General features: G+C 33.1%; 3 protein-coding genes across 4 annotated transcripts; all 3 read left to right on the top strand.

The window, feature by feature from the left end:
* The first annotated feature begins 4,315 nt into the window (after positions 1–4,315).
* Positions 4,316–11,431, top strand: LOC133173261 (gigasin-6-like). Its single transcript, XM_061308249.1, has 5 exons — positions 4,316–4,644; positions 5,198–5,374; positions 5,634–5,894; positions 7,539–7,804; positions 10,764–11,431. Exons 1-5 carry the CDS (start codon positions 4,337–4,339, stop codon positions 11,381–11,383), a joined length of 1,632 nt encoding a protein of 543 aa, XP_061164233.1. The 5' UTR covers positions 4,316–4,336; the 3' UTR covers positions 11,384–11,431.
* A 16,060-nt stretch (positions 11,432–27,491) lies between these two features.
* Positions 27,492–35,040, top strand: LOC133173291 (putative beta-lactamase-like 1). The gene is made up of 5 exons (XM_061308283.1): positions 27,492–27,964; positions 29,731–29,907; positions 32,485–32,751; positions 33,065–33,330; positions 33,450–35,040. The coding sequence occupies exons 1-5, from the start codon at positions 27,645–27,647 to the stop codon at positions 34,013–34,015; spliced, it is 1,596 nt and encodes a 531-aa protein (XP_061164267.1). The 5' UTR covers positions 27,492–27,644; the 3' UTR covers positions 34,016–35,040.
* Positions 35,041–37,970: 2,930 nt separating this feature from the next.
* LOC133173245 (uncharacterized) lies at positions 37,971–70,297 on the top strand. Of its 2 annotated transcripts, XM_061308237.1 has the most exons (10): positions 37,971–38,164; positions 46,106–46,279; positions 50,118–50,378; positions 50,497–50,759; positions 50,980–51,549; positions 52,213–52,477; positions 57,360–57,533; positions 68,430–68,690; positions 68,900–69,162; positions 69,503–70,297. In XM_061308237.1, exons 1-10 carry the CDS (start codon positions 37,986–37,988, stop codon positions 70,093–70,095), a joined length of 3,003 nt encoding a protein of 1,000 aa, XP_061164221.1. In that variant the 5' UTR covers positions 37,971–37,985; the 3' UTR covers positions 70,096–70,297. The 2 variants fall into 2 exon arrangements, with proteins under 2 accessions (XP_061164221.1, XP_061164214.1); XM_061308230.1 differs by lacking the exons at positions 37,971–38,164; positions 46,106–46,279; positions 50,118–50,378; ... (1 more) ...; positions 50,980–51,549; positions 52,213–52,477 and adding exons at positions 54,199–54,456; positions 54,575–54,837; positions 55,058–55,627; positions 56,291–56,555.
* The last annotated feature ends 1,792 nt before the right edge of the window (positions 70,298–72,089 follow it).

The following is a 72,089-nucleotide window of genomic DNA, read 5'->3' as shown; positions in this document are numbered from 1 at the left end:
ATTAAAAATTAAATTATAAAGAATGAAATTTTAGCTACATGTACCCAAATCATACGGTATAAAGTGGGTATAAACCGCTTCGCAGTTTACAAAGCGTAAACTGCCCCAACCCACTTTATTAGCTGTTAAATTCATTCCTTAATTAAAAGGCAGAAAGCGCTTATATTAAAGAAAAAGATTATTCGAGTCTTGTGAATCTTGAATTTTTTTCCATTGAATACATATGATTTAATTTTGGCATTTTTAGCGAGGGTGTTGAGATCGCTAAAATTAAATATCGCTAACAATATTTATAATTTGAAATGATTTCCGGGAGCGCCAACTGCAATTTTTAATTAGTTAAAACCAAATAATTTAATTTTGTTTGTATTCTAGCCTCTGATTGGTTAATATCCAAAAAGGAACACAAATTATTTCTGTATAACCTGGTTTGGTATGGGGACACCCCCCCCCCCCCCCCGACAACCAGCTGAATCATCTGTATGCATACAATCCTCTCATTTCCAGTCCTCGGGATTCATGGAAAATTCCAGATTTAATAAATATACCTTTAACTTCAAACAATAATTCGATCTTACCACATGTAAACAAGCTGCTAGGCCTATGTATCAGTTTTTACCTCCCCTCGCTTCCCATCACTTCCGTTACTACGGTTGTATTATTGAGCGGCAAATTTGAACTAATAAAAGGAAGCAACGAAATTTTACACCCATAGTAATTTAATGATTTTAAAATTAAATTATAAGGAATGACTCTAATTCTTGGCCAAATTATTCGAGTATAACCTGGTTTGGGTCAGTTTACGCTGTTTTATAATCCGCTTCGCGGATTATAAAGCGTAAACTGACCCAAACCAGGTTATACTCGAATAATTTGGCCAAGAATTAGAGTCATTCCTAAAATAATTTGTGTTCCTTTTTGGATATTAACCAATCAGAGGCTAGAATACAAACAAAATTAAACTATATCCGTATAAACACGGGTTCCTCGCGTCATAAACGTTCGACGTAATTTCTCAGTGACGTCATAAAGGGTCGACGCGCAATCAATGGATCAAATACGTGCCGTTGAGTTTGAAAAATAAAACATTTCACGCGTTAAAGATTGTAATCAGGAAAATATAAAATATGAATAAGTCATAAATGTAAATATAAGTAATAATGTATCATTTTTAAACATCTATCTGGATATAAATACGGGTTGGTACGAGATCAAATTTACCATAAAGCCCTTCGGGCTTTATGGAATTTGATCTCGTGACCAACCCGTATTTATATCCCGATAGATGTTTAAAAATGATATATTATTTCTTAAATAAAAATAAAAGTCCCTGTTGTTGCTTTTATTTTGAAATTTCCCGCCGATCGTCATTGCAAGTGCACTAAGAAAATAAAATAATGTGCAAATAAGTCGGCAACTCTGATTAGCTGCATTATTGAAAGCCATTATAATCATCGAATCAATTTACGTTTGTTATCAACTGTTTCGGGAGTGTATAAACGTGCAAATATGAATGCAAAAATGTCAAGTTTTACAAAAGTCCTTATACACGATAGTTTTTCCAAGTCAACCATAGCTAACAGGAAAATAAATTAGAGTATGTGCGACGACGAAGTTAAGTTGGAGTTAAAAAGAAATTAAAGAAATGATCAGCATAATTTTACTAAAGGATTATGTTGACAGAACTGTCACTTTCGCTGTGGGTACCATACATAGTAGTTCTCTTTTACAATTTTTATACCTTTGATGAACGTGATAAAAGATTAATGGAAATCGAAAATAGACGTTCGAATGTTGTGAAGAATAAAATGTGGCGTATCTAACTTGCATGTATATCCAAGAAACGTTTTCAAACTTGCAACATTTTAAAAAGAATATATGCAGCACTTTACAGACTGGAAATTCATAAGTATTTTATTGTGTGTTAAATAGTTTTAGAATAGATATAAACAGACACTGCAAACAAAACGGTATTTAAAGTGTTAATACTTTCAAGCTTTCAGAAGTTTTTAATATGCATAAACACATGCTGTATTGTAAAATACAGGTTTAAAACATGATTCTGTGTTTTATATTATATTGAGATTCTCTTTATAAAACTATATTTTCCATTTTTGATTTGTTGGTTCATAGTTTTTTAGTACTTTGAGCATAGTGAGTTTCTCTTTATAAACTTTTTTTCGTTGGTCATCTTGTTGTGGTCATGATGAATATTTTGATAAGAAATTCCTTAACAGATTTCCCCCATTTCTCATAAGGGACGATTAAGGGCTCAAGAGTCTACTTTAATCTTTGTGTTCCCGTTATCATATTTTAAGTTCCACACCATAAGGCAATTTTCATCGAATAATTGAAAATTTAAAAATTAGACACCTTTTCCAATTTTATTTTTATTTTTTTTGGTCGACTGCGTTAAATATGGAATTTTATTTTTATTTATCCCCCCCCCCGACCCAATTAAAAAAAAAATTCCCGTAGATCATTTAAAAAAAAAATGTAGGCTTAAAAGGTTACCCTTATTTTTCTATGCACCATAAAATCGCTAAAATTAAATGCTGATATTAAAGGACAAATCGCTAAATTTGCGTCTCGCTAAAATTTCCATTTATACGGTATATATATATGTTTTTTGGTTTTTTTTTTACTAAAAAACCCCAACAACAACACTGTATATCCTAAGTGTCGGATCTTTTAAATAGATACAAGGTCAATGGTGGAAATTTATATAAAGCGCAAAAAAGAGCAACGACACGAACAACAGCTGTGGCATTCCATAACATAAAGTGGACTTAATGATATAAATTTTGTACTACATATTATATAAAGTGGATTTACTATGATGTATATTTTGTACCCTTAAGACAGATGTCGCGTTCCATGCTTTTCTATACAACGCCCCGTCCCGAAAATTTGAAAATTTCTAAGGGTACAAATTATGCATCATAGTGTCAATTTTACATAACATCAAGTCTATCCTTTATATCATTGAGTTCACTTTATATAATATGTAGTACAGAATTTATATCATTAAGTCCACTTTATATCATAGGCCTATACAGTACACAATTTATATAATTAAGTCCACTTTATTTAATATGTAGTACAGAATTTATATCATTAAGTTCACTTTATATAATGTAGTACAGCAGCTTTAACATGCTGTCAAATTAAAATACTACATAGTCGGTTGCATATAAGAACTCCATTCAGAGTAGAATCAAGGATGTGAAAGATGCGCGAGGGAGACATAGGAGATTTTGATTTTCACTTGGGGGGGGGGGTACCGTCATATGAGATTCAATAACTCATGAATTATGAGTCAAAATCAAATGAGATTTTGGTTACTTGTTGACTGATGTTAGATTACAATACTGGAAAATAAGCTTGAAAAAATAACATTAAATCACATCAAAATTTTACCCTGCGTTTCTTTTTTCCTTTCAGTATTATTATAAAGACAGCATACTTTAAACTTTTGCACTACATGCTATACAAAATTGACTCAATCGAACATAGTTTTGACAATATGCGTTATATTTTTGACTGCATGTTATAAGCATCCGACTATGTAGTACATATTGATTTGTCAGCAGAGTAAAGCTTCTGTACTACATATTATATAAAGTGGACTTAACGATATAAAGGATAGACTTAATGTAATATGCATCCGACTATGTAGTATTTTAAACTGACAGGATACTAATCTGTACTACATATTATATAAAGTGGACTTAATGATATAAAGGATATAGACTTAATGTAATGTAAAATTGACACTATGATGCATATTTTGTACCCTTAAGACAGCTGTGGCGTTCCATAAAGATTGAAATATATTTCGATTGCAAGATTTCAGACTTTTTGAACTATGCAAAATAATATTTCTTGTACAGGTGTATTTTAGGCAGTTGTCGTTTTTATGCTACAAAATGTACGATCTGTGAAGCATGAAATGGCTGACACCCCCTCCCCCTTCCCCCGAAAGCTAGATAAAAAAAATAATATCAAAGATTAACCAAGTTCATTTCGTGGCCATGATTTGTAAATCATACCATATTTATCTAATCAAGACCTTTGATGAGTAAACCGCCTAGAAAATGTATTTTTCAAAACGACGTAAATGAAATACAGCTGTACACAAATTATAAGGAGTGGCCAGGTAAGGAAGAATATTATTCGAGTATAAAATTCTACCAGCCGCTCTGACTGTCCAAAATTATGACACATGGGAATAATTAATTTGTTAGCGGCGTTTGTCATTGCATAATCCATGAATTAATTAAACAGACATATAAAACCAAGAAAAAAAAGAAAACAACGCACTTCATTTATAAAAATGCCCATCAGAAATATTCTCCGCTGTTTGCTTTTGCTGTGTTTTCTGCATTTATCCTATCAAGGTCCCATAGAAGTCGAAATTAAGAACACCATTGATGAAGTGTATGTAAATTGCAGATCAAACAAAAATCCTGGACTTGTTGTAGCAGTTGTTAAAGATGGTCAGGAAGTCATGACGGAGTCTTTCGGTGTCAAGGACAAAATTTCTCTGGAGCCCGTTACCAAGGATACGCTTTTTGGACTGGGGGGCCTTTCCGCTTTATTTGCCAATGTTCTCTTTGCCAAGAAGAGTGCTGCTTTTGATGCGTAAGTAAAGAGGACAAATTCATAAGTTATTATACTATTTCTTTTACATTCTTATGTGCGATCTTCCTATTCCTGTACATATTTTTACACAGCTGGTAAAATGTAAATTTATGAAGTGAATATGACAATAGAGTGAGTCATCTAAGTAGCGATAAATAAAATAAGCAATTTCTTTTTTTAATACAAACTTTAAATCAAATGTCTTTCGCCTTGCTGCATTCAGTTGATATCTTGAACTTGGGGGGGTGGGGGGGAGGGGTCTACTATGTTAATTATAATGTGTCTTCAAGCTAAAACAGGGGTTGCAAAAATATAGATGCACCTTTTCCAATTACCTTATTTTCACATCAGTAGTCTATACTTCATTGTGCATAGTTTGCATCTAGATTTAAATGAAATAGAGCAGTTTTGATTTATTGAATTTTCGCTTTTGTGAAATAATCTGCGTTCTTGCATACATGCATTTACCATGTATTTCGAATTCTCTTTCTTATATACAATTACAGTCGGCATAAATCGTTTTAACTTGCATAAAGAAATCATTACTATTCAGAATAAACGAAGACACAACTCTAAGAAATCTCTTCGGGAATAACAAAATCTTTAAGAAATCCAAGCTGCGTTCCAGATACGCAACAACACTGGATATAATGGCACATCGGCTGGGGATAAGAAACACTCCCTATCTCTTCTTAGACGAGACCGTAACTAGAGGAGGGCCTGTTATCGAGTAAGTATTAACACGTTACATTATTATTCTATTGCGAACTTTTCGCTTCTTTTTGGATGTAAGACATTTTTTTTTTAATATTTCGACGACTTTCGCTTCTTTCTTCAATACATTTATTAAAAAAATATTAGTTGTTCGTTGAAATCTGTTTTACGTTGCACATGCACTTTTCGACTTGTTTTAAATTTTCGTTTACTAATGTGTACTGTAACAAGACTACTTTATAGTTACGTAAAGTATTTGATCATTTTCTCTTCAGTCGAATTGCTAATATGAGAGCTAGGGGACGGTTTAGGGACAGCATGTTCTATAATGAGGTGTTATACTCTATTCTCACCACCATTGGCGAGAGACTTGGAAGTGATGCTTGGGAACGTCTGGTAGATGTAGAAATTTACCAGCCTTTGGGAATGAACACAGCAAATTTTACAACCATAGTGTCTCCCTCAACGACGGATATTGCTCAGGCTTATAAAGATGATGAAGGCACACTTTATCCAGTGCCACACGAATTTTTAAAGTAAGATTTTTGTTTGAATTATATATACATTCCATCTTTCCCCCATCGGTACCATTGTGTCCAGGCCTCTAAGTGGGCTCTAAAAAATTTAGTCGCCAAAGCAAAATTTTAGTCGCCAGGCAATTTTTCTAAGGCACCAACTTTAAAAGTTAATAGAATATAGATACCCATGACGTGCATAAGAAAAGACGACATGTCCATTGCTAAAAATAATTTCCTCTTCTTTTAAATTTCTTTTCGCTTTTTCAGAAAAATTGTTAAAAATGTGAAAATTCCGGAATTCGACGATCGCCAAGTCGATCGTTTTAAAATGGTCGCCAATTTGGCGACTTATGGAAAAATTTTAGGCGCCAATCAAAAATTTTAGGCGCCATGGCGACTAAATTAGTCGCCAATTAGAGCCCTGGTGTCCATTGCAAACTGATTTTCTGCAGAATAAGCCAATGTGGATCAAGTTTGGGCGCTCCTTCTTCAGCGACTCATCAAATCTTATATGATTACGGTCTCAAATTAATGAATTTTCAGGAGGAACCACGTGATAAGGAAGTATTCCGTTGCTAGGGCCTTCAGCTTTTTTTTTTTTAACTGTGACTCACTAATATGTCATTACAAATTGCAATACTAAGGACAAGATTTCTCCCATTATCACGTTTACTGGGCACCGAGAAAGAACATAATCTGTAAAATTGTCTCCCTTCCTTCACGAAAACGATTCATTCACTTCCTAAATGCATGCGCGAATCTAGAGGGGGTGGGGGTGGGGGTTCGGAACCCCCCCCCCCCCTGGAATTAGCAGTTATAAAAAGTATATACTGAAGCAAATAAAGAATGACTTTGGACCCCCCTAGACAACTGTGGACTTCACCATCACCACCACGAAATAGGTGTTTTTCATGTTTGTGAAATGGATTTTCCCTTTTTTTTTTTTTTTTTTTGCTTGTCAATAATACTTTTGGAAAGGGAAATTAGTAGTTTTTATTTATTTATTTATTTATTTTTTGCAAGTCATGAAATTTTGGGGTTAGATTTTTTTTTGACTGGGATGGACCCCCCTCCCTCCCCTGGAAAAAATCCTGGATCCGCGTGTGAAATGAACTTTTGTACTTTGTCGGCATAAACTTTGTATATATCATATATTTATGTGAAGGATTTCCCAAAATTTTCATAAAAATTTATAATCCTTCTTTGCAATTTATGAATTTTGTAAGTTCATTCAGGTCTAGCTTTCGTTCATTAATACAAGGATATGTCGGTCAGCCAGAGGTTGCTTAAAAAATCACAACTTCATGGATCTAAATAACAGCTATTTACCTTTTTATACAATACAAGTTTTAGCATTTTATGGTCAATGAAATGCAAATTTGAAGACATGATATTAAGTGACGCCAGACAGAGTAAACATATTTTTACCAACTTTAAAATATCAGTGGTTAAGGAATGTTAATAGGTGTTAAAAGATCATCTACTGTATTGCACTGTGTCTCGTGCATAAAGTGTATCATAACGCATTATTCAATTTGACACAGTAATGCAAAATTATTTTTCCATCCTTTAATTAAAGTAAAAAAACCCCAAACTTTTCACAATTTCATATAATTGTAAACCAACAGAGCATACAAATTCTATTTTTTTTTTCAATTTCAGGAAGTGGTCGAGATTGTGTGCTACTACATGCGTAATGTCTAGTGTAAAAGACATGGCAAAATTCATGAAATTCCTTCTCGGAAACGGAACAATACCAGGCACAAGCGAGATTTTGCTTTCCAAGAAGAGTCACGAAGATCTTTTTGATGCCTACAATCGTCTTCAAAACCCTAGCATTGAGGATTATTTCTTAACAATTAGAGGTCTCCCGGTCTCTAGAACACATTTTGCCTACGCCCAAGGAATAAAAAAAGGAATCTACAATAGTAAGAGAGTTTCATTTCCAGAATATTTACATTAATTTGCTATTTTCAAGGGCTGATCCTTGTATTGGTGGGGAGGGGGTAGGGGTGGATGCGGCGCGGGAACATGGATAGGAATTTGATTATTCAAAAAAGTCACAAAGCGATTTACTTTGACGACAGGTAATTTAGGATCGTTAAATGCTCTGGGAATCTTTAAGTAAATAGATGTTAAATCCTGCATTCTAGACATTTCTTAATAAAACATAATAATCTTCAGTTTCTGACCAAAAAAAAAAAAATAAATCTCGAACCACGAGAACCAGTGAAAAGAAATACATGTATTCTGATTCATAATATCTTTAAGAATAAAATCATGCTCTTTTTCTTCTTCTTTTTTTAATCCAGATTGAAAACCTCAGCTATACTGCCTCTTTTGAAGTTCAATGTTGCCCCCTTTACTGCACCCATATAAAAACATTTTCTTGGAAGAATGGTTCAATATAATTTTGATTTTCAAAAATTTTTGGTCAGTGAATAAGCGCTTCTAATCGCAGAATTCAAAATTAAAAATAAACATAGCATTATATATGTTTAAAAGTGCCTTGAAACTTATAACTATGTGAGAGTAAGTCATTAAAAAATGAGAGAGACACATCCATCAGAGAAGATACTCATAATTTTTGAAATAGCACCTAGGTTATTTCAACCCTTGGAAAATAAAGAAGGATAACTCTTCCATTCGGAACTTTTTTTTAAATGCATGACAGCATCTGACATTTTCCATTTATACATATATTTTCAGTTTGTATATTTCATTTTGTTAACATATTTAAGCACATTCTAATTGTAGACTACCATAGAATATCATCCGTCTGTTTTCAAGAAATGAATTTTTTCCAGTTTTTTTTTTTTTTTTGCTTATTTTTCGTTGAAAATTTAAAAACTATTAAAACTTATTTCTTATCATTTTTATATCAACTCTTTATTAGTAAACTCTTGCCTGCCAATAATATTAAGCTTTTGAAAAAAGAATTATAAAAGAAAAATGTCATTTATGTATTTATGTATTTCTCATTAAAATCATAAAAAATATTAAAATTACGATTTAACATACTGAAAGGTGGGGGTATTTCAAATCTTACTAATTTAAGTAAATAAATATGTAGGAGAAGTTTCGTCTGGTATCCCATACCACCTTAATTTTTATCAAGATACATGTATTTTCTAAGATCGAAAAATTGTCAGAAAGGACACTTTTTAAAGGACAATTTTTCTTGACACGTTCGATATTGTCAAAATTTTACACAACACATGGTCTCTAATTTAGCTTTTACTAAACAGTTCTAATAGATTTACCATGCAATTATATAAAGTTATAATTATAATCTAAGTCCTCCGACAACTTAATACAAACGGGGAGTAACTCTAAAACTTAGTGAGCGTGATCGATTCAACACATTTCCAATTGACTTTTGATTTAAAAAAAAATGACCAAAATAAAAAAAAAACTTTGAGACTTTGAGAGGGGCGGGCGGGGCCATAGGGAGTTATAGGGAGTACATAAAATTTTTATTGCAAAAGTTCAAAGCTTCCTGAGAAATCGCCCGAAAACGAAAGTATCACAAACAGACAGAATGTATGAATTCATGACCTTGAGTCCTTGACCTTTTGACCTCAAAATCAATAGAGGTCTCCATAGGGAGTTGTGGTATAAAATTTCACTACAAAACTCAAAGGCTTCTCGAGATATCGCCTGGAAACGAAAGTGTTACAAATAGACAGAATGTATGAATTTATGTCCTTGACCTTTGATCTTTTGACCTCAAAATCAACAGGGGTCTTCTTTAGGCGTTACGGACAGACAGAAATACAAACAGACGGACAGACAGACCCAAATTAATATCCTCCACTTTCAGTGATAAAAAATGGCATCAGTGAAAAATCTTTGGCTTTAAAAAGTTATATATTCTTGGCTTTTTGTCATTACAGAGTACATTATTTATATGTAAATAGATATGAATGGAAAATATCTTAAATAATTTGATTTATTAGCATTTTAGTGGAGAAAATGGGTACCCTATCTGAGAAGTTCCATTCATTTATTTTTTTTATACCCATAGTTTGTCAGTCGGATTAAAACGATATATAGGTCTGTGATAATTGTAATCGTTTTATGAAGTCGATCAATAGATATATTGACTTTACACAGATAAGCATATCGACTGAGTATGAAGTGCAAAGTCGATATAATTTTCTGTGAATACATTCTGTGGATACATTACGATATTTTTTCCGATGTAATTTTAGAAAAAGTCTTTTAGCCAATCAAAATCCAACTAGGTATTTTACCAAAGACGAGAATGTAGCAGTTGGGGTGAAACGAATTTTCCGGTCGGCGAGCAAAGTTTGGACGCGGTTTACTGACATAAAAGATAGTAAAGACACGCATGCCATATACATGTATGTTTCTGTAGATAAATCATCGTAGAAGAGAACGGTAATAAACAGCTTGCCAATGTATTTTCTCTGAACTGCTGAAAGTGTAAATGACTATGATTCTTGGGAGGAGGTCACTGCATGTAACTTGGAGTTATAAATCGTGCGTTATTATTGTACTATAGGATAAAAATTTACTACAGAATCAAGTGCCTGTGCAATCGCCCTTGCAAATGTCAGTCGTAAATTAACTCTACGATGTGAACACTATTCACGTGAAAAAGTGTCTTCATTCCTTCACACACACACACACACACACACACACACTATTTCTTTTAAAGTGAGGGTGTACAACAGGTCTGTCCTCCCCGTTAAATCCACGCCCGAGTTAAGCTTTCCAGTTTAAGAAATCAATTTACATTCGGAGATACAATGTGCATAAGTTGATTGATAATAGGATAAATGTGTTATTATCGTGGTATAAAGAAAGGGATTTTATGAATTGTTTTGAATTTATTAAAAAAGAAAACATTCTTGTTTTCAGACGAAAGGATACTTGAAAGTGCTGATGACATGTTTGGATACAATACTTTGTTGACACTGTTTCCTGATCATAATTTGGGCATATTTATAGCGATGACTGGAGAAGATAAAGACGATCTCTTCCGAACAGCTCTTAGTAGTTATATTTCGGATCTTTACCTTGGTAAGCAGGCTTGGTTGAACGCAACTCTTCTATGCAGCTTCCCCGAACCCTTCATGCCTGCTCCACCAGAAAGCACCCCCAAAACACACCCGGAAGTGCCTATCGGCAGAAATCTCGAAGATTTTGTTGGTAACTATACAAGTGATATTTATGGAACAGCAAGCGTAGTTGATGAAAACGGAAATTTAAAATTTATTTATGGCATGGGCGAATTTAATTTGAAAAGAGAAGAAACTGAGTCATTGAAGTTTAATATGTTTCCAACGGGATTGATTGAACATTTGATTCCCGTGGACGATTTGCGGTTCAAAGAGGACCCGAACACACTTCAAATCGAATCGTTGAGAGTAGACAGATTTGATGGCGGTGTGTTTACTAAAGAATCTCCACCTACGACAACCACCACCACAACAACACAAGCACCAGTCTCGGCTGGTGGCGTAGCAATACCCCTCTAGAAGCTGCGAGGAACTGTTCCTAAAGAAATAAACTGTCTATAGAATAAATTTTGTTTTCTTTTGCCATGCTCTAATTTGAATGATGAATTATTATTGTTGCTGCCTGCGTCTTCATACAACAATTTTATTTCAAGAAAAGCGTCAAATCTTATATGAATATTTATACACATCATGTTTAATTCAACTATAAAAAAGACCTACTGACTTTATGTTGTGTTATTCGTTGTGCTAAGGTATGGAATCCAAAGCATGATGAAAAAAACCAACACAGTATACAAACGTCAATATGTGAAAATTTATTAAGAATTTTATTTCTAAAATATGTTCTTCATACCTTTGCATTATTATTGTTGTTTTCAAACTATGAATTAACACGGTATTTTTCAATTAATTTGTTTCATAGAGACAAACAATTTTCAAATATAGCGGAATCAAAATGCTGACAAAAGTCCAAAAACCGCTTATTCTTATATGAAATACATCATTCTGAAAACTAACGGCGCTTACATTATGTATAAGGTGAGAACTTCCCTAAATAGCATTTTAAAAGTTTCACTTATACCAACAAAAAATGAAAATATAATTTTCATCAGGACTTCCACTTACTAGTATCCGAAAAAGTAACAAGAAAAAAAATCTTAAAAAGCAAAAAGTATTTTTTTTGTTTAGAAGATTTACTTCCGACAGGGGCAGAAAGTACTAACGACGAAAACAAAATACTGAATGCAAATTTACTCTTTATGGTCTAAAACTGTGGCGGTGATGGCGCTGTGGACAGCTGCCGACCCGGTGGCCCCGGCTTCTAGTCCGGTCGATCGTTAAAAGCTCATTGCAACCTTGAGCAAGTTCCTCGACTCTATTCGTGCACCCTCTCAACACAAGTGTTAATAAGGGTAGCTGACACATGAGACAAGCGCTGGCCATGTGGATGTAAAAGCATTAGCGCCAAATATAGGAGCGAATAGTGTGACGTCACGCACACCCTCATGGCGACTGATTCTTTTAGAGATGTTAACGTCAGATTTAAGCGTCTACTATGGCAATTGAGAGGGTAATCAGACCAGAAATCAGGTTAGAAACATCGACTGACATGAATTATACCGCGTGTTGTTGTTAGTTTTATTTGAATAAAGCGCTAGAGCAGAATTCGCCAAAAACGAGTTGCATTCCTGTCGCTTCGCTCGCTACGCTCGCGAAGCTCACTGGTTGTTGTGTTTACGTTGCTTTATGGATAAAACTGCCGACTCCTGTGATTAAAGGTTAATTATACATTAAAGATATTATACATCAGAATGTTCTTTCCCTTTATAAATTACGAGATATACAATTCATTAATGTCTGTCGTTTCTCTCCTCATGGCCACTTCTCGACTATAGTCTCGATCATTCAGACGTATGCCTTTGTTACACAAATCGATTAAACTTTTACTTCATATATTTCCCGGGCGACAATTGATGTCAACATTAATGTTTTTGTTTTTTTGTTTATAATAAGTATAAATCATGCTGTTAATGACTGGTTGTCACAAGTGTGCATGTGTCGTGCGAGGTACAGCGATAGGTAAATTACCGAGAGTCGCAAAATGCGGAGTGATTCGGAATACCCTAGTAATTAACTGTACGGGTCTCCCCGGGGGGGGGGGGGGGTTGTAGACGTCGTACGGGCCAATGTACTTCACGAGCAAGACTAAACACCCTACCTTTAACACTGAAAGTATCATCACTCCAATTATCTGGTTCTGAGGAGAAATATTGACGATGTAAAGTGCAAGTTCTAAGAACCGAAAGTGAATATTTTCAGTACATGAAAAATCGTCTGGAGATATTGATGAAATTGAAATACTTCTTGCCTATAAAACATCTTTTTAATCAGCCCCCATAAATGAGATATAAATGTTTTGCAGGCCCGTAGGAAGCAATTTCAGTTGGGGGGCACAACCATGTATTTTCATTTGGGGGGAGGGCACTATCAAGCAAAAAAAAAAGAGCTATAAGACGTTATTATTTAGGGGGTACAAGCATATGGTAGCTGTGTTTTCTATAGTATTATTGGGGGCACAGCCCCCCACCCCCACCCCCCAATCCCCACCCCGTGCCACCGGGTTCCTACGGCCATGTTGCACTATGAAGAAGGAAAAAATAACTAGAGACTATCTCGTTTAGACTAACGAGTAGGTTTTCGATTCCATTTTCAGAGATGAGATCGAGATATAGAGATAAGATCATATGGATATCATTTAAAATTAAATAATGTCCGACGCATTCATCGACCTAATTCGTACTATTCCATGCGGATATCTGTGAAAATAATCCCTTTTTGGTGACTTCTGGTTTGACCAGAAAGGACGTCGCGTCTGACAAAATAGATGTCGAATGTCTTCAATGACGTTTAATTCATTCAATTCCCCATATCTGCTTCTTGTTAGTTTGAAAAACTTTGCTGCAATAGTGTTTTAAAGCTCTCGATAGTATTTAATTGATTGATTGATTGTTGTTTTTCTTCCTTTTCGAGAATTTTTCACTCATATACCAATGAAAGGTTTCAAATTCAGACTTAGACTTAGGTTCATTGATCAGTAAGGGTTCTTTATCAGGTCAACGCCTACGGTGACACGGGATTTCGTTTCTAAGGTCTCGTCCGAAAGACCAGTGACTTAAACTTCTATTGCCTGGCACTTGGCGAAGGAACATTAATCACCTATGTTTCTGTTTTTAGTTTGACGAATTGTTTTAAGAATGGAACCGATCGGGAAGGAAACGCCCGACCAGAAGGCTAACTCGACCGGTGGAAAGTATTTGAGATATTGAAAATAAACTTTTAACCTCTATAGATTCCTCTTTGTAGGTGCTAGTCCCTTTCCCTTGACATCATATGAATTACCTTATCATTCTACATAACGTTTGTTCTAACGTCAGGATTAATTACTTACAGTTAAAAAGACAGGTACAACATATGTTAAAAATCGAACGTCTATGGTGCAAATCCAGGCAAAAATATATCCTGCAAATTTTTCCTTGTTATTTTACCCTGAAGATTTCAACTTTCTATCTTTACTCGTTTCATAGAAGCTTGGAAGAAATGGCCCTTGATAATTCACAGGCGACGAATTCTTAAAACCGGAAGTGCCGTCAAAAATGCATACAGTTGATTTAATTACAAACAGTCTTGAAATTTTTACGGAAATCCATTGAGGGGTTTTGGAGAAATCATGCGCACAAAAGAAAGGTAAAAAAAGAAGATTTAGAGCAAAGCTCGTTTTAGGGGCCAGGCAATATTTATCAGCAGAGTCGGGTCGGTGCAAAGCATGATGGGACAGGTACTTTTTTGGGGCATCTATAAGGGTGGGACAAGCCGGGTTTTTTTAACAATAGTAATGTAGACGAAAAATCTATATTTTTCTTCTAAAAAAAACTGTATGAACCAAAACTTTTCACTTAAAACAAATTATCATTAGTCATGCATACAATATGTATGGAAATACCTAACTATGGAACCTAATATTAATTTTCTAAATATTCTTATCAGTGTATTTTTAAAATAATAAAGTGAGAGAACACTTCACAGTCTGTCAGTCATATATGAATAGTAATTTACAGCCCTGAAACAAACTCTTAAGTCACAGGTTAATTCTATTTTCAACAATTTAGACCTGACCTTGAGCGTGAAACTGTCTTATGTCTCCTTTAATAACATTTCCAAATTGTCTGGAAATTAAGATATCATTTTAGATTAAGAAAGTAAAGGCAATTACAAGAAAAACAATTCCAAATTTGCCATTTTTCTATTTGAAAATAAAAAAAGTTATGATCAATTAAGAGAACACACCAATATGGATTCGACTGTCCTTAACATGATGAAAGATGCTTTCAATGAAAATTCAGGTCTTTTTACAATATTTCATTTTACAATTTGAAAATATATGCTTTTACAAGAAAAATGATACCAAATTTGCCATATTTCATTGAAAAATAAAAAAAAACTTATGGTCAATTAAGAGAACACACCAGGGATAGACTGACCTCAACATGATGATGATGCTTTCTATGGAAATTCAGGTCTTCTTACAATATTTTATTTAGATTTAGAAAGTACATGCTATTACAAGTAAAACAATACCAATTTTGCCATATTTCAATGAAAAATAAAAAAAAGTTATGGTCACTTAAGAGAACACACCAATATCGAATGACTGACCTTAACATGATGTTGCTATGAAAATTCAGTTTTCTTACACTATCCGGAACTCTAAATCAGAAGCATTGAGAATAAGCATTTAGAAGACACTATAAGAATATATATCTAGTAAATACGCGCAAATACATGTGCTGAAACTGATTTATTAACATTGTACGTAGTGATAACTTTCTTGGTTTTTATTGAAAAAGAAAAATATGCGTATTTTAATATTTCTCTACATTCTGATATCATTAGAAATAAATATGATGACATGCATGCGCAATTTTGATTGGTTAACATTCAGTTTGCTGTATCTTTCTGCTTTTCAGTGAAATTCCTTAAAATCTAAAATGTAGCTCTGTATTATGCGAATCTATGAGATGTTGTTCATTAAAATTATCAAAATCACGTGCATGCACATGCACTGAATTCTGATTAAACTTTTACTCCTTTTGCCATAGGTGCATTATTACCCCTTCCCAATACTTCGGAAAATAAGTTGTATAAGTCTATGATGCAAAGATTTTGCCTACTTTAATGGAGCGTTTGGGGAACACCTGTAACGTCTTCGTTAGAATTAGAACTAGTTATGCTTTTTTCCCCTTATTTCTTCTCCGGTACTTTTTTGTCCGCGGGTGTTCTCGGAAATTGGTCATCCAATTGAGTTGAGACCTTTTTAGGGTCAATAGGCATGTTGTGTAGATGTGCACGTCGAAGATCATTTTGCGCGCACAGTATTCACGTGCAGGCTACGTGTGAAATGACTGATTTAATTGAAAAAGCTTTTACTTTCCCTTTTATTTGAAGAAAATCTTTGAAACTCAGAAATAAATATATATCAATAGTGTACACAAGTTGGTATTGTTTAATAAGAATGAACTTGCACACATGCACGTGTGCTTTGCTCTGATTGCCTGGCACCAAAATCTCAACATCCTCCTTCTTTTTTTGACGAAATACTATATGAAATTAAAAAATATTCATGCATTTGGAGGTTCCACAATACGATATATGAGATTTCGTGGAAAACACGCTCAAGCACTTTGCTGCAGTTTGTTGGCTTAAACTTTAAAGTGGCCATAATTTTCTTGGTTTTCAGCAAATCAGGTCAAACCTTTGAACATAAATAAGGACTACATGTATACTATCAAAATAAAATGCAATAACATGCATGCGTGTGTGCTGGACTCTGATTGGTTAATGCTTATATGACTGCATCTCTCTTAGGTTTTAACGAAAATCTTTGAGATTTCACTCATAGGTATTTATTGTGAATTTCTTACTAAAATATGTGAAATATCTAGAAAACATAAGCATGCACATGCGCTAAAATCTGTTTAGCTCATACTCAAAGGACTATACAGGCGTTGTTTTTTGATAAAATTTGAAAATAAAGTGTAGATTTATTCAATAAAAGAATTGCCTGATTCAGTGAAGCTTGACGGGAATGGGGCATCTGTTAAGGTTCCCGTTACAATGAGCACTAGTTTTCTATACATTCACATGGAAAACTCTGCTCCCCATTTTACCGCTGGAGAGCATGATTGGAACGAACTTGAATCTGTAATATCTGGGGATGCTTAAATATTAATATCAATAATCAGAGTGTACATGCTTTTATTTAGAAGAATTTTTAAAAAGAATTTCTTATGTATGCTAAACTTTGATCTCCTACTGGAGCCCCACCTATCCCCGGTGGCAATAATTTAAACAAAATTGAACCTGCAGTTTTTGTGGATTACCTGGGGATGCTCTCATATTAATATCACTAATTATTGTATATATTGCTGTTCTTGAGAAAATTTAAAAGAATATTTCCTATTTTTTCCTATGTTAAACTTTGATCCCCTATAGTGACCTTAGTCAATCCTATAGGACCGTGATTTGAACTTGACTCGTCACTATGTAAGTAAGGAATCTTCCAGTTGTTCTTGAGAAGATTTTTTTTTCGCTTGAACCTTCGGCTTAGGTGAGCTAAAACTATTTATGAATCCGAAAAAAAAAATGTTTGGAGCACGTACAGAATGTGCTTGGAACCAGATGGACGTAAATCTATCGAATTACTCGTATAGGTGTTTAAAAAAGTATAGCGATCTTTTATGTTAGAATGAAGTGGACATTGTTTGTCATCATGCACAATGATTTATTTCAAAAATGAAACTTGTGTACATAAATACTCTATTTGAAGTATATTCTAATTGAAGTCCTGACGAGATTCTTTTTTTTAAATTTCCAAATCACCCATTTCATTTTGACATAGAATAACGAATATATATATTTTTGAAAACATTAATAATAAATAAGATATTTGCAGAAAAGCATGCTGTGCAAAAACGCAAAGAGGGAACATTTAGTTAACTAAATACTATGCACTTTCTAACCGCTATCTAGATTTCGCTTCAAACTTTGACATTTATAGCGTTAAGCTGTCTATTCATTATGTTCTCTATTTACGTCGTATGTGCATCATTTGACAACGTTCATATTATTTAACACGTACATGTCCACATGAAAATTGAAAACACACTTTAAACGCAAAATACGAATTCCTTAATTTAAAAAGTACAATAGAATGAAGCCCAACTCTTCCTTGGCTAAATTTTTGATAATTGGGAAGGGAGGATGGTTTTAAAAGTTATGTTTTAAATACACAGAATGTTTAAAACAGATAAACAAAATATCTATTAGCCATTTTGATTCTTTTAATTAAGAAAATGTGATGCTAATTGTATTCAAAAAGCAAAGTTCGGTTCCGTAAACGATTTAAAATTCTTACGAGGTCTGGTGTATGATTTATATCTTCATACAGAGACATCGGACTTCAAAATAACCACGCCTATGCAAACGAGTTCATATGTTAATAAGTGTGTTTATTCCGACAATTTTTCTTTTAAATCTGACACGATTTTTTTTTTACTATCATATACCAAATGTCAGCTTTCTATCAAAGGAATGTTCCTTGGCCAAAAACTGTTGACTGCACAAAAGGGCATTTATAACTTGTTACAGAAAACTTTTCTCAAGAGAACGCAATCGATGGAACTAAACCAACTCTTCGGGGTATTATCATTCTCTTTCTTCCCTAAAAGTCTCACGAAATTCCATCGAACGATCTCTGAGAAATCCTGCCGACTAAAAGGGGAAATAATAATAATAATGATAACCTAGATGCAATGGCAACAGAAAGATCTTCCGTCCCTTGTCCGTCATCAGAGAAGTTGATTCACTCCTAATACATTCATTACAATGTGCATTCAACCTATATACTTCATTCTTGAAACATAATAAAACGTAAATATTGTGAATATATCGCAAAATTCGAACGGAAAAATATCATCATTTCGAAAACTTGCATTTAACTTGAAAAAGAGAGAACGAATTGGTCATTCTGGGGATGAACCCGGTTCGCCCGCGTGAAAATCCAACACACGGTTACAAAGTGGAAAATGGCGAATTCCTAAAGTATGGATTAATTATTTTTAAAACAAATTATATATTTAGCATTCTGATAAGAGTCTCTATTAAATCAACTAATGAAATATGGAGATAACGAACAGTATTCAAGTTCAAAGTCCATTTAAACAATACAAATCGGGAGCAGAGCACACACGGACCTCCAAAAACATCAGAGGTGGGATCAGGTGCCATGGAAGGGTGAGCATCCCCTGCCGACAGGTCACACCCGCCGTGTGCTCCTTGTCATGATCGAGAAAAAACGGAAAAATCCGTAGACAATTCAGTGTGTAAATAATGGCTTAACAATTAGTATGAAAAACGTCGACGTCACTCGGTCAATAGCTTGCCTCGTTTTAGAAATTGTTCATACGTAGAGCATGTTCTTGCGTATCGAATCAACTGGGAGACAAAACACCCCATATGCAGGTGAGAAGGGTATATTGCTGCATAAGTAAGGGAAGTTGACGATTGAAAAATTGAAGTTATCACGCTTATCATAAAGCTTTGTTGTTAGTTTACCATCGAAGTCTTTTTTCTAGTAAAATATCCAAATATGAAACAGATGTTAATGCATTAACCCTGAGTATTTGAACAATTTGTTCAAGCCATATAAGAAAAGCGGGAAAAAAAACAACAACAAGCAATAGAATAATAGAAGGGCCTTCCTCTGAATAAGACCCTAATAGTAACTAGATGATATCTCGTTGCGAGTAGGTCTTCTGTTCGAATTTTGATCAGATGAGTTATGAATTTATCATTTGTATTGAGATATTCCTTATTAGTAAATTATTTTAAAAAAGTTTTTCACTTTCTGTTCATGCAACATAAGTTTTTAAGGAACTGTAGGTTAAAGAAATTCAGCTCCACTGGGCCCTTACCTAAGGAATAAGCCTTTTCTCTTCATAAAAAAATGACAAATCTTATAATTATGATCACTTTTTAATGAACAATTATTCAGAAACTCCTTCTCTTTTCACATATTTTTGAATGAGAAACATTTAGGGACCAGCCCTTCAAGTCCTTAATGGGACCATTTAACAAAAGTTGAAAGGTTGTATTTCGTTAAGAACATTAATCTAAACGTATTTTGTTCTTATCAAAATATTTATCCTTTTATGGATGAAATATATGGAGATAACGAACAGTATTTAAGCTCAAAAGTCCGTTCAAACAATACAAATAGGAGAAGAGCACACACGGACTCTAAAACATCAGAGGTGGGATCAGGTGCCATGGAGGAGTGAGCATCCCCTGCCGACCGGTCACACCCGCCGTGTGCTCCTTGTCATGATCGGGAAATAACGGAAAAATCCGTCGACAATTCAGTGGGTAAATAATGGCCTAACAATTAGTATTAAAAACACCAGTCAGCATTTGACTTAAGGTATGTCACTCGTGAAATTTGTTATATCAAGGATTTTTTGAGAAGTATATTTTGGATAAGTACTCATATAGAATGACTCAAAATCGCAGAGAAAATGGGGGGTCAGTGTGTGCATCTAACTGAGCTACGGTACAATTAAGTTGACCTTTTTGCACTTAAATTGTAACTCTTTGGTTAATCACTCTAACCGTTATCATATTTTATCAGATGTAACCATGGCAATAAACATAATCTTATTTTACGTAAAATAGTTTGAATAATATTTATCATTGAACAAATCACGCAAATTAATGCGCGTAAATTATTGTGTGACCTTTTTGCACTAAAAAAGTCTCATATTTGGGGTATTAAAAATCTAAATAGGCAATAGAATATTTTCTTGTATCAAACTTTTTACGACTTTAGTGCTGATCGGTCAAAAGAATCAAGTAGTTTAAAATTATGAAAGAAAAAGTTTGGGTCAGTGATGTAAATTTTGAAATATTGGTCAAAATATGCGATTTTCTGGCAAAAAACTGTGTAAATTTTATCTCGACTTCCTTAATATATCTTCATTTCTTGGCAAAGTTTGTTGAGCGAAGGTGTAAATTTTGTTATAAAAATATAAATTGAGACCTATATTTAATATTCCAGGCATATCATAACGGAAAATGTTCTCTGAGTAAAAGTATGTGAGGCTAAAGTTCCTAGATATCAAATTTAATAAATGTGTAGATTTGCAGAATTTTCTGCTATATATCCTTCCACCACAAGAAATAGTCCCTTATAAATCTTTCTTCTTTATGCATTTTTGAGCAGTTTTTTAATTGAATGTTGAACATTTTACATTGTTTTAATTTAAATATGTTATAAAGATTGAATTGTAATAAATAGTTTTTAAGTAAGAGGTTCTGACTGAAATTTTCTAAAAGGCTGACGAGTGACATACCTTAATGACAGATTGTGCTGACAAGGTCATTGTATCGAGCATAGAACTTACGAAATGATGACTTTAAACGAGTCTGTTGATATTCTTGTTTCATTAACTTGTTTGTCAATAACTTTACCTCGTTTAAGAAATTGTTCATACGTAGAGCATGCTCTTGCGTATCGAATCAACTGAGAGATATAAACCCCGTATGGAGGTGATGAAGGTATATTGCTGCATAAGTAAGGGAAGTTGACGATTGAAAAGTTAAAGCTTTGTTGTTAGATTACCATTAACGTCTTTTTCTAGTAAAATATCCAGATTTGAACAGATGTGTCAGACTCTGTAGTACATGTGTATCTTTTATTTCTAACTCACTGGGATATATAATATATCATGTCGACATTTGAATGGAAATATCTATTATAAATTGATAATACGTCGTCGATATACATGTATCTAAATGTCGAGTTGAAGGCCACAGTGAGAGTTTTCTTTTTCTCATGCATAACAAATTATGTATTCTGGAGAACATATTTTAAAAATTTAGCAATGAAATGAAAATTTTCTGAGAAAAATGCCTACCTACCAACCAAGTTCTTTCACCATGAGTCGGGAGAGGGCAAACAAAGATTATTTTAAAGTTGGCCTAAGATAAACATTTTTTGTTTCAGTATTTGATAACAAAATATTGATCGTTAAAGAGATATAAATAAAGCTTTTGCTCCTCTGAGCCCCTTATTTTAGGGGCCATCCCCCTTTTTTGAAATCATATGAAATATCTTGCCATTTTTGCATACATTTTGTTCAATATGTTTCAACAAATTACTCATTGTTAAAAAGTTGTCATATGAAATGTCTCCAAAATTCACTCATAAATTGTGTCCTAAATTTTGATCCTACCGAGCTTTCATACTAGGCACTTCCTGATAACCCGGGTACACAACACTCTTGTCGTCTATCATCATCACTGAAAGTTTCAGCACTCTAGGTTTTGTCGGTCTTGAGTTTTTGTGCAGAAAAAAATTGTTATCTGAAAATCGATTAAAGGGCGATAACTTTAGAACGGAAGTGAATTTCCGAAAACTGAAACCCTGGTACAAACTTCACATGGCAACGCATTAACTTTGAAAATTTGAAGCAAATCGATCGAACAATCTACGAGAAATCTTCTGCAGAAAATTGATAAGGAAAAAAGAAGAATAAAAATTAGATCAAATTTCGTTAAGAGCAAAGAATGGGTTTTCCGTCCAATTTTTGATAAATTGAGGTATGATATTCGTTCAAAATTAATGATACAAAAAATCGCTTTCCTTTGATTTCAATCAGAAAATTTTTGCTTCAGAAATATATAACAAAATTTTGCTCGTTAAAGAGTTATTGATAAAAGACATTTGGCCCCTATGAACCCCTAATTTGATGGGTCAGCCCTATTTGTTGATAAAAATAAGAGATCTTGTGACTTTTTTGTTAAACAACTGTTCAGGAGTTCTTTTCATTTTCGAGATATGTAGATTAGAAATATTTCGGGGTGAGCCCTTCAAGTTCTCAATGGAACAGATTGTTGTTCTGAACATCTTTTGTTCCATATTGCTTATCAAAATATCTGCCCCTCATAACGTAGTGTATGATCGAAATTTTATAATATATGGTTGCAAATCATCAAGATTGACATTTTTCCTTCAGTAATTATAACAAAGTATTGATTGTTACAAAGTTGAAAGACTTCTGGCCCCTCTGAGCTCCTAATTTTAGCGGTCAGCCCCTTTTTTCTTTTATGAAAGGAGGGGATCTTAAGATCTGGCCACAGGCGGAGCTTAGTTTAAGTCATCAGTGAGAACACACGGACTTCAGTAGTCAGTAGGATACCAATTTCATTACTTACGTCTGCGTATTGTTATCCTTTTTTTAAAATTTGATTTAATTTTTTTTTAAAAATAATACTTGCACAGAACTCTATGATGAGTATAGTAGAAATATGCTAGAATATTTTTACCTGACCAATGGAAAGTTTGATCCCAGATTACACAAATAAATCAATAGACAAACAATTTGATGATCAATTAAAGAATCAGGACTTAGTTTTACTTACTGAAACCCATATTTAGATAAGATACCCATATTGAAATTCCAAATTTTTATTTTACCAAATATGCAGGGAAAAATCATCAAATCATAAATATTTTGGTTGATTGGGAATCTTTGTGAAGAGATGTATTAGAAGAGGCATTGTAAATACGAGTACAGAATACACAACATAGAAATGCAACCAACAAACAAACAAAAAAAGGTTTGATTCTGACCTTATAAAAAAGCGAAAATACTTATTTGAGAAAGCCACATTGCTTTCGAGATTTCTCAATAACCCTTACTTACGAGGTTCCTTATTCAAACTAAATAAAGAATACGCTAAGCTGTGGAACTGTAAAAATCAAAAGTTTAGACAAGGCATTCTAGATAAACAAGATCAACTGACTGAAACTAATCCTACTTACTTGTAATTAATGAAATCTCTATGTGAGACTGAAGGGAAATAAGATAATCCAGAGAAGTTTATTGATGGGGGTACATGGTTTGACTATTTTACTTCTTTGTCTTAATTACCAGATAGTACAAGGACAGTGTTAAAACTAAGGAAACCAAAATTCAGGAATTAAAAAAAAACTGTCAGGTGTGTAACTATTTTAGCAAATTGGATATCGAGATATATCTGTCTGAAATTCAAAAGGCCATAACTACCTTAAATTCAGGTAAAAGTCCTGGTTTGAACAACTTGATCAAATAAAATGATAAAAGCAGGTCAAATTTATACAAATCCTTGTATTCTAAAACTATTAAACATTGTCTTGACACCAGAACTACCCAGAGAAATGGTTAGAAGGTTATACTACACCCATTTTTAAATCGAGTAACCCAAAGCTCCCCAGAAATAGAGGAAAAACCTCTTGCCTTACATGGCTGTGAGATATGGAGAGTACTTTCTGCAAACATGTTCGAATAAAGACAGATTGATATATCTTCAAAGACTGGGAGATAGAAGACTTGAATATCAAATTTTGTAAACATCTATTGGGTGTAGGGAAAAAGAAATACGAATATTGCAATCAGAATTAGGTAGATATAATGTTTGGCTCAGTAATTCAAAGTATTCAACTATACTGGCTTGACTTAACTACATGTATAGTCCAAAATCATTCATTACACAGAGCTTATAAAGAGAGCGTCTAATTGAATTCATACAATATAAATTGATGGTACAAAAATATAATGTATTTTAATAAAAATTGTGGGCATTTTGTTATCTAATTGTAAAAACCCCAAATTCTCTTTTTTCAAAAAAAAAAAAAACAAAAACAAAAACAAAAACAACACCAAAAAAAAACCCCAAACAAACAAAAAAAAAAAAAAAACAAAAAAAAACAAACAAACAAATAAAGAATCATATGTAAGAAAATGATTTATGCTATATTGGTCGGGAAAAAACGTGAAGAGGGTCATAAGTATTGTGAAAACGTACCATAATTAGTTAGAATTTTCAGAAAAAGAGGTGATGTCATAAAACTGATAAAACGCATCTAATTTACTATTTATACGTTGGTATGTCACATACTTTTGTATACACCATATTTAAGAAATCACTGTCTAGTTTGTTGGGTATGCCAGGGCTTCAACACTAGTTGGAAACGTGGGGTAATTTGCATAACGGGCGAAGCCCATTATGCATAAATTATCCCACGTTTCCAACTATCGTTGATGTCCCTGGTATACTCAACAAACTAGACAGTGATTCTTTATATTTACATGTGAAATAAAATTGTAAATATAAATTTAAAAAAAAAAAAAAATGCTGTGTAATAGATTTTAAATACACGAGGCCTCACATGTTAATTTCAATATTCCCGCCTACTGACGTCAGACACAAACACAGCCGCACGAGATTGACATGCATATAAGGCTCCAGACCTTTCACCTGGCGAAATTAACATTCCGGTTGAATTTACTATTATTCTCCTGGGGTCATTTTTCTTCATGTAGGGTACATGCAGATTCTATGGGCGATAATTGACCCGCGGTCATTATTCTACAGGAGTATTCGTCTTTACTCTGACCGAAAAATTTCTTTAATCAATGAATTTTTTCATCGAAACTCTTAAAAGAAGGATCAGTAATAATTTTTTTCTAGTGTAGAATAAAATTTTAATTTCCTTGGAATACTTCTTGTTATAACTAAGATTCATCATGGGTAGGTCATAACCTGATTTTTTTTTTTAATAATCTTCTTGAGTTTTGTTGCACTCAAGCATAGTATTAATCTCAGCAAATCTCCTTTAATTTTTTTCCTTCTCTTCCTCTTTCCCGAATTCCACTTGAGGACATTTGAGCCTTAATGTTTCTTCCACTATCTTGAGTTTTGCTGAATTTCATGAGGCTGTTAGGCCGAAGGCAAACAGATTGGTTCGAGAGGTCGACAAAACGCACTTTGCCCGAGAACACAGCCAATAAATGTTTTGTTATACCTTTTATTATTATTAATTTTTTTTTTTTGAATATATGTATCTTGTGCTGGCTTCCATGAAAATTTAAATGTTAATATAAATTTCCTTTACCCGCACTCCGGTAAAAATTGTTCAGTTCTAAGTTTTCACATTTTCTAAAGCTGTTAAAAAACTGTTCTTTAATTAATATATTTCAGTTGTTTTTTTTAACTGCACACAGTCTTCTGTATTAAATACTAGGCCTATATATTAGGTGTGAATTTTTATTAATAAATAAATAAAGCAAAAAACAAGGAAAAGTATTTCTTCCTACTATAAGCCTGTATTTAACTGTCAATAGACACTATAAGATATTTTACTGGATTTGTTCCCTAATTCCCGCGATTTCATCTAGTCCTCTTATAAAAATTATCACCATGAGTAGTAATTTCTTTCATCTTTATAAGATTTTACTGCTACATTTTGTTTTAAAATACCGGTATTTGGGAAGAAGACTTTCACAATGAAATGAATACCATAAATATAATATCCATTTATTCAAAAAACAATTTGGCTGAGGGGAGGTGGAGTACCGCACCCACCCCTCTCCCGCAACCTCTTTCAAGAAATCTGGTGACAGCCATGCTGTGGTTCATTGTATGGATCCTCCCTTCTTGTCCACCATACCCCCTATTGTAATATAAACACTTTTCTGTTTTAAAATCTCCATTTAATCTGCTAAGTGACGTCTGCTTCTCAGAGTCAGTGTTTGTGGCTTTTTCATTTTTTAAAATTGTTGCTGTTTAGAAAAAAAGCAAATGCTTGTTCATTGTACAACTGTACAGAGTAAACCTTTTTTGTGGACGATGAGTAGTTTGTTTGATAAAAGAATATGAATTGAGCTGTTTGATAAAAGAACATGAATTATTTGAAAGAACAAAGTTTACGAAAGTTTTAACACCTGCAGAGAGCCCCACCCCCCTTTCCGTTGTTCATACTCATTAATTCAAATGAATACTACCTTATTATGATCTATTTTTGTGAATCGTGGGATTATTTGTGGTTTCCAACCGCAAATTGCCGACAACTTAGCAGAGATAAAATTAACGATGCAATGAAGTTTTTTCCTTATACATTAATGCTTCTTTTTTCTTAAAAAATGATGTCTCCAGCTCTCCTCTCATTGGTTTTTATGGTATACCAAAACCGACGAAGCCACTTTAGCAGGCAGAGCATCGTTAATTTTATCTGCTTACGTTAATATTTTGCATTTTTAGATCTACTAAACTGAAAAGTTTAGTATTAAAAAAAAAGTACACAAAACAAAAAAAATTATTTCAAATTGACATTTTTTTAAAATTCAAAATCTAATACAATGATTCTCTCTCTCTCTAAATAAAAAAAAATCCGTATCATTTTACGGATGTTTAACCTCATTTTACTGACTCTCAGAAATAAAGGTAATTATTTCTTCTCAATAATAGACAAATTGTCTTGAGGCACTCTAGTAATATAAAAATAAAGTTTGGTTAACCAACTCAAATCTTAAGCCATCTAAATTCATATGCATGTTGTTTATTTTTATCTATGGCAAATAACAGGAAATATATCTTCATTAAGTGGGTGATGTCCAAAGCATATCTTCAGTATCTATTTTCAATTTTCAAGAAGAACGTATGAGTGAGTTCTTCGCACGACAGAAAATAAACAGATTTCGTAATCCCGGCTGTCAAACTTAATGGCTCTCTCACCTGTTGTCAAGTTTTGCAGATATGCATCATCATAGAATATATTAAAACATAAGTATATATTTACAATTCAAGCAAGCAGTGTGAGGAAAACACCTCAGCAATATCTCCAGTCATGGCGGCTCTACGATTTTTCCTTATATTTGCTTTTTTTTGGAATTGTCAAAGCCAGCAATTACTTCAGATGTATTTAAAAACAACTCTTGAAAATGCATACAGAGCGTGTCGAACCGGGATGAATCCTGGATTAGCTGTGGCTGTGGTGAAGGATGGACAAGTTCAGTTTACTCATGCACTTGGGGTCAAGGATAAAGCTTATCCTATGACCTTAGGTAATAGAGTGACTACCAATACAAAATTTGGAATTGGATCTCTTTCTCAAGTTTTCGCAAATGTTTTAACGCTAACTGTTATGAATTCAACAGAAAGATTACGGTAAGAACTTTGAAGTTCTGAAAAAAATCATTGGATAGACTAAATAACAACATTTTTATCATAAGTACTTCAAAATGTTAGAAAGAATTTAATAATTGATATTTAAGAAAGAATTTTTGATGACAGATATTTTGACTCGAAGGCAAATGCTAAATTTTTATTATTTATTTATTTTTTGCATTTTTATTCAAATTTGAAGAAAACCATTTCAGAAATAAAAGATTAACATTTGTTAAAAAAAGATCCATCCATTGTACATTATATATGCGTATTCTGGCTTCTCCTTACAAAGCAGACAAAATACATAAATAATGAATCTTTTATTTATCAAAATAATTATATATCAAAAGAACTTTTTTTAAATTTTCTGACTTTTTTTGAGTTGTTCAAGCTTTTTTATATTCAGATATTTAAAAAAAAAAAAAAAAAAAAAAAAAAAAAAAAAATCTGCTTCTAACTTACAAAATATTGTGAAATGATTTTATTTCGTGTTAGTCAATGTCCGTGGGTATCCATACTTTTACTTGTTAGTGGGGACTTAATTTCGTGGATAACTCGTATAAAGAGAAAATCAATTGAAACAATACGTTGAGAAACTTATTATTCGAAGTGATGGGTGAAGGTACCCCCAAAAATCGTCCAACATTGTTTCCAAATGATGATATTTCCATAGCATTTGTTAACATGACAAAGGAGTCAAGAATTTAACTAAATCTACATGTACATCTAAAGGAATGTTGAGAAACTGTTGCTAACTATATGCATTTAAAAACTCAACTCAATATATCCATCTATTCCTTAATTAAATTATTGTATTTTTGTTGTTTTCAACTTGACTTTGCATATTATTATAAATGAATCCTGATATACATTTATTGACTGGGTTCGAAGGCAACATTCGTTTTGTCGTACCCAAGAACCAAACCGTTTACCAAAGGCCGTTAGACTGAAAGCAAACAGTTATGTTCGAGGGGTCGGCAAAACACATTTATTATGAGTCACAGTCAATAAATGTTTCGTTTTACATTTTTTTGGACATATCTTATGCTAGTTTTCGTGATGTAAATTTCATTTATCCGTACTGCGGTTTAAACTCGGCTAATTCCGTAAGGTTGTGCCGAAGTCCAACGAATTCAATGCAAATAAGATATAAGTGATCCCGCCCACAGTGTGACTTAAGTTGTTGAATATCTCATTTCTCATTCTAACATCGATTTTGTTTTTTGACCTCTCTGTAAAACATTGGAAATGTTAGACTTTTTAAGTAAAGATTTATATGGGAAGCAATTTTTAAAGGTATAACAATTATAAATACTTTACATGTATAAAGAATAATTCAAAAAAAAAAAGCACCACTACAATGTATACAATATACATGTATCCGATGTTTTAAGCAATGCGAAAAAAAAATATAATGTTGATTCGAACAGTTTGGTATATGCTAATTTTCAGAACATCTAAAGAGATAAATTCTCATTAGAAATTGTTTCTACTGGTACTTCTCTTCTCACTGCCTTCCGTCTACACCTTGGTGGTTTCAATTCCCTCTCTCTCTCTCTCTCTCTCTCTCTCTATACATTTATATATCGAATGTATGTAAGCCTGAAGATGGATGGATGAAAATCCAAAACGCGCTCGTAAAATGATATTTTGAAATCTGTGAATTTTTTTTCTTTTATGATAAAAATTTTGAATGATTTTGCAAAGATTTACATAAAACTCAAAATAGTTTTCCGAGAAATCAATTAGAATTCTATTCATTGCAGGAAAAAAGGTATCGATACAACGCTAAGAAACTATTTCCAACATAAAGGACTCTTCAAGCACTCTTATCTGCGTTCTCGATACGCCACATTGTTAGATCTAATGGCGCACAGAATGGGATTCGAGAACCACAAATATCTTCGTTTGAACCTCACAATGACCAGGGACAAGATCATGATGTAAGTCATTCAATATAAATGGAAATATCTCCTTGTGATTAAGCTTGTACGTTCACTTTCGCTATGTTTGTCTTAGGACTAGAATCATTTCAAATTGCTTCTTTCATTAACTTTTACCAATATAAATGATACATAGATAATTTTGGAACCCCCCCCCCCCTTCAATCCCAGAGCTTGTTGCACTTTTTTTCACAAAATATCTTAATTACACTAACTTATCTTGTATACCATGAGAACAATAAAAAACAAAACAAAATAATCGTTCCACACAAAAAATATCCACTATACCTTACAAGAAAGGTATGCCACTTGTAAGCTCACCTGTGCTGAAAGCTCAAGTGAGCTTTTCTGGTCACCCGTTGTCCGTCGTCCGTCCGTCTGTAAACTTTTCACATTTTCAACTTCTTCTCAAGAACCACTTGGCCAATTTTAACAAAACTTGGTACAAAGTATCCTTGGGCAAAAGGGAGTTTAAATTGTAAAAATAAAGGGCCAAGTTCCCTTACAAGGGGAGATAATCAAGAAAAGACAAAAATAGGGTTGGGTCATTAAAAAATCTCTTCTCAAGAACCACTGGGCCAGAAAAGCTGAAACTTATGTGGAAGTATCCTGGGATAGCGTAGATTCTAAATTATTAAAATCATGACTCCCGGGGGTAGGGGGGGCACAATAGGGAATCCAAGTTTTAAATTGAAATATTTAGGAAAAAATCTTTAAAAATCATCTTCTAAAGAACCACTTGATCAGAAAAGCTGAAACTTATGTGGAAGCATCCTGGGCTAGTAAAGATTCTAAATTGTTCAAATCATGACCCCCGGGGGTTGGGCGGGGCCACAATAGGGAATCCAATTTTTACATTGAATTATATAGGAAAAATCTTTAAAAATCTTCTTCTCAAGAACCACAGGACCAGAAAAGCTTTAACTTATGTGGGAGCATCCTCGGGTAGTGTAGATTGTAAATTGTTCAAATCATGATCCCCGGGGGTAGGGCGGGGCCACATTAGGGAATCCAATTTTTATATTGAAATATATAGGGAAAATCTTTAAAAATCTTCTTCTCAAGAACCACTGGGCCAGAAAAGCTGAAACTTATGTGGAAGCATCCTCGGGTAGTGTAGATTGTAAATTGTTCAAATCATGATCCCCGGGGGTAGGGCGGGGCCACATTAGGGAATCCAATTTTTATATTGAAATATATAGGGAAAATCTTTAAAAATCTTCTTCTCAAGAACCACTGGGCCAGAAAAGCTGAAACTTATGTGGAAGCATCCTGGAGTAGTGTAGATTGTAAATTGTTCAAATCATGACCCCGGGGGTAGGGCGGGGCCACAATAGGTATTACAAGGGGGGATCTGGTAAAGAACAGCATGGCCAAAGTTACTCAGGTGAGCGATGTGGCCCATGGGCCTCTTGTTTAAATTTGTAATGGTTAAGGCTTTTATGTAAAACGCAATGAAGACCTCAAATAGTGGAATGACCTGACAATCCTTGGTATGGACTAGCCCAAGGGTATATAAAGCGAAACGTTGAGAAATAGAAGCTAGCTGAAAACGTTGGCAAAGATAAAGAAATTAAGGGCAAGAACAGACCAGTGGCAAGTATCCTAGGAAATTGATGTTAAGTTCTGTGTGTAGTAAATCTAAACAAGATTGAAACACCCGGTTCTTCTTTATCAATAGGAACCTAGGGGAGAAACACGGTGCAGGTAGTACCTTACCCAGTCCCCGTCTCTAGATAAGGAAAAAAACAGAAATGTGAGATTTACCATCAGAAAGAGCGGTCTTAATAACCATTCCAATCATTAACTCAGACAGAGTAAGAGGAAAACCAATATATTCCTTGTAAGAACCCGATCATACACGTTACACATTGCATCCCCTCTAGTCTAACATGTACTAGTATTTATTATATTTCAACTTAAAATGTCGGTTCACATTGTCTCTTCATATATTGCTGTCTTCAATTATACAGATACATTGCTTTTGGATCACATAAGAATCCCACAAATATCCAAAAACACGATAACAGTCCATGCGTTGTAAAATCCTCAGGTAAAAGCAACAGAAGTATACCAAAAATGCATTGCGTATAAGATAACTTCCGAGACATTTTTGGACCTGGCATAATGATCTTGGATGTTATCATAATAGGTAATACATTCTCTATGCACTTTCGTTGCTGTTAAACGCACTGACTGTAGTCGTGTTTTAGGATTATTTTTGGGATTCTTATGTGAGGATGAATATTGGGGAGGGGGAGGTTCTGTCCACAAGTACCTGTGGCATGATAGTGCTATTTACAACAAACAAAAGGGTTTAAATGAATAAGTACTAGTATACAATGACATTGTAAAATAATTTAATTTTGGTTGTAACACGTCATTTGATTGGATAAACATATTAGTTTATATCGGTTTTTATTTGCCAACAAAATCTTATATGACTATCGGGGAATATTCTCCAACAATACCTCCGACGCGGGAATTGTTCCTTAAATAATGTAGTTAATTTGTTGTTGCTTTACAATACAGGATGGTGTATTAAAATTAATGTTCTACTTTTTTTTTCATTTTTAGGAGAGTGCATCATATGAACCCAAAAGGTCGGTTTCGTGACAGTTTTTATTACAATGACTTAATGTATGGAATCATTGCTAAAATATCTGAAGATATTGATATTCTTGGCTCAACATGGGAGGAAATGGTCAAGAAATATGTGCTTAATCCACTTGGAATACCATCAACCACTTTCTTTACTAATCTCAACCCACTGATGGATGATGTGGCCCGGGGCTATGTTGAGGATGAAGGACGTCTGTATCCCGTTCCGTACGAGTTTCTAAAGTACGATTCAGCGATGTTTAATCAATTTTTCTTTTAGAAATTCATTTTCCATTCCGATACTGTAGTATTTACGCTTGTTAAATTGGTTCGGCGATGTTTACACACGTTTTCTTCCCGAATTTCAATTTTTCATTCAAGTAACTATTCAAACAACAATAAAAACAGCCGAATGAAAGTCTGTATGCAAATACAAGGATAAAAAAAAATTAAATCGTCAACATTTGTTAAATTCTCATATTCACAAACTTTTTTATTTGTTTATATATATATATATATATATATATATATATATAATGGTGTGCACACATTTTAGGGCATGGACTCGTTTCTGTGGGGATTCTTGTGTTCTGAGTAGCGCTAATGATATGGCAAGATTCATGATCTTTCTACTCGGCAATGGTACTATCCCAGGCTCATCTGTGTCACTCATCGATGAAGAAAATTTTAAATATATGTTCAAGCCATGGAATAGAATACAGTCACCAAGTGTTGAGGATTATTTTTCAAAAGCAGAAGGTGTTCCAGTGTCGCGTACTCATTCAGGGGTCGGTCTTGGATTGAAGACTGGAATGTACAGAGGTAACATTAATCCTTATAGATATTTAATGTATAAAAGTTTAAGCACCTTATCTTCAGATTTACCTTGGATCGAGCATCAAATCTAAATCTACTTATAAGATTTTCTTGCTACATTTTAGGTTGGAAAATAGTGGAACAAGCAGGGGACCTTTTTGGCTACAGCACAATTATGACATTATTTCCAGAAACAAACTTAGGAATTTTCATAGCCATGTCAGGTGAAGATAAATATGACTTTTTCAGAACCACCCTCGCTTCCTATATTGCTGATCTGTATCACAAGGAGACCCCTTGGCTAAATTCTACCCTTCTATGTTCTTTTCCAAGTCCATGGAAAGTTCCACCTTCACCAAAAGCGCCACTAAATATGACTGAAGTGCCGCTCAAACGGCCTATCACTGATTACATTGGTACTTATACTAACGATCTCTACGGTGCATTAGAAGTTAGAGAAGTGTTTGGAAGACTTGAACTTAACTATGGTCTCGGTCAATTTGACTTAAAGCGAAAAGATTCCACAAAGCCGAGGTTTTACATGATTCCAAAGGGACTTGGTAAACATGTCATTGATATAGGCTCAATGAAATTTAGAGAACAAAGAGGAACAAATCTAATTGAAAGTGCCAATATCAACATGTTTGAAGATGCTGATTTTATGAAAGTTGGCGTCCCTGCTCCACCATAAATAAATTTGTTGTGTAGTGAACAATGTGCATGTCGTAAATAAGAAAACCCATTTAGCTAATTTTCGAAGGAAATAAGTAATAGTTTTTGTTGTTGTTGTTTTTTTGGATTTCTAAATTTGTCGATGTATTTCTTTGATTTTTGCATATTTTATTCATTTCATCTTACATAATGTCTTGACATGAACGATTTATATTTATCTATAAAAATGGTAAAATAGTGAAGCTTATTAAGGAAATCACTGAACAATCCTTGTACATGTATTAATGAATACATGTGAATAAAACCGTAGCTTTTGTCAAGTTTAGCAATGTACTTCCAAGCAAATTAACAGAAGTTATGAAGGGGCCTTATCTTAAAATGCGAAATAAATGCCTCATTCTTCAGAGAATCAGGCTGAACCCTTTAACCATCAGTGGCGCATTTGGACGCATTTTCACCATCACAGATATTTAACTGTTAACGTTTTGTAAATAATTGGAATACAACAAAACAAATTATATATTCTGAAACTACAGAAGAAACAAAACATTTTTTCTACTTAAATTTTTTCTGGATTTGTTAAGAAATTGTCATAAACTTGAAGTGAATATTGCAAATCCTTGCAAGAAGTTGATAAAATTATGCTTAACTGACTGAATTTGGGCTATCTTCTGTTGGCCTTATCTTAATTAAGTACAAAACACAATAAAACAAAAAATGCCATATTCTGAAAGCTAGGAATTTTCACTACATTTATTTCTAATTTTAGTATATTTTACATGTATAATTATGTATTACAGTATGCTATATGAAAATTCTTGAAAACACGTGAATGTGTGCTGCAAATAGATTGGTTGAAATTTAAATGGCTATAACATCTTCATTTTCAACAAAAGATGATGAAATTTAGAAAACATAAATAGGTATAATGGGCTCCTACATCATACTGCTATCAAAATTGAATGCTGTATGCTGAATTCTGATTGGTTAGTACTTTATAGGTTGTTTCTCTTACTATTCATTAAATAATTTGAAATTTTAAAAGACTTGGGTATATAAGGCATTATAAAAATACATATGTGCGAAATCTAGAAACTATACGAAGGCACTTGTTCTGAAATCTGATTGGCTAAGATTGTAACTTAAAGCCTATAGTGTGACAAACATGAAGGTGAAAAATTTATTTTAATTATATCAAAAAATTCCTTGATATTTCATATAACATTAAGATATACTTTATGTAAAATCTCTACAATTTGCAAAAATCTCACAAAGATTGAAATTATTTGCTTATGAAATATTATACACACACTAAAGAGGGCAAAAAGGGTCATGAGTGGGTCTTCGCTCCATTTTTTTGAAAGTTAATCTTCAAAGTTTGCATAAAAATATACATTTTTTGGTTTCCAAAAACATGGAGCAAAGACCCACTATACCTTAAAAATATACTTTTATGACATAGCATTCGCATCTTTTCGAGAAATACTTGAAGTCCATCAAGTCAAGGGTCATATCACAAACATGATTTAAATGCCGCTATTTATCAGGAATTGTGTAGTCTAGTGATTAGCGTGCTAGTCTCGAAAGAAATGATACTCAGGATTTTTATTGCTAGGGTTCGATCCCACGAATACCACATTATTTTATTAATCAAAGAATAAATTTTGCCGAGAAAATTTTCCTCAGAAAAGTTTTGTTTATCGTAATTTCAGAAATTTCAAAAATGAGAACTTTACTCTAAATACTAAATTCACAAATTGAAATGATTTTTATATATTGGAAGCTATAGGCTTTCTGCATGCTATGTTCACCCATCTCCTTCAGAGTATATATAAATAATAGATGTCTCTACATTATGGAATCATTACAAATGAACACGAATGCTGAATTCTGATTGGTTAATATTCAGTTTGCTGTAAATTTTTAGTTTTCTGTGAAATTCAGTGAAATCTAAAATGTAGGTCTTCATTATGGCGTACTATGAGATGGTGTATATGGTAATTTTCGAAATCATGTGCATGCACGTGTACTTAAAATCTGACTGGGTCGTGCTCAATTTCCTATATGTGCGTTATTATTTCCCCAATTCTTCGGAAAATAAGTCTAATTTAATGAGATTTATAGGGATGGAGGGGGGGGGGGGGGCACATGTAACGGTCTCCGTTAGAATTAGAACGTATGTTCTAGTTATTCTTTTTTTTTTTCTACTTTTGTGTTCTCATAGAACCACTCATACGATTGAGATGACACCGTTTTAGGGTTAATAGGCATGTTGTGTAGATGTGCAGATTGAAGGTCATTTTGCGCAGTTGCACGTATGTGCGTGCGCGTGCGATGAGTGAAATGACTAATCTACATGGTGTAGCCAAATTTTTATGTTTTTTTTTGGATGAGATGAGTAGAATAGATATGATAACATGGTCAAATTAGCATGAGCTCACGCGCATGCACGTGTACTTCGCTCTGATTGCTGACACAAAAATCTCAATAACTTCCTCATTTTTTGACAAAATACTTTGAAATTTAAAATATAAGTATAAATTATAAGGCTTTCGAATATATAAAATACAGTAATATTTTATGCACGTGAGCTGCAGTTTGATTGGCTGAAACTTGAAATTGCTATAACTTAATTCCTTGGTTCTCAACAAAACAGGATGAAATTTAAATTGTAGATAGGCACCGTGAACTTCTACTTTATAGTTCTATCAAAATCAAATGTAAGGCCATGCATGCGCGTGCATTCTGATTGCTAATACTTTAGTGGTAATATCTATCTTATTTTTCAATGAAATTCTGAGATGTTTAACACATAGGTATATATTATGAGACACTATCAGAGGATATATGTAAATAAATAAAAAAATCTAGAAAGCATGTGCAAGCATGTGTGCTGAAATCTGATTGTCTAATACCCGTACGCCAATACCGTAGTAGTTTTCCGATTAAATAATTTAGAAAAGCAATGGTAGATCTTTGATACCTAAGTATCCAAGTATTGCCTAATTTATTGAAGCTTGTAGGGAATTGAGCAACATAAAAAAAGTGGGGGAATGCTTAGGGAACATCTGTAACTGTTCCCATTGCAATCACATATTGTCTAGTACAATTTGAAATTCTTAGTAAAACATCACTTCATAGTAAAAAAAAAAATTATACTACGTAAATAATGGTTTCCTATATAGTTAAACTATAGTTTACTGTAATATTTATTTATGTTAGGGATTGCCTGCACTACCTACACTCGGTGAAAATTATTACTGTGAAGTTCTACATGTATTCAGATTGTTCAAGTCATAATCGGACAAAATTAGGTGGAACAATAACAGTACACATGTGTCTCCCTGGCTTTTTTGAGATGACATAACAAAGAGCTACATAGTACATTCAACTATAAATTTGAATATAAAAGTAATTTGTTGGAAGGCAGTAAAAAAAACTGAGACGCTGTAATTAGAAGTTGTCACGGTGCTTCGTTAATTCCCATTTACCAACAGTGCAATTAAATTGCAATCTCCATAAAATTATAATTACACAAACATAACCATTTATTAAAATCCTTTTCGTTCCATATGACATTAGCTCTGACAAATTACTTAAGTTATTTTTCTCTTTATAAAATTGACTTCTGGTACGGTAAACCTCATTTTAAGCATGGTGATTGAGTACTCCTTGACTTTTAGGGTCACTAAGATAGCGTAAATCGAGAGTAATTCAACGAGCAATTTTTGTTTTTTCCAATGACATCGTTAAGAATATGTCATGAATATGTTAAATAGCAAGATTAATTATAAAGCATTCAAACTCACTGTTTTAGTAAATACTAGATAGCAAATGTACAAATATATTCGATGGAATACATTACATCAAGTTGTTTGAGGAATCTTGTATTCTTTCTGGTATTTTCCTCCACAACTTCGGTTGAAATGAGTACAAAGACCAAAATTCATAATTCCCTGACATCTGTTTTTACAAAATGTCGTCAACAAATGAATCCAGGGATGGCTGCAGTGGTGGTCAAAGATGGACATGTTTTTGCAGAAGGGTTTGGTGTCAAGGACTTGGAGACTAAACAACCAGTGACCACAAGGACTTTATTTGGCATTGGCTCACTTACTAAAGTGTTTGCCAACTTGCTGATCCAAAAATACTTTGGCGAGAACTCCAGGTATGGAAATACATAACGATCAAGCTGATCGGAAAGATAAAACAATGGATATAAAAATAGAAATCATTTAGGAGAAATAGGCCTTTGAGGTAGACATTCAAACAGTGTTCAGATGTTGATTTATGGTAAAGAAGTATGTATTAAACTATTTATAAGGGTCAGGTTTTCAGCTCAGAAATGTACGAAATACAGATAGATGATAGACATATAGACTCATTTTTGACAAGATAAATAAGTATATTTTACTTATACACGTACTTCAGACCCTAATTGGCAGCTGTTTTTATTGACTTTGAAAACGACAAATTTTAGAACTGTAACTATTTTGCTTGAATAATGTAGCAATTTAATCTCATTTGCGTTTGGAATGTTCATTATATGTGGTCTACTGTTTATTCAATATTTACATTCCACATGCGTTTTCCTTATAAAGTGTGTAGAGGGCTTTGGCATAGAAAACTCCGTAAAATGGACTGGGAGATCAAAAAGATAAGATATAATTGTTATTTTGTCATCACAAATGTTTAATGCTGTGCAAGTGCAACTTCATAAGCGAAAATCAAAACTAGGTTCACACTAACATTGAACAGTATCGCCTGCTCTTTCAATTTAGCTGTACAAGTGCAGTGTGTATCATTTAAAGCATAATGTACAAGGGTGTGTTCACCGAACGTCTACTCACTCATATATATATATATAGAGAGAGAGAGAGAGAGAGAGAGAGAGCACTAAGAACGAGCAATAGAAGTTGTCAAATTTTCAGGACGCCCTGTCCCTTCCTCAGGACAAAGAAAAGCAAATCAAATGAAAACAAATATATCTAGCACTACAACTACGCTACTAAACCCTATTTATTTATACTTTTACATTTTGAATTTTTGATGTTGAAAACTAATAAAATATTAAATGAATCCGGACCACCGCGAGGCACGTCCGGTCAGTCTCGTATACTGTGGCGATGTGTGATTTAAATAAGCGACCGAATTAATTATCGTTAATTAAATACTGCGAGGTGTTAAACCGTACAACATTGTATTCTTTCTGACATAGTAATATTACATAAAGATATAGATACTGAAATGAAATAAGTAATAATGAAGGAAATTGAATACGAGTAAAGCAGAATTAGAAGGAAACTAATAATTTAAGAACCCTATAAAATTTTTGAAATATTTATCTAAAACTTTTGAGTATTAATCAAAACATTTTTAAAAAAGAAGAAAATAATGAGAAAAAAATATGAATTTATTGGGTAGTACTAACTATGTGGAGAGAAAAGTCTTGACTGCCTTCACCAAACGTTAAATTTTTCGCTTAACTCATGTTCATCCTGGTGAAGTCATTCAGTTTGTTAATATCATTAGGGCGGAATGACTTCAGTCTGTGCATCCAAAATTTTTCTTTGCTTTTTCTCTGAGCATCGGTCCATTTTGGATTATGGTCAATAACCACTACTGTCATGTCCTCCCATTTGTGACTTCAAGGTTGAAATGTTCCTCATTGAGTTTCTTGGTCTTAATGGTTTAACGTGATTATTGATTCTCCTGCGGAGATCTCCCGATTCCCCAAACATACTGTTTGGAACAAACTTTACAACTGATGAGATATATGCAGTTGTCTGTTTGACAGGACAAATTCCATGGAATTCTGTAGCTGCGGCCTGTAACGGGGCTGTTAAAACTGTCTGTGTCAGAGCTGTGCTTACAGAGAAGACATCAAGCTTTAAAGTCTCCGTTAGGTAATGGATTGTCCAATCTGGTTCTTACTACCATGTCCTTTAAGTTCTTCGGGCGCTTGTATGCAGCCAATGGAGGTTCCTTAAAGACCTCTGCCATTCTTTTAATTTGTTTGAGTGGAGAATTGACAGGTTCTTTTTAAGAAAACTGCTGAAGTTCTTAAGGCCGGGATGGTATGGGGTTACCAGAGGGACCCTGCTGCTATTTTCTTTCTCCATAGAGTGTAACAGGTTTTGTCTGTTGTGCTCTGCCATCTCATCAATAGCAGTTTGTACGATGTGGGCTTTGTAACATCTATTGCTATTGGAGACTTCTTTGTTCCTGATATAAGGCAGGGGATGAACAGATGCCCTTGAATGTGTGTGGGGGATAACAGCTAGTCGGCATGAGATACAGGTGGGAATCAGTGGTTTTGTGTGGAGAATAAACTCGATTTCGCCATCAATCAGGGATGTGCGCGCGTCATTAGCCAAACCAAAAAAATAACTCAGTTGTATCGAGGGCATTGGGGTATATATCGTTACGATAATATGTGGTGTCTGAAAGAAATATAGCGGAATACGGCTAGTTGGTCAATTGGTATGAAACAAGTCGTACATTGACGCAAATGTTGCGTTTTTTAAGAATCCATGTCGGCTTTAAACAAAACACACTCATACCACAGACAGTAACAGCAATAGAACCCTTAGCTCCCACTTTACTTTTCACAGTCATATAAAAAACATTATCTTTAGATTCATACTTTATTAGTCGCCCGCGTGGCGCAGTGGTTAGAGTGTCTGCTCTAGAGTCGCGGAGTAAGGAGTTGATCCTTCCATGTACGTCGCGGGTTCGAATCCCACTATGGGACTGGAGACCGGTTCTTACGCACTTGCGCACTTGGATACCAAACGAAGATTATTTAAATGTCAGATGCGGGACTGGGAGTAAGGTGCAAAGCTCCGAATCTAGATCTCGTTTTTGACATGATAGACCATCTGAGTATTGTATCCTATTTAAAACATTCTTGTGACTTTATTCTTTTGTTCCTAAAGCCTTCTAATTCAAAGACTACTGACCTAGTCCAATGTTATCTTCACGAGTACAGTAATAAGGTTTTTTTTTCCAAATCTTATAGCAAGACATTTCGTCACATCATTTCATGGTGCTGACTAATAATATTACAGGCATAGTATGATATATTTACATTTGCTGTGTTTTTTTACCAAGCCAACTGTGAAATTGATTTGAAAGTCATTTTTGTGTACACTCACGCGTAGAAATATAAAGGACGAAACTCGCGCCAAAGTGACGTCACAATGAGGCTACGACGTTAATAAATATATGACGATATAGGGCCAAGAGAAATTCAAAAACTGAGTATATTTTTGGTGTATTTAAGCATGTAAAATGTAAATATAAGGAATGTTTGTAAGTTATATGTTAATTATTGGTGTGTAAATCACACAGACTTGCACGTAGGCATATTTTTCATGAAGCGCGCTACAAAACTTTTTTTAATGCTTTATTTCTGTGTACTTGATACAGTTAATACACTATAAATAAATTGCACATAAATTTTTAACACCCACTCCCACTCTTCACTCATACTTACATAAACAATATAGAAATTTTAGCCATATTTACAAGCTATGTATAAAAAAAAACAAATTGTATGCAGCCTTTATCTCTTAATATTCAACTTTTTTCTTCGCATTTAAGTTTCCAACATAAGTTTCCATTGTGTCCATACAGACTCAAATTTATCAGCCGTTGAATTTTTAACAGATATGTATATTTCCACATTATAGTACTCTTTTAAATAGGCTACCAGTCCATTTAAATTTGGCATTTTAATATTTTTTAAACAATGAAAAATATACTGTTTAGCATATAAAATTATAAAATTAATAACATAGTTTGAATTTGAAAGAGGCAACTCTCCAAAAATTACATTTTGAACATTAAAACCTACCCGTTTTGATGTATAATTGTAAATATATATTTTAAGGTCATTCCATATATATGTAATACATCTTTACACATAAAAAATACATGCAGAATAGTTTCGCATTCATTGCTACAGAAAGTACAAATATCATTTTCTTTTATTTTAATTTTTTTAAGGTAATGATTTACAGGTAATATTCTATGTAAAATTCTAAACTGTAACCATTGGACAGAAGAGTTTGAAGATACCTTAAAGCACACTTTAAAAATATCTTTCAATTCCATTTCTTGAAGACTCCTTAAAAGCATTTCTGAATTCCATTTTGAAAAAGCAGTAGGCTTTACCTTTTTTGTGTTAATACTTTTATAAATATGTTTTGTACATTTATCAGTCAATATCATTTTTTTTATATAACAATGGTAAATAAGGGCGCTGTAACTTCATAAACTTTTCCCTGGAGAATTTCGTCTCTTTAAAAAACTTCGAAATGGCACTAACAATACTGTTATATTGCATAAAACAAACATAATGGATTTTTTATTTCTCCATAAAACTTTCTTTTGACAAAATTGATCCATTGACGTCTAAAAAATCATCAATAATTTTCACACCTTTTTTGTACCACTCTTTATAAAAAACTAGGGATGTCAACGAATATTCGAACATTCGAATATTCATTCGATGAGTTGATATTCGAATATGAATTTAAGATTCGAATATTCGGTATTTTTTTCAGATTTCATAAAAAGAAGTACTGTGTTTAATAAATTTTGATTAGAACAGTGCTGGAATTATCCCTGTTTAATTTACTAGCGATCAATTTTGATCGCCTGATTTCTTTCACTACTTTCTTATCGTATATATATATCTACTAAATTATTTTGTTTTGAGTAAGGTATTAAAGAATTATACAACAATGCGTTATGTATAATACAAAACGTATTTTCCTAGTTTTTATTAAATAAATACGATCGGATCTAGAATCGAGGACAACAAAATGAAAACCTTCTTAGAATGTCTATTTCAGAATAAATGGGTAAATTACTTAATTATCTCGGGTTATACATAATCTTGAATTTTATATTCATTATCGGGAAATTAGTTAATTACCTAGGAAAATCGTCTATGGTAATATTTGTTTATATTTTAAAAACATTGTATCAAAGATTATAATCATATCTCTTATTAGGTTGATAATGTGTATTTGTCCTTGGTAAGGCGACTGGTTCCTCGGAGCTACTATAAAATAAAATACACATGTAACATTTGTTAAAATTATCCTTTTCTACATTTAAATCAATTATTTATTTCAAACATTGACAAATATCAAATGGAATTCCTTATTGTATATATACAAAAGTCTTCATACAATTTTACTTCAGTATAAGAATAACGCTTAACCTTTCATGAGAGTAGGATGATGCATACCAGTATTTAAAATAAACCAGATTTTATTTATTTTATCGAATATTCGAATATATTCGAATACTTTCATTGAATATTCGAATATTAATTATTGACAAAATTGACATCCCTATAAAAAACACTATTTTTATTTACTTTTATACAAGAGTTGAACCACAATGGGGCTGATAAAACTTCATCAGAGTGTGTAAGATTAGCCTTATCAAAACAATCATTTATTACAAATAACCAAGACTCTAAAACATCTTTCCAAAAGTTGATTTTTGTACATTTCAACATTTTTAATACATAATCATAAAACTTATCTGCCACATTTTGTCCATATACTACTTCAAAAATGCTCAACCATGAGTGGCTTCCTTTAATAACCCTTTGAATCCATGAACATTTTAGAGAAAGTATGTAGATTTACCATATTAAGGTCCCCCAGTGTCTGGTGTTGAGTAACAACTACTCGTTTAATCTTATCACATTTTGACCCCCATACGAATCTGAACAACTGTTGTGTTAAAGAAGCTAAGGTTTCCTCACTAGGATTTGGTAATGAAATAAATAAATGGTTTAATTTTGTACAATTAAAGTTTTTGCTACTGTTACCCGACCAATGGGAGTTAAAATACGTCGATTCCACTGCTGAATCATTGAAGTGATTTTTGGTAATTGCAATTTAAAATTTAAATCAACGATTTTTTCAAGATCAACAGAAAAATTTATTCCTAACAAAGAGAAAGTTGTTGCCCCCCAATCTAGCTTCCATCTGGAATGGAGGAAGACTTCAGCAGAGAATTTTTTGGAGCCTATCCAGATGATTTTAGTTTTTGTACTATTTATTTTCAAACCTGACAATTTTGCATATAATTCTAATGTATCAAGAGCAGCATACAAGGAACCTGCAGAACCATCAAGGGCAAGAGAAGTACACTGTATCATCAGCAAATTGAGATACATGTAATTTGTGTTCCTTATCATTTACCACAATACCTTCAATATCGTGGTTTTGTTTAATAAGAACTAGATGAAATCCCGCGCAAGCGCGGGGAATTGAATTTATACCACTACCGACAGAAAAAATCTAATAATATATATATTGTAGTTTCTACTGACAGTCTACAGGCTTATAGCAGGAAGAAATACTTTGTTCAAAATCCCGCATAAAGCAGAAGTACGTTTCCACCCCCTCCCCGTTAAACTTAAATAACAATATCATTAATTGACGTTTATTGTGAAACCTGTTATATACAATGTACTATGTTATGGATAATGTACTTCAAATGCTCTTATTTCATTTCCGTCACGAATAAAAGCAGTGAATATGCACATTTTACCGAGAAATAGATTTTTTTTTTTTTTGTAAAAATTCACAGGTACTTGGATCTTGGTTTATAAATATGTATGTACCTTATTGATATGTAAAAACTGTACCTTACCTCTTTCTTTTTTTACATATCAATAAGGTACATGTATACATATTTATAATCCAAGACCTAAAAGTACCTGTGTAAAAATTAGCTTTTATTTAACGCCCTATGAATACACTGGCGGATTTAGAGGGGGGCCCAACCCCCCTCCCGTTTTGTGTCCAAAATATACATAAAATTGAATAAATCTTTTTTTTTTGGTGTGTCCATGGCCCCCTACCCCAATCCCAAACTGGTCCCCCCTTTTAAGATTCCTGGATCCGCCACTGGAATATAGGCCGAGTATTTGATACAAAAGACTGTATTCAGAAAAAAAACCTGAGATGTATTAATTAAAGCACAAAATTATACAACATAATTGTATTTGAATAATGCCTTATTCATTGATATTCTCTTTTCATGTAAGCAAGTTTATTACAAAGTACAAATTGTACTTCGGGTTCGTTGCCACGATGCTCTCAGTGAGGAATCTATACAAATTTTACCGATAAATTTATTAGGAAACCTACTACATATATGTAATAGTCTTTCGATATATAAATATATTCACAACTTACAGTGTTATCAATGATTTACCATTATTTCAATGACCATTCACACAAAAGCTTTTTTTTTTCTTTTTAACATCGGGCTCGATGCTATATGATGTTCTAGAAGCTTCTGTCAATATTACGATCGGTGAATGACGAAAATAATTTGCACATTTCCCTTTTTAATAGGTTATCACAACTTATTTCTTTTATATCATTTAAATCAAGTTTTGATTGAATAATTCAGTAATGACGTTTAATGAAATAAATAAACGATTGCTTGTTGTCAGTTTCATTAAAAATTGCCAGTAACTTTGATCCGCCAACCGGAAACGCCACTGTACTCACGTTTTTGCTATTTCATGGCTGTTTATAGAAAATAAAAGAAGACTTTTAATTTAATGTACGATACTTACAATGCAAGTGAAATCTAGATATAGTTTACGGACATCATCTTGTATCGTGTGTATTCTTAGAGGAGTAAGTAAGAACTCTGGCGCATCCGTTTCGGAGTTTATTTGCAAAATTTATTAATTTATAAGTATAGATAGTAAGAATTTCTGCACAGAGAAGAAAAATGTACTGGATTTCTTCTCCACGTGTATATTTTTTTTTAATCTGGGTTAAGTATTCTATAATAGTCAACTAAATTCAAATCATTCATTATTTCGATAAGTTTATCTCTGGCTTTAGGGTTATTTACACTAGCATAATTAAGTGTGTCTATGTTGGGATTCAATGCCAGGTTGAAGTCTCCACACAGGATATAAAAATCATTATGAAATTCTAAAAAATATTCCCTAATTTTCTCACACAAAACTTAAAAACATTCCTTAAATATGGCTATTATTCTCTTGAATGGAATATTTGTTTGAAATACGTTTCACACATTACTTTTTCAGATACAATCTGACCACAACATTAAGACATTTCTTTGAGAGAAGCGACCTTTTCACTTACTCGGAAATGCGAACGTTTTATTCCAACACACTTGATCTGATGACTCATAGAATGGGCTTCCCGAGTCATAACTACCTGCGGCTTGACAATACATTAAATCGAAAAAATATATTAAAGTAAGTAACAGGGTACACAATTCTTTAATTTCTTGTTCTGGCATAAGTGACAGTTGACTTCACAGTATATTTCTTTTTGTAGCGTGAGAAAGTTACCGGTTAACTTAATATGATCTTGTTCTGGGATAAGTGAAAGTTAATTATACCACTGTATATGATTTCATCTTTTAATGTTCCCCAAACGAAGTTTGGGAACATATTGTTTTTACTATGTTTCTTATTATTATTAATGATGTCTTTCGTTCCAGACAAAAGACCTTATAGTGATTCCACTTTTTCTGTTCATTTAGGTCTTTTGTTTCAGACGGAAGATCTTATAGTGATTGTACTGTTTATTAAGGTCTTACGTTTCAGACGGAAGACATTAATATAGTGATTGTACTGTTTATTAAGGTCTTCTGACTTCCTTCGGAAGGCCATATTGTTTTCGTTCAGTTTCCTATTATTATTATGTCACCCCGAACGAAGTCGGGGGGATAAATAGCTATTGTCCGCCCAATAACTTTGTCCACGGATTTTTTCGCAGATAGGTGGGACAATCTTGCTGAAACTTTCCCCCAAAAAATGATAACCATTTGTAGTTGTGCAGTGAACACTTTCAGTTTCAACATATCTACTGTTGCCATGGAAACATACGGGAGTGTGATCCCTTGGACAATCGTAATGAATATTCATAGAACAGATAATCAGTAATTGTAGTTTTGCAGATAGCATTTAAAATTTTCAAATTGGAAACAGAAGAAAAGTAAAAATTGTTAAACTTCGATTTTCTCACTAACTACTGCTGCAATTATTTTGAAACTTTTAAGGATCAGCCATCACTTTCGTCATAGGATGTGATCAAAGAAATCGAAAATTTCAACTTTTCTCTTTTGAAATAAATCTTGCATCATAAAATTGTATCTCTTTTACAGTTTCCATATGCGTTTGTCTCACCCAAAACAAAAAACAACTTCCAATTATAAGAGAAAAGTAGTAATTTGGGTTTTTAACTTTCCCATAAATATCGCTTATAGTTAAAGTTCTTGAAAATATTTTATATATATTATTAAGATTGCGGATGTCTAGAGTGACGTCAAATATCTTATTAAAATTCATTTCCGGTTGCATGTTTTCCTATCCTTAGATATTGTTCACCTAAATACTCAGCAATAGCGAACGACTAAAGTCGAAAACTTTCAGGACTGATAGTTAGTCATCAGTTTATCTACATCATGTGAAAACCGTACGTTGCTGTCACTTCCGGTCGCGACAGGAAGCGCTGCAAAAATTGATTTTTTAAAAGTTTTTTTTTTCTTTTTCAGAAATCTTTAGCTAATGCGAATGTTAGATAAACCACGACTATGCAAAATATTTTCACCGGAAGTTCCGGATGGAAAACCGGCACTTGTCTCAATCAAGAGTAGTTTTTCATGGAAACTTTTAGGAATGATCAGTTGTGAATAATTTAGGTGTAGAGTGAAATTTTTTAGTCGTTTGGAGCACTTCCTGTCATTTTGTAATAATTTCTAGTAATTTAATTGATAAGAACGTGCTTTTTTCAAAGGAGTCAAGAAAACGGAAGACCTGTTATTGCCTTATCATTATCATTTCGTTTTTACAGTAGGATGCGATATCTCAGCTTTGAGTTGTCGGATTTAAATGATTTTCTAAGGAGTTATGCATCATGAAAATTGTAACAAACTTTTTTTCTTATTTTTTTTAAAAATTCACTTCCATCCGCGATTTTTGGGCAAATTTGTTTTTTTTTAATTGAATTTTGTCTAGACATTTTCTTGAGAACGGCTGAAGATGAACCTCACTGACATGATTAAGCATCACATGTATATGTGCTGATTAACCTTTATTTTTTTCAATACTTCCAGTTGCAAACGGATGTGAATTCAAAAAGTCAAAATTTTCAACTTTTTTGTTTTTCACTATTTTTTTCGATGACATTGATAGGATTAATAGAAAGCCTGATCAGAAGGCTAAACATATATAATTTGTTTTAAAATTGATCAACCCTTATTCGAGATATTTATTTTTTTACGTTCTCAAAAGCGTTATGGTAACCGAATTGTATTTGTCGTGAATGTCTGAAAAATATAGGATCCAAAGTCGAGTTAGAACTTGAATTTCAATCCAATCTTTTTTCCAGACGTCCGCGTCGAATGAAGTAGAATTTCAATCCAAAGTTTTCGCAGACGTCCGAGTCGAATAGAATTTCAATACAATTTTTGTCAGACGTCCGCGCACAATGATTAAGAATTTCAATTCAATGTTTTTTTAAACGTTTGCGTCGAATGAAATAGAACTTTTATCCAATGTTTTCTCAGACGTCGAATGAAGAAAAAATTCAAACTTATGTTGAGGAAACTACCATGAAAACTTTAATCGAATAAGGTTTTTTAGTAACATTATTTAGCCTTTAGTTCCGACAAACAGTCGGTCGAAGACCACTTGTTGTCATAGCAACAAGGTACGCAATTAATTATTATTATCCCCCTTTATTTGTCGGCACTATTTCTCAGAGATGGATAGATGGCTTTTCTTGAAATTATCAGGGATGATAGAAAATGAAAATATCCTCAGAAAGTTTTTCACTTTTTTCAAAATCCACTTCCGGTCATCAGATATATCCGTTTTCCGTTTTTTTTTTCTTTTTTTTTTTCTTTTTAAATATTTTGTCCGAGCGAGGTCTCAGAAACAGTAAGAGATTAAGACACTTAACTTATATAAGTAATAAACTTTGAAGAGTAGGCGAAACCATTTGGGATAAGGGCGTAGCCGTCATTACCGTTCGTCAAAGGATGTGATCAAAGAAATCGAAAATTTCAACTTTCGATATGTGTTGGTTTCACCGGAAACAAAAAAGACAACTTCCGGTTACCAGAGAGAAACTGCATAATTGGGGTTTTTAAAATTCCCATAAATATCGCTAATAGATAATTCTTTAAAATGATTTTTATACATGTTATTAAGACTGAAACTGTCTAGATTGACATCTAAATATCTTTGTAAAATTCACTTATCGAGTGTTTCCATGTCCTCAGAATGAAATTTTGTTTATTTGCTCGATAACATTAAATGACTGAAGTCTAAAACTTTCAGGACTGATAGTCAGTCACAGTTTATCTACATCCTGTGAAAATCGTATGTTGTCGTCACTTCCGGTTGTAACAGGAAGCTATGCGAAAAATTGAATTTTCAATTTTTTTTCTTTTTACATTTATTTGGTTATTCGGATGTTAGTTAGACCATGTTCATGCAAATAACTTTTACCGGAATATCCAGCCGAAAACCCGGAAGTTGTCTCAAACATGAGTAGTTTCTCATGGAAACTTTTAGGGATGATCAATTGTTAATGATTTAGTTGTAGAATGAACTTTCTATTTCGTTTGTAGAACTCCCGGTCATGATAGGAAGTAAACAGCACACATAGCACGTCTGTTTTGTTTGAGTTACAAGATAATAATGACAGAAGAAAGTTTGTGGAACATCTGTAACGGTCTCCGTTACAATTAGAAATAGTTTATGTTTGCCTTTGAAGGACAGTGGTGGTCTTCAACATTTATTGAATTGATGGAATGTCATACTACCATTCATGGGGTATGGGTTAGAAAAACGAAACTAAAAATAAAATTGATTTTTTTTTTCCAAAACGCATTTTACAAATTATGAACGGAAAATTTCAGTGAAATATCTTTCTTGCTTTCCTGGTTGTGCTACCTCAGATCTCCAATATTATATTGCTTTATCGTTCAAATCTGTTGAACATTCTGTTCTTGGTGAAGAACAGAACATAATAAATTGTTTTATTTTCAAAAAGTTTTGTTTTATGAACTTTTAATTGAAGACGTATACGGAATTTTAAACCACGTGGAAGTTTTAGAGACAGTTTCTACTACAATAATATTTTGTATGGGCTTCTCACTGACATGGGTGAACGACTAGGTGGAAATTCTTGGGAGGAGCTAATTAAGCAAGAATTCTTTAAGCCTATTGGTATGACAAACTCCACATTTTTTACTACGATGAATCCGAACCTCATCAATATTTCCACTGGATACATACAGGAAAACGAACAACTTTATCCAGCATCTTTTGAACTCTTAAGGTATTAATCATTAAAACTGAAATAGATTTAATACTATGTCTTTAGATGTTTAAATCATGAGTTCAAGGATTAAAGTATGATTTTATTTCACTTTTTCAAACTTTTAATTTACAACAAGGAAATGGACTGAGTTATGTGGTTCCGCTTGCGTAGTAGTCAATGCTAATGATATGGCACAATTCATGAAATTCCTATTAAACGATGGAGTCACCTACTCGGGTGAGAGACTCGTCGGAAAAGAAGAGATGAAAGACATGTTTCTCTCTTGGAATCTTTTGCGATCATCCAAGATTGAAGAATACTTCTCAACTATAAAAGGAGTTCCTTTCTCTAGACAATACACAGGCTACGCTCTTGGTTTAAAGACTGGAATGTATAGAAGTAAATAGTTATACAAATATATTAATTGTTTAATGTTTCAGCCATGTGGTGTTGAGAATAATAGATATCTCTTTATATTCAATATTGAATAATTAAAATTAGCCAAAATTGCAAGGATTCTAATTTCAAACTTTTGAGGGAATTCGATATTATTTTAGAAAAATTATGAAAGCGTTGTATTTTATTTTGTACCTGTAATATGCACCCTATGTGAATTCAGATCATAGAATATTAGAAGAAGTGGGAGATATTTTTGGATACAGTTCAATAATGACCCTCTTCCCAGACCAGAATTTGGGTATCTTTATCGCCATGACAGGCCAAGACAAGAATGATTTTTTCCGAATCACTGTCAGTTCTTACCTAGCTGATTTATACAACAAACAGGAACCCTGGTTAAATGTCTCGACTATATGTACCTTCCCAGAGCCTTTCATGAAGAAGCCAAATAGAGAAAGAAGTGAAAAGACTTTTAAAGAAATTCCTCTGGGTAGACCAGCAAGTGATTTCATTGGAAGATACCACCATGATATATATAGGGATATTATAGTCACGGAATACAATGGTTCACTAAAACTTCAATACGGATATGCCTCCTTTGATTTGATTCGTCGAAGTTCTAAATCTTATAAATTCAACATGATAAGTACAGGAATTGTATCCCATGCTTTCAAGAAGAGATCTGTGGAATTTAAAGCAAGTAATTCCAGTCGACCAGGCTACATAGATATTGCATATTTACGACATTTCGAGAAAAGTGATTTCATAAAACAACCACACTTGACCGTTGGTATGTAGGTTTATTTACTTACAAAAGCAAATATGATTATGCTCTTCTTAAAGTCACCTCGCAGGATTTCATCTAGTGGTTATTTTAAAATCTTGTCACGAAAAGATGTAAAATCAGTACTACAAGTTACTCCTGTAGATGCTTTTCGTGGTCTTTTTCAAGTACATTTAGGGATAATATATGTACTTGCATTTTATTTTCTCGATAGAGAAAAAGAATTTGTTTCCATAAACAATAACAGTTTATCGAATATCAAAATTTGGATTGGATGATTTAATGTTAATTCTTGCAACCTAGCTTAGCATTTGAAGTCTAACACTTGTGACAACTTTCATAGATTTTTCCAAAGATTTATCATTTTTATTCACATATTTATACCTGTGCATACAATGCATGTATTCATTTTCTGAAGAAAACCAGTAATATGCATATGTATACAGATAATTACAGATATTTTAAAGTAGTCGATGTGTAATATTGCACACATTTTCTATCCATTGCATGTAGAATAAAAGATTTGCTTCCCTCAGGAAGAAGCTTGATTAGATGATTTATTTGACGTCAATATGGATGGATGGATGGATGGAGAGAGAGGGGGAGAGAGAGATCAATAACTGTATGATGATAATTTTCGAGAATTGTTACGAAATATTCTACTTTCAGTAAAACCGGAGGAAATTGAAATGAGCAGGGAAGACATTTTAGATACTGCATTGCAGACAACATTTGAGGCTTGCCGATGGAATCAAAACCCAAGTATGGTAGTTGCAGTTGTTAAAGATGGAAAAGCCGTCTTCTCTAAGGCATATGGTTACAAGGACTTGGAATCTAGGCAATCTGTGACGACTAAAACGATGTTTGGCATTGGTTCTTTGACAAAAATATTTGCCAATCTTCTTATACAAAAGTATATGAATAATGATACAAGGTACTAAGTATGTTCTATATCCAGAAATATCAGTTTGTCGATTATGGAGTAGAATCCCCTGATAGTCAGCCTAATATTGTGCTCTAGAGTAGGATTTCCTCCCCCTCCCCCGATATGAAATCTAACGCTAGAGCCAAATTTTTCCATGCATTTTTTTTTCTCAGAGTAGGTTTTCCTCTTTCTTATCAAAATATAAAATTATATATATCGTCTTTTCTTATTTTGTCAAAAAGGTAGCATACCCCCCCCCCCCAAAATGAATACATGTATGTCAGGCCTGTAGCAACGTTTTTGAAAATTGGGGGACCTCTCAAAAATTTGACAAGCAAAAAAACCCAAATTCGAAAATGATATTTTGTTGAACGGGGGAGGGGGAGGGGAGGTGAATTTCCCCTAATTTTTTGATACATAGTTTCAAATGTTTGAATTTGCCTTACAGCAACGAAAGTAAGGAACCAACCAGCATCTGAATGAAAATTTACATCTAAAATTATAGCAAAAATCTATACTCAGAAAAAGTGAGGCCAGCCCCCCCCCCCCCCCCCGCGTCCTATGGGCCTGTATGTTGTATGATGTCTGTGGGGGGAAAGCCTACTCTAGTGACATATATGCGTAGGGTAGATCCTACTCTAGAGTCTTTCGGGGGGAGGGGGGCGGGCAGTTCTAGAGAGTTTTTCGGGGGAAAAGATTATTTTATTATACTTTAGATTTAAAAACATTTCAAGACTTGTTATTTGCATGAGGTATTTCTTTGACTTAAAAAGTAATAGCAAATTACTTTAAAATTCCCATAAATATCGCTAATAGATAATTCTTTAAAATGATTTTTATACATGTTATTAAGACTGAAACTGTCTAGATTGACATCTAAATATCTTTGTAAAATTCACTTATCGAGTGTTTCCATGTCCTCAGAATGAAATTTTGTTTATTTGCTCGATAACATTAAATGACTGAAGTCTAAAACTTTCAGGACTGATAGTCAGTCACAGTTTATCTACATCCTGTGAAAATCGTATGTTGTCGTCACTTCCGGTTGTAACAGGAAGCTATGCGAAAAATTGAATTTTCAATTTTTTTTCTTTTTACATTTATTTGGTTATTCGGATGTTAGTTAGACCATGTTCATGCAAATAACTTTTACCGGAATATCCAGCCGAAAACCCGGAAGTTGTCTCAAACATGAGTAGTTTCTCATGGAAACTTTTAGGGATGATCAATTGTTAATGATTTAGTTGTAGAATGAACTTTCTATTTCGTTTGTAGAACTCCCGGTCATGATAGGAAGTAAACAGCACACATAGCACGTCTGTTTTGTTTGAGTTACAAGATAATAATGACAGAAGAAAGTTTGTGGAACATCTGTAACGGTCTCCGTTACAATTAGAAATAGTTTATGTTTGCCTTTGAAGGACAGTGGTGGTCTTCAACATTTATTGAATTGATGGAATGTCATACTACCATTCATGGGGTATGGGTTAGAAAAACGAAACTAAAAATAAAATTGATTTTTTTTTTCCAAAACGCATTTTACAAATTATGAACGGAAAATTTCAGTGAAATATCTTTCTTGCTTTCCTGGTTGTGCTACCTCAGATCTCCAATATTATATTGCTTTATCGTTCAAATCTGTTGAACATTCTGTTCTTGGTGAAGAACAGAACATAATAAATTGTTTTATTTTCAAAAAGTTTTGTTTTATGAACTTTTAATTGAAGACGTATACGGAATTTTAAACCACGTGGAAGTTTTAGAGACAGTTTCTACTACAATAATATTTTGTATGGGCTTCTCACTGACATGGGTGAACGACTAGGTGGAAATTCTTGGGAGGAGCTAATTAAGCAAGAATTCTTTAAGCCTATTGGTATGACAAACTCCACATTTTTTACTACGATGAATCCGAACCTCATCAATATTTCCACTGGATACATACAGGAAAACGAACAACTTTATCCAGCATCTTTTGAACTCTTAAGGTATTAATCATTAAAACTGAAATAGATTTAATACTATGTCTTTAGATGTTTAAATCATGAGTTCAAGGATTAAAGTATGATTTTATTTCACTTTTTCAAACTTTTAATTTACAACAAGGAAATGGACTGAGTTATGTGGTTCCGCTTGCGTAGTAGTCAATGCTAATGATATGGCACAATTCATGAAATTCCTATTAAACGATGGAGTCACCTACTCGGGTGAGAGACTCGTCGGAAAAGAAGAGATGAAAGACATGTTTCTCTCTTGGAATCTTTTGCGATCATCCAAGATTGAAGAATACTTCTCAACTATAAAAGGAGTTCCTTTCTCTAGACAATACACAGGCTACGCTCTTGGTTTAAAGACTGGAATGTATAGAAGTAAATAGTTATACAAATATATTAATTGTTTAATGTTTCAGCCATGTGGTGTTGAGAATAATAGATATCTCTTTATATTCAATATTGAATAATTAAAATTAGCCAAAATTGCAAGGATTCTAATTTCAAACTTTTGAGGGAATTCGATATTATTTTAGAAAAATTATGAAAGCGTTGTATTTTATTTTGTACCTGTAATATGCACCCTATGTGAATTCAGATCATAGAATATTAGAAGAAGTGGGAGATATTTTTGGATACAGTTCAATAATGACCCTCTTCCCAGACCAGAATTTGGGTATCTTTATCGCCATGACAGGCCAAGACAAGAATGATTTTTTCCGAATCACTGTCAGTTCTTACCTAGCTGATTTATACAACAAACAGGAACCCTGGTTAAATGTCTCGACTATATGTACCTTCCCAGAGCCTTTCATGAAGAAGCCAAATAGAGAAAGAAGTGAAAAGACTTTTAAAGAAATTCCTCTGGGTAGACCAGCAAGTGATTTCATTGGAAGATACCACCATGATATATATAGGGATATTATAGTCACGGAATACAATGGTTCACTAAAACTTCAATACGGATATGCCTCCTTTGATTTGATTCGTCGAAGTTCTAAATCTTATAAATTCAACATGATAAGTACAGGAATTGTATCCCATGCTTTCAAGAAGAGATCTGTGGAATTTAAAGCAAGTAATTCCAGTCGACCAGGCTACATAGATATTGCATATTTACGACATTTCGAGAAAAGTGATTTCATAAAACAACCACACTTGACCGTTGGTATGTAGGTTTATTTACTTACAAAAGCAAATATGATTATGCTCTTCTTAAAGTCACCTCGCAGGATTTCATCTAGTGGTTATTTTAAAATCTTGTCACGAAAAGATGTAAAATCAGTACTACAAGTTACTCCTGTAGATGCTTTTCGTGGTCTTTTTCAAGTACATTTAGGGATAATATATGTACTTGCATTTTATTTTCTCGATAGAGAAAAAGAATTTGTTTCCATAAACAATAACAGTTTATCGAATATCAAAATTTGGATTGGATGATTTAATGTTAATTCTTGCAACCTAGCTTAGCATTTGAAGTCTAACACTTGTGACAACTTTCATAGATTTTTCCAAAGATTTATCATTTTTATTCACATATTTATACCTGTGCATACAATGCATGTATTCATTTTCTGAAGAAAACCAGTAATATGCATATGTATACAGATAATTACAGATATTTTAAAGTAGTCGATGTGTAATATTGCACACATTTTCTATCCATTGCATGTAGAATAAAAGATTTGCTTCCCTCAGGAAGAAGCTTGATTAGATGATTTATTTGACGTCAATATGGATGGATGGATGGATGGAGAGAGAGGGGGAGAGAGAGATCAATAACTGTATGATGATAATTTTCGAGAATTGTTACGAAATATTCTACTTTCAGTAAAACCGGAGGAAATTGAAATGAGCAGGGAAGACATTTTAGATACTGCATTGCAGACAACATTTGAGGCTTGCCGATGGAATCAAAACCCAAGTATGGTAGTTGCAGTTGTTAAAGATGGAAAAGCCGTCTTCTCTAAGGCATATGGTTACAAGGACTTGGAATCTAGGCAATCTGTGACGACTAAAACGATGTTTGGCATTGGTTCTTTGACAAAAATATTTGCCAATCTTCTTATACAAAAGTATATGAATAATGATACAAGGTACTAAGTATGTTCTATATCCAGAAATATCAGTTTGTCGATTATGGAGTAGAATCCCCTGATAGTCAGCCTAATATTGTGCTCTAGAGTAGGATTTCCTCCCCCTCCCCCGATATGAAATCTAACGCTAGAGCCAAATTTTTCCATGCATTTTTTTTTCTCAGAGTAGGTTTTCCTCTTTCTTATCAAAATATAAAATTATATATATCGTCTTTTCTTATTTTGTCAAAAAGGTAGCATACCCCCCCCCCCCAAAATGAATACATGTATGTCAGGCCTGTAGCAACGTTTTTGAAAATTGGGGGACCTCTCAAAAATTTGACAAGCAAAAAAACCCAAATTCGAAAATGATATTTTGTTGAACGGGGGAGGGGGAGGGGAGGTGAATTTCCCCTAATTTTTTGATACATAGTTTCAAATGTTTGAATTTGCCTTACAGCAACGAAAGTAAGGAACCAACCAGCATCTGAATGAAAATTTACATCTAAAATTATAGCAAAAATCTATACTCAGAAAAAGTGAGGCCAGCCCCCCCCCCCCCCCCCCGCGTCCTATGGGCCTGTATGTTGTATGATGTCTGTGGGGGGAAAGCCTACTCTAGTGACATATATGCGTAGGGTAGATCCTACTCTAGAGTCTTTCGGGGGGAGGGGGGCGGGCAGTTCTAGAGAGTTTTTCGGGGGAAAAGATTATTTTATTATACTTTAGATTTAAAAACATTTCAAGACTTGTTATTTGCATGAGGTATTTCTTTGACTTAAAAAGTAATAGCAAATTTTAATTTTTTTCGTTTTTAATTTTCAGATATGACTTGAACACTACTCTTCGGCATCTTTTTGGTAACAAAGAACTATTCAATCAATCTTTTCTGCTCTCTCAGTTTGTTAATACTTTGGATGTGATGACCCACAGAACGGGTCTCCGACCGTATAACTACCTCCGATTGGATAACAGTCTCAAACGGGAAAACGTAATGGAGTAAGTTCATCATACTATGCTGATCTATTTCAGTTCGGTGCTTTCGTACGTACTTAACAACTCATCATAGAACAATGAGATTTTGAATAATATTTGCTTTACATTTGTACAAGGATACCACAAAATAATGCTATGTCTAAAGCAGTCTAAAAATCTTGTTTGTCTCAAGAAAATGCTTTGTTTGCTTCCTTCCCTCCTCCCACTCCCCCAATGACTTGCAATTGCCTCCTTTGAATGCAGAAATTAGACTTTTTCATGTATATCAGAGATCAAACTATACCTCCCATATGCTTGAATTATGAAGTTCATTATTTGCATTCATTAAATAGAGGACTTACTGAAATATGTACAGTGCTATTTTCCAACTGCACTGAAAGAGTCGATGAAAATCCGAATCTTAATACCCTTTGATGGTTCACCGTTGTATATGGCACGCCGATTGCATCCAAGGATTTTTCTGCTTTTCTGCACGTCCTTAAACAAGAAGTACACATAGGCAAAGTGAGGGAAATACACTCAAACCTATTGAAATTTACACAAACTTTAAGAAAAACTGCACAATCAATAAAATATTTAAAGGGGGAGGAAATAAGCACCTCCTTCAAATTTACCTGGTCTGTGAACCCCTGTCAATCATCTGAAATTAAGCCTGGGATTGGATACTTGGATTTGATTGACATTTAGTTTTCTGCCATTGTGTATATCTTGTGTACCTTGTCTGGGGATCATACCGACCATCGAATTTACATTCAGGCTTTTGATGCTTACCGCAAATGAAAACGTGATAAAGAAGCAATGAAAACATTTTTTTATTTAATTCATAAGAATATACCATAAATGTAATAATTCTGTTAAATAATTAAAAAAAATGACAAGAAAAAATATGCTTATATATTAAAATTTATAAAGGGGGGATTTCATTTCACGATTACAATCGATAACTATAATTTGTCAAAACATAGTTTAACTGACGTACATTTATTCTACCTTAACAACATATACCGACCCGCGTTTGAAGTATCATGGAAGTAAATAAAATTATTTCTTTTAAAACAAGTATGAAAACATTGCAATATTGCTCAAGCAAAATTTTATATAAGACAATTGTGCTAGTAGACGTGTCGCTTTTCTTCGAGACAAGGTGACGAAGTTACGGTATAATAATCAGTTTTAGAAGAGAAATTATTCGGATTATAACGTCTTGCTTTGCATATAATATTTGAAATCATGAATCCCGAAGGGAAAAAAAAGTGTATGAAGCAGGTGATTCCATTCCCGTTTCACCGGGTAATAGCTAGTCGTCGGTAAACCACCCCTAGTCCGAAGCCCTGGCCATTTTATACAGATCATGCGTCCTGGAAAAATCACGTAGGAATTATCTTCAAAAATATTTATTTAGTTTATTATATTTTTACAAAATGTAGCCTCCAAACAGCGTTTCTAAGTTTTATTTTTACTGAGAGACTTATTTATGACCCACTTTCTGTTTTCGTTTTGCATGCACGACATGCAATTTGAATTACTTCCCTTTGTGTCGCCAGCTTACAACGACAGATTTGGCCCTATATTCGTTATAACATTTAATATTAATTAACAAACACACAGTATAATGAAAATCGTCAAATTATTTTTAAAAAAATTTAATTTCAAAAGAAAGAATTTAAGTAAGATTCTGTTCGCAACTAAAATATTTTGCATGCCTTATTTAGAAAATTTGACGGTCAACATTTCAATTGACCCACACAACAAAAAACAATAACATTGTTTTACCATGTCGTAGAAAAACATATACAGGTAATACAGGTAACATCCTGTGTATATAGGTAGGTATACACAAGCCAGCGTCGTTCCCTCAGGGCTTCTCACCCGCTTCGATTAAGCTCCACCCCACACCAAACTTACCTGAGGAAAACCGACCGGTTGAAAACCTCGGCTTTTAAACGATATGGTGAGAAAATTACATAAATCGATGATCTGACACATCAAAAATAAGATTAAACATTTTTTGACTGGATTCGAGGGGAACATGCGTTTTGTCGGACCCAAGAATCAAACTGTTTGCCTGAGGCCGGTGTCGCATAATTTACGTTCCGGATACTTCGCGTTCCGGCCGGAACCTTAGAATCATAATATTGGTTCCGGATGTTACTGTAAGTTTGGTTCCGGCCATGGCTGCAATCTTCGAATCGCGTTATCTCTCAATTATTATCTGCCAGTTTTCATTCTACACTGAACCATAGAAGTACTTTTTTCCTTGAGGATTAAGCATGGCGCAGCGGCATGCCATTTTCATTTGGCGCAATGTTCTTTTTTTAAGGCGTCATGCCCTCTTTGTACAGCCATTTTTAAAAATAAATGAATAAATAGCCCAAGTAAAGATCGTGAAATACGCTTTCTGATACATATACATCGAATAAAATGTGGTCGCATGAAAGGCTGTTTATCTAATGCATACAAATTAAGTCCCTTTGTTTATTTAGTGCATGTCAGGTGTGAATTTCTCGCTTGAATGCCCACAGACCCGGTATTTACAGGGTAAAGAGGATAAGAAGATAAACTAGACTGAAATTACAAAAGCCTAGAAAGAAGCACAATCACTTATGTCAAAGACAAATTTGATCAGTAAATTTTAATTTTATAATCTGATAAAGTATAAGAATTAAATACAAAATGGTATATGTATTTACAGAGAGGCATTCTCTGTTTAAATGATATTACAAGTGTTGCAAATTCCACAATGTCGAACCTCGAATACATGGCTTCCATTCCTCATAGATATTATCACTTGGCATGAAAATATGATTTATATTCCATTAGAAATAAACAAACATAAAAAATATAATTCACTGATGAAGATAGTTATATAGTTTTTGTGATAAATTAACAATGGATATTTCATGAATATGTGGTTTATTCTGCAATGAAACAAACATGAAAACATAACGATATGGTTTATTCCCTTTGAATAAACAAACACAAGTAATTAATGAAAATTATGTTGTTGTTGTTTTTCAAAGACCGTAGGAAGAAAAAAAAAACAAGGTTGAAATATGAAAAGTAAAGACCAGCAATGTTGATTGTGAAAATAGCAGTGAGGTGAACTGAATTTGATAAAATATTTTAGTAAAATCAAGGTTTTAGCAAATTTTAAATGATTTTTTTTTAATGTTTTAAAGGCCTTGAAATGCACTTTTCTGTAACTTCGATGTATGTCCTACCCACACACCCCTTAAGATATTTAGGAAATAACTTTTATTCCTTGGTGTTTTTTATACATAAAACACAATAAGAAAATGACAATTTTTATGACACTTTAAAACTTTATCGTTTTATACATACCATTATGTTTAATGAATATCAAAATTTGTGGAGAAAAAATTCGAATATATACATGTAGGCAGAAGGCAAGCTGCAGTAATGTAACACCCCTCCATTTTTTTTTAAATCTCAGCCCCCTCCCCCAAATTTAAAAAAAGGAGGAGGTTATAACAGCTCCAAAAAAAAGTGTTAGTTAATTATCTGAGCCCCCCCCCCCCAAAAAAAAAATGGAGAAGTTTAAATTATAGCATCTGCAAAAATGTAAAATTGTTAATTCATTTTTTTTATCATTTGCAAATTAAAAATAATTATTATTCCAGGTTACAATTTCTGATAGTAATATCAAACATTTTCGTTTCCTGTTCATTGTATTCCACCTTATAAAAAGATAATAATAAAGCATTTTCAAACATTTTTGTAACTAAGTTGTTTCTGTTCCACTTTATAACGAAGATAAAGTAGCCCGGAACCATAATTATTGTCATAATTAACGTTGCGGGTTACAATTGCTGAGAGTATTTTCAAATATTAGTATTTTCAAATATTTTTGTCACTAGGTTGTTTCTTTTCCACTTTATTACAAAGATAAAGTAGCCCGGAACTAAAATTATGGTCATAATCAACGTTCAGGGTTACAATTGCTGAGAGTATTTTCAAACATTTTTGTCACTAGGTTGTTTCTTTTCCACTTGATTACAAAGATAAAGTAGCCCGGAACTAAAATTATGTTTATAATTAACGTTCCGGGTTACAATTGCTGTGTATTTTCAAACATCTTTTGTTACTAGGCTCTTTTTTTCCCACTTTATTACGAAGATAAAGTAGCCCGGAACCAAAATTATGGTCATAATTAACGTTCAGGGTTACAATTGCTGAGAGTATTTTCAAATATTTTTCTTACTAGGTTGTTTCTTTTCCCGTTTATGACAAAGATAAAGTAGCCCGGAACTAAAATTATGGTCATAATCAACGTTCCGGGTTACAATTGCTGAGATTATTTTCAAATATTTTTGTCACTAGGTTGTTTCTTTTCCACTTGATTACAAAGATAAAGTAAATCGGAACTAAAATTATGTTTATAATTAACGTTCCGGGTTACAATTGCTGTGTATTTTCAAACATCTTTTGTTACTAGGCTGGTTTTTTTCCCACTTTATTACGAAGATAAAATAGCCCGGAACCAAAATTATGGTCATAATTAACGTTCCGGGTTACAATTGCTGAGAGTATTTTCAAATATTTTTGTCACTAGGTTGTTTCTTTTCCACTTCATTACGAAGATAAAGTAGCCCGGAACCAAAATTATGGTCATAATTAACGTTCCGGGTTACAATTGCTGAATGTATTTTCAAATATTTTTCTTACTAGGTTGTTTCTTTTCCCCTTTATGACAAAGATAAAGTAGCCCGGAACTAAAATTATGGTCATAATTAACGTTCCGGGTTACAATTGTTGAAAGTATTTTCAAATATTAGTATTTTCAAATATTTTTATCACTAGGTTGTTTCTTTTTCACTTTATTACAAAGATAAAGTAGCCCGGAACTAAAATTATGGTCATAATCAACGTTCCGGGTTACAATTGCTGAGAGTATTTTCAAATATTTTTGTCACTAGGTTGTTTCTTTTCCACTTGATTACAAAGATAAAGTAACTCGGAACTAAAATTATGTTTATAATTAACGTTCCGGGTTACAATTGCTGTGTATTTTCAAACATCTTTTGTTACTAGGCTCTTTTTTTTCACTTTATAACGAAGATAAAGTAGCCCGGAACCAAAATTATGGTCATAATTAACGTTCCGGGTTACAATTGTTGAGAGTATTTTCAAATATTTTTGTCACTAGGTTGTTTCTTTTCCACTTGATTACAAAGATAAAGTAGCCCAATGGCATTGTATGGTAGTTTTTATAGATTACACAATCGTCATATATAATGATTTCATGGAGAATTACCATATCATATAAGAGAAAACTTTCTCTCAACTTAAAAGCATAATTAATGGATATATGTCCCAAAGTTACAGAGATCATGGACGTTGTGAGCACTTAATAATTGTACAAAGGATGACTGCACTTAAGGACATGCAAAATTTGCGACAAAATAAACTTTCAAAACAAGCATTTTTCTTTTCATTGCAAGAATGGTCAACATCCAGTCTACAACTTTATGTAATTACGTCTAATAAAAGCGTGTATTTACGAAGTTCGAATCTGTTTTCAAAGGCAGGGGTCATCACAATTTCTTGAATCTCCGTACGATAATAAGGACGCCCACTTTTTTACTGACTTTATAATAGACAGCGCATGTTTGTCTATTGTTCTCCGTTTCACAGTAGTTGTATATTTGCATAAATAATAATGTGTCAAAAGGACATGCGCTTATGATTAAAAAGAGAAATAACTGCTTCTTCTTACATTCGCTCTCTGTGTTGTAACCAAGGATTGTGACATGTTGAATATTATAATTCACCACGTGATGTCCTACCTCGGGTAACTTTGTGAATACTAAATTCCGTCACGTGACTTGTAAGGTAGCATGTTTTGTGCTAACTAGTACATTGTGTTCGAACACGTTAAGTCATCTGGCATTGATATACAATCTGCTTTAATTACATTGACGTGCTCATATTGTTAGTTTCGTTTTGAAACTTTTGTCAGAAGTGTATTTGTGCCATACAGAATGGAGAGGGAGATTGGAAGAGTGATCACGTTCTTTTTTTCAAACATGTCATTGTTACCGGTATTTATCAAGTCTAATTTAAGACCCATATTTACAATGTTAGCTCCACCTCTCATGCATATCTAATGTTCAATCAAGGGCAGGTGAGTGTAAATTCACTATATTTGGAAAGCACTAAGGATAAAAAAAACATTGAATCATTTTATTGTATCACAGTCTAAAATCATTTTAAGATTTAAATTTGGTTCCAAATTGACAGGATTCTTTCATAAACAAACAAAAGTGAAATAAGGTTTAGATATAAAAGCAACAGTAGCAACCGAAAAAGACCCAAAAACAGGCGTTAAATGCAGTCATCCTATGTATGAAAAAAACCCCAAAAAACACCACCACTCCTGTCAGTAATACTTCTTGACATATTTTTAAAGAAGCTTTTCAAAATACAGGTCGTCAACCCCCCCCCCCCTTTCCCCCCTTTGAAATATTTCTAGATCCACGCATGTTCACTTTAACACATTCTACACATTCCACTCTCCCTAAGTATCATATTATGTCGTCCTGTCTCATAATCAAGATTATAAGATGAAAGCCTAATTCGACTAACTTGAAATGGAGCTGTGCAGTTTTAAACTTACGAAAACTACACGCCGCATTTTCGTTTCACGGGGGGAGGGTGATATTTTTTATTTTCCACTGCATTCTATAGCGGAAAACATGTTTTAACAGAATTACAGAGTATTCTCTTCTTCTTTCCAAATAATTATTGTTTTGAATTTTCTTCTATTTATATATATCATTCAGATATGCCTTTTGAAAATTGAGGTAGGTGACAAAACAGTTCTGAATACATGGTATATAAATCTCGGCGTTCGACATTTTAGCGGGGGAAAATGGACGTTTTATAGCGAAAAATGTGACATTGAAGCGGAAATTAAAATACATAGGGACATTCAACAAATTGTTAAGTAAAATATAATTATATCTATGCCCCTTCCGTTAGCCATTCGGGCTAAGTTTTCTGCCCCCTGCGGGGGTAGGGGGTAGGATTTTGCGCAGACTTAACAATACTATTCATTTCTCAGGATTGTAAAATACAAATCTGTATCTGTATTACATTTCCTCTTCAGAGTTATTATTACAAATGCTGATACCTGCACTCACCTGTATAAATAAAAATGAGTTGAGTTTTATTCAATAGTTTTTAGCTGTGCCGTCGAAACCTTTGCTAGAGTCAGGAACTTAGAAATTTTAAAGTTCGTCATATTTTGCTGGCATTACATTGATTGTTTAAAAAATAAATTTTATCCGAGAAAAAAAATCCACAAAATTTTTTATTGAATTATTACAGGAAAATTGTTTTTCTTCATATTAAATGCTTTATAATTTTTCCGCTGAAATTAATGTCTATTCTCATCTTTGCAGGTCCTTCGCCCACACATCTCCTATTATGTTCATTCATGTATTGTGATTTAATTATATACTTGGCTTTACAAAAACGCAATGGGTATTTGAAAAAATATATATAAAGATATTAAAATATTATCCAATATTTTTTTTAATCGTAAATATAATTCATCTATTAGCATTACCAGCTGATCAAGGTGCCCTTTGCCTAGAACTCATTTAAAATTGCGGAAATGACACAGCGATTCGCATGACTACATATTGTATCGATAGAAGGGAGTCATAAAACAACATGATGGGTATATCAATGTAAACAAGTTTCACACCTTTGCGTTCTTTTGTTTACAAAGAAACAACATAATTACGTATAATTCCATGGATTATAGTATTGGTACATGTACATGTATTAAGACCGTATATTGGAACTTCTTCTAAATCGATATAAGTTTAAATCCTGCTGCATCGTATAACCTGTTAAGAGAAAGAAAAAAAATCCAAATTATTTGTAAATATTAATTATAAATAGTTTTTAAAAGGGTGCTTGGATGCCCGGAACGTTTATTATGGCCGGAACCAAACTTACGCGGGCCGGAACGTTTATTATAGCCCGGAACCAATATTATAATATTTAGCGTTTCGGTCGGAACGCTAAGTTACCCGGAACGTAAATTATGCGACACCGGACAGACGGACAGACAGACTCAGAGGAAACCTATAGTCGCCTCCGGACTTGCCGGTAGGGGACTAGTATTGCTAATGCAATACTCTCAGAATGCTTGTTTTATTTGTTTCTTGTTTGCTACACTTAGTAATGAACTTAAACATTGTTTTCAGAACTATTTTAATAAAATTCAGCTATTGGGCTTATATAAAACTACTATAAATAGAACGCGTATCACATCCGTGTACATTATGTCCAATGAACCCTAACTCCGTCACCTTGGCCGTCTACAATATGTCAAAGTTTTTCCAGTTTAGTTTTTTTTCCTTCATCTTAAACCTGTAAACATAAAAAAATAGTTTTGAAGATTTAAAATAGTATTAAATTATATGTAAGGAAAAGTAACAACAGAAAAAATAACGTTAATATAACATATTTGATATGTAATAACGTCACGCTACATCATTTCCAACGTGTGGCGCATTAGGGCAAATTGAGACAAAAAATAAAATATTTTTAGCTGTATTCAATATGGTATGTCATATTAATACTTTGGCAAACACCTTCATAATTATGACTGACACGTAAAAATTAGCATATTGACGGAAAAAGTACTTACTGATTCCACATAAAATATGATAGATACAATAGATCACGTGTAATTGTTATCGGCCGCAGCAGCGGCCGATCTATATGCTGTTGTGTTAGAATGCGCACGTGGGGAAATGAGACGTTATTTTTTGCATTGCTTTGTTGAAATAATTCCTTATCAATACCTTACATAAAAGTTATAAATAAAAGTTTTAAAAATACTTAGTCTAAATGATTATTATTACGTTTCAATTTGTTTTTCATTTCTTATCATATATTTATTAATTTATGATTTTATAAAAAGTTGCTACATGAACTCCTCCCCAACATGGGCGTGTGTAAGATATAAAAAGAAACGTATTGAGTTTCCGGATATGAATTACATTGCCAAAAATAATTCAGAAATTGTAAAAAGTTTAAGAAGAGTTTTGTTTTGAATATACTGCATATGCAAATGACACAATGAAATTTTTTCTGCACTTCACATTTATTATGATACATATCTATCACAACACTGATCTGCATTATCACGTGACAAAGATCAAGGGTATATCAGCACGTGAAGTTTCTACGTCCTCTTTGTCAGCATTTAGATATTTGCATTTGTCTTTGAATCAAATAATTTTACGTTTACATTCCGATCCTTTATCATGTTTTTATCTCAATCCGCTTTTCATATCCATGAATTTATTTATTTTGATCACTGAATATTAAAGTTCGTTTTGTTTTTGAATCATTTATCCTTCTAGTTCATTAACAATGTGTTCAATATGAAAAGTAATAAAGTTAGAATAAACATTTTATTTAAAATATATATATATATATATATATATATATATATATATATATATATATATATATATATATATATATATATATATATATATATATATATATATATATACTCACAGCCTCATAAAATATAATACCGCGTCTATGATTTTTTTTTTTTTAGCTCTACTGGTCAGAGACCAGAAGAGCTTATGCGATAGTAAGGTGTCCGTCCGTCTGTCTAGCTGTCTGTCTGTCTGTCCGTCTGTCTGTAAACAATTTTTCAAAATGCTACTCCTACTACAGTTTTGGTCTGATTTCAATATAACTTGGCTCACAAGTAGACTACACTAAGATACACAATTTAGTGCATAGGTTTTTGATTTCGATGAACGTTGTTGCCATGGTTACTAAAAATAGAAATTTCTGTGAATTTTTTTTAAAACGCTACTCCTCCTATAGTTTTGGTCTGATTTCAGTATAACTTGGCACACAAGTAGACTGTACAATGATACATAATTTAGTGCATCGGTTTTTGATTTCGATGAACATTGTTGCCATGGTGACTTAAAAAAGATATTTCTGTGAAATTCTTTTAAAATTCTACTCCTCCTACAGTTTTGGTCTGATTTCAATATAACTTGGCACACACGTTGACTGCAATATCATACATAATTTAGTTCACCGTTTTTTGATTTCGATGTACGGTATTGCCATGGTTACTAAAAATAGAAATTTCTGTGAAATTCCTTAAAAACACTACTCCTCCTACAGTTTTGGTCTGATTTTAATATAACTTGGCATACAAGTAGACTACAATAAGATACATAATTTAGTGCATCGGTTTCTGATTTTAATGAACGGTGTTGCCATACTTTCAACGCTACTCCTGCTACAGTTTAAGTCTGCATGTAATATAATTTGGCATACAAGAAGACTATACTATGATACATAATTGAATGCATCGGTTTTTGATTTTTTTGATTTCGATGAACAATGTTGCAATGGTTACTAAAAATAGAAATTTCTGTGAAATTTCTTTAAAACGTTACTTCTCCTACAGTTTTGGTATGATTTCAATCTACATAATTCTATTTATTGTTGCATGTTGCGAAGTTTCAAATCCAAGTGCTACTATTCCTTTGTTATACGTAGAGACCAGTAGAGCTACAGTCTCATCAGAGACTTCTGGTTTTCTATAAAATGTGTTTTCTACCTTATGGGCATTAGCACAGGTCCGTAGGAAACAATTTCAGTTTTGTTTGTTTGTCTATTTTGGGGGGGGGGGGGGCGGATTGTTCGTTTTGCATTAATGTCTTTTCTACCCTTTCCAATCCGACAGAACATCTGAAGTGATGTTAACTTAATTCTGTACAATAAACTTTTTAATACAATGTACTGTATATTCTTTTTTATGTAGTTAAATTTAAAGAATAGTGTAGATCAATCAAAAATTCCATTTCATTTTAGACGGGTTCGGCTTTTAAAAACAGAGGGTGGATTCCGTGATCATTTTAGAACAAACAATCTTATGTATGGAGTTTTAACGTACATGAGTGAAAAAATGGGAGGAAGTTCATGGGAAAATCTTGTAAATAAGGATATTTTTGATCCACTGGAAATGAAAAATTCTTCTTTTTTTACTGAACTGGATCCTGATATGATTGATGTAGCGAGAGGATATGTCTTAGACGAAGGAATTCTGCATCCCGTGTCTTTCGAATTTTTGCGGTACGTTGAGAAATTCGCATTATATAAAAATGAAAGTAATAAAACAAATGAATTGATGTTTTTCTTTGGGTATAATATCAACGTCGAATGCACAAAAAACTGGCATAAATAGCTTAACAGTTTAAGGTTTAAATTTGAAGAAATGACTATTAAATTCTAGAGTGCTAAACTTACAGGCAACTTTGACCTCCTGTTTTTGCTTCTATCAGACAATGGACAGAACTGTGTGGTGCAGCTTGCATATTGACAAGTGCGGATGATATGGCGAAATTCATGAACTTCCTTTTAAATGATGGAAAGACGGACTCCGGCATCAGTTTGATTGACCAAAAGAGCATAGAAGACTTCTTTCTGACATGGCAACAACTGCCATCCTCACCTATAGAGGACTATTTCGCCAAGTCCAAAGGGGTTCCGTATTCTAGGACATACTCAGGATACAGCTTGGGGTTCAATGTTGGAACATATAGAGGTGAATTTTTTAATCGAAAAATGCCTTTCGGAATGTTTAATATAATTAATCATATATACCATCATAAATATCAATTTTCACCTCTAGCTGTAACCAAATCCAAAAATGAAATTCTGTTTTTGGAATCAAGATTTTTTTCAAAAATAAAATTCCTCTGCCCATTAAAATGGGTTTTTTAATAATGAAAATTCTCTTAAAGAAAATTGGATTCAAACTGAAATGAAGAGTAAAGAGATAAATTATCGTTCAACATTTCAAAAAAGAAACATAGTGATTTAACAATTAGAGTTATTTCTGTACATACGACTGATTAGATTCATTGGGCCTTTATGTACTGTAGGTCACAGAATACTGGAGGAAGCGGGAAACCTCTTCGGTTACCGGTCATTGATAACGCTTTTCCCAGACAAACACTTAGGTATTTTTATCTCAACGACAGGTGAAGACAACGATGAACTGTTTCGGATTTCTGTTAGTTCCTACATAAGTGACCTTTACAATGAAGAAAAACCTTGGCTTAACTCTATTGTGCTTTGTAGCTTTCCACGACCTTTCATGCCCCACCCTGTCAAGAGACGCTCCCGTTATATCCCTAAGGACATTCCGCTAAGACGCCCGGTTAGGGACTACACGGGAACATATTTCAATGAAGTGTTTCGTGACCTGTTGATAACGTCAGAGAACAACAGATTAAAACTTACGTATGGGTATGTCACATTTGATCTTCGGAAGAAAACGGAAAATTCTGAAAAATTTTACATGATCGCTGAGGGGTCTGCGCAACATATTCTTGGGACAAAAACTGTTGAGTTCCGAGAAAGTAAGGCAAATAGTACAGGCACTATAAATGTAGTGCATCTGAACAGCTTCGAAAATAGTGACTTTGTTAAATTGCCGGCAGTTGATACGTCTTCTATCTTTGACATTCTCTGACCATTTCTAGCGATTCATACAAAGAAACTATTTTTAATTTCTTCTTAGACAGAAATATCTTTCATAACAAGAAATTAAACAGGTGCCGTGTTTGTGCAATTTTTATTGCGATCCAAAACCCCCGGAGAGAGTACAAAACTGTAATCAATACATTAAAACAGATTTTACAAGAAAGTCTTACTGATGTACATGTCACAATTGAATTAAGATGAATAACATTCGAATATTCATTCGATGAGTTGATATTCGAATATGAATTTAAGATTCGAATATTCGGTATTTTTTTCAGATTTCATAAAAAGAAGTACTGTGTTTAATAAATTTTGATTAGAACAGTGCTGGAATTATCCCTGTTTAATTTACTAGCGATCAATTTTGATCGCCTGATTTCTTTCACTACTTTCTTATCGTATATATATCTACTAAATTATTTTGTTTTTAATAAGGTATTAAAGAATTATACAACAATGCGTTATGTATAATACAAAACGTATTTTCCTAGTTTTTATTAAATAAATACGATCGGATCTAGAATCGAGGACAACAAAATGAAAACCTTCTTAGAATGTCTAAAAGACCTGAAGAGTAAACTTATCAATTGTAGAGGGCTCAATTTCAGAATAAATGGGTAAATTACTTAATTATCTCGGGTTATACATAATCTTGAATTTTATATTCATTATCGGGATATTAGTTAATTACCTAGGAAAATTGTCTATGGTAATATTTGTTTATATTTTAAAAACATTGTATCAAAGATTATAATCATATCTCTTATTAGGTTGATAATGTGTATTTGTCCTTGGTAAGGACATGGTTCCTCGGAGCTACTATAAAATAAAATACACATGTATCATTTGTTAAAATTATCCTTTTCTACATTTAAATCAATTATTTATGTCAAACATTGACAAATATCAAATGGAATTCCTTATTGTATATATACAAAAGTCTTCATACAATTTTACTTCAGTATAAGAATAACGCTAAACCTTTCATGAGAGTAGGATGATGCACACCAGTATTTAAAATAAACCAGATTTTATTTATTTTATCGAATATTCGAATATATTCGAATACTTTCATTGAATATTCAAATATTAATTATTGACAAAATTGACATCCCTAATAAAATGTCAAATAAATGCTACTATAAAGAATACAACTATAATACTTTAAGCGAAACAAGACCTAATGCAATGAGTAATTTTTCAGGTTTGTTTACATTATGCTCGTATAATCAAATCTCCGATAAAAAGTTTTTCAAACAATGAAATTATACAGATTTCATAATAACATTTATAATCATATAAATTGTTGATAAAACACACTATTTTCAAGTTCAAGTTCAAGTTCAATTTATTCACCCAAACCAAAATATTGGTACATGGGGTTCATTAACAACATATATACATTATATACAATCTGGTCAGAGGTACATATACAAAACAAAAAACATGACATATGATTGAAAAAGAAAATAAATAAATAAGAGAGGGGAAAATATATATCAAGGAGGACAGACAGCATCATAAATTTTTAAAATAAACATACATAATTTTTTCAGCATTTTTTCATTTTTGGTTGACATTAATTCCATAAATTTAATAACATTAGGTCTGTGGGAAAAATAATTGCCCAGGTAATTTTTTCTTACATTAGCTAAAGTTTTACATTCTAAGATATAATGAAATTCATCAGCAGTTTGATTATTATTACAAAGTGTACAGATTCTATCACACAGTGGTATACCATACTATGTGCAGGGCCAAACACCTAATTTTTGCATAAAATAATAGCATTCAACAGCATGCTTGATCTGTATTTATAAACGTTTCCGTTTCATGTATGATCTAACTTGTCAAGCAGATACTTTTTTGCTATAATGGCATTAGGACTGGAATATTTTTACCAGCCTTTATTAAATGTACTATAGGAAAGAGTACTTTTAAGAAACAAGTTAAGAGTTTTATCTTACAAAATGTCATTTTAGA

The sequence above is a fragment of the Saccostrea echinata genome, unplaced genomic scaffold, assembly GCF_033153115.1.
Source record: "Saccostrea echinata isolate AGI-Se365-2 ecotype Australia unplaced genomic scaffold, CSIRO_AGI_Sech_v1 ptg000002l, whole genome shotgun sequence".
Classification (NCBI taxonomy): domain Eukaryota; kingdom Metazoa; phylum Mollusca; class Bivalvia; order Ostreida; family Ostreidae; genus Saccostrea; species Saccostrea echinata.
Note: the sequence above shows the minus strand (reverse complement) of the source record. Positions and strands in the feature narration are given on the sequence as shown.

Excerpts from the sequence above, each read along its gene's own strand:
- LOC133173261 (XM_061308249.1), top strand. The coding sequence starts at position 4,337 with ATGCCCATCAGAAATATTCTCCGCTGTTTGCTTTTGCTGTGTTTTCTG. Across the intron at positions 5,375-5,633 it reads AGAGGAGGGCCTGTTATCGA|TCGAATTGCTAATATGAGAG; the intron begins GTAAGTATTAAC and ends TTTTCTCTTCAG. Across the intron at positions 5,895-7,538 it reads GTGCCACACGAATTTTTAAA|GAAGTGGTCGAGATTGTGTG; the intron begins GTAAGATTTTTG and ends TTTCAATTTCAG.
- LOC133173245 (XM_061308237.1), top strand. The coding sequence starts at position 37,986 with ATGAATCCAGGGATGGCTGCAGTGGTGGTCAAAGATGGACATGTTTTT. Across the intron at positions 68,691-68,899 it reads GTGTCTTTCGAATTTTTGCG|ACAATGGACAGAACTGTGTG; the intron begins GTACGTTGAGAA and ends TGCTTCTATCAG. Across the intron at positions 69,163-69,502 it reads CAATGTTGGAACATATAGAG|GTCACAGAATACTGGAGGAA; the intron begins GTGAATTTTTTA and ends TATGTACTGTAG.
- LOC133173291 (XM_061308283.1), top strand. The coding sequence starts at position 27,645 with ATGGCGGCTCTACGATTTTTCCTTATATTTGCTTTTTTTTGGAATTGT. Across the intron at positions 32,752-33,064 it reads GTTCCGTACGAGTTTCTAAA|GGCATGGACTCGTTTCTGTG; the intron begins GTACGATTCAGC and ends CACACATTTTAG. Across the intron at positions 33,331-33,449 it reads GAAGACTGGAATGTACAGAG|GTTGGAAAATAGTGGAACAA; the intron begins GTAACATTAATC and ends GCTACATTTTAG.